Below are 68,044 nucleotides of genomic sequence, written 5' to 3' on the forward strand. Positions count from 1 at the left end.
AACAATTTGATTGTGAATTGGCATCTCTCAGTCAGTATGTACACTGTGATTGTTACATCTATCAAGCCATATGTATCTTACTAACCAAGCGCAAGGGCTGTATTGGGAGAATATTGGCCAGAGGTCTTAACAGTATGGACCGAGTGCAGCGAGGTCTGTACAAAAAAGACAGAGGGCCGATATTCTTCCAGTACGGTCCCCAGCAAGCTTGGTTAATAAGAGATTTATTATACGACTCAAGTTCAAAGGGACACAAGTGCGGTATCATTCGGGACAGTGCCTGGTCCAATACTTAGAGAATATTGACCGGCAATAGAGCATTTTGATTGGTTGATTTTAGTTAATGGCCCTCTGACTGCCCGAGTCGTGTAATAATTCACCATATGGCCTGCTAAATTCGAAAGCTTGTTTGAATTGAGATTTCCTCTCTCAATTTGAAAACAGAGATATAATAAATATCTCACTAATCTCATGTTCTCAGTCTGTACAGTAAGTTACAGAATCTCTGTTTATCCGCTTGGTCCTTATCTCACAGTATAGACCTTGAACTTGGTTTGTAAGGGGTAATCAATTCATTTCAAACCCTAGATTACATTTTTTTCAATTGTTAACTCTCTACCTCATTTTTTCAATCTCTTGCACTGTGGTAAGGATTCTCTGTTCTCCATTGTACACCTCAATAAATGGACGACAGCCATTCCTGACACAGAAAAAGAAACTGTTGGGTTCCTGTTCTAAAATCACAATGAACCAAACTTAAAAGTTTGGGAGCAGAATAACTACTGTAGAAGAAGAAAACTCTGAGGAATGAAAGAGATATTTAAAATGCAAGTATCTGTCTTAGGCTAAACTGTGTCAAAGTTTTTACCTGGCTTTGTTGAAGGCTGGCACTGGATGAATTGTTACAGACTTGATATAAACCGAGTACTTGTGAGGTTTCAATTCTTGGTTATTAATCAGTTGAGTGATGTAGAGTAAATAGCTAAAGAGGTAAACACAAAAAGAAAAAAAAATTCATCAGCATTGCACTACACCTTCAGTACATTACTTAGGTCAATTAGATATGTATTAAAATGTACTCAGTCTCATGATTCCAGAAATTAACACCTACCGTTCCTGTGAAGCAGTGAGTGAAACTTTGTGTCCAATACCACAGCGGCGAATGCTGAACATGTCTGCCGCTCCATTTGGATTTTTGAACAATTTACAGAAGACAAAAAAAGCAGCAACAATAACACTTGATGCTTCTTTGCCATCCTGAATCATGAGAGAGGTAAATATTCAATTTAACACTATTTATTACTAACAGGAATTACCACATGATTTGGCAATGGTGTATGTATGAAATTTAATATGGAAAGAGAGTAAATTATTTATCGCCTCACAACAAGAAGTTGAGGATGCGTACCATTAATGGTGGTTTTCACTTTGGTATAAACCTAAATGTGGGCTAGAAAATGTCCCAGAAAGAAGTCACAGAATCTTAAATGCCTACTGCATGTACAGTATATCTGTTGGCTTCCTGTTAGGACTTGTGGTGTTTTAATAAGACCTTAGCTAACTCTATCTCCAGTAGACAACTATCACTACAAATTCTTACAATTTCCTTCAACCCTTTAAAGTGCCACTACGACGAAAATTTTTGTCTCTGGTTTTCACATTTTTTAGCGCCAATCAAGTTAATATGGTTAGAATTGTACTATGTGATAGTTTGTAGGTCGATGGAAGCGAAATACGCCTTGATATAGCTGGCCGAAATTCACGAAAAACCCGTCCGCCATTACTCAGCTCGCAACCGAGAGCCAGTGACTGAACTGAGAAGCGGTTTTACGCATGGGCTGGCCTGTGACGTCATATGCGCACTTTCGCATCGTGCTTCGTGTGTTGTGAGAGATTCGACAGTGGAAATTCTAGGCGCTTTATAAGATGTATTCTTCCTCGAATTCTTCTTCCAAATGGCATACAAATTTAGCCACGTTTTTTAGGTCGAGCTGCGCTTCCGAAAGGCTCACTTCCGAAAGGCTCCAACTAGTGCCAACTCTTTTTGCCACACGCGGCCATTTTTTAATTGAGTAATGGCGGGCGACCAAAAACGAAAAACAAGGTTGAAATAATCATACTTCCCGTGAGGATTTTGCGATTAAACTTGGCATGGTAAGTGTTTCTTACTTCTAGTTTCCAGAAGTGAAAAGAAAAGGCAATGCGAAATTTTGATCATAGTGGCACTTTAACTATCATGAGTGACCACGACAGAATGGCTTCTTACAATATCACTGCAGCATCAAACACACAAATGACCTGAATGTGAAAAAATATCACTTAGGGGATTAGCAGCGCTTTCAATAAGACCCGGCACCCGTCGGAGCTCTGGTGGGTATTCCATTGCGAGTCACCCAGTATATTTCACCACCCTCAAGTCACAGTCACCCACACTCAAGTCGCACTCAAGTCGCTCCCCAGCGGGTGCTGTACCGAGGGTAGCCACCTATTTCAAATCTTATTGAAAGCACTGTGAGTAGTAATTAATCCAATACCAAATTCTCCGAATTAAATGCGATGATGATGAATTGTATGGTAGACATGTATCAAAACAAAAACAAAAAAAACTGAATACTTACACAGTGACTGTAGTTTAAGGCTAGAAAAAAAAATCTTATTACCTAATTGAAATTGGTAGAAGATAAAATCCAAGATTGTGTACCTGACAGTGAATGACTACCACATGCTTCCTGTCAGTCCTTAACCAAGAATTGATTTTCCTACACAGGGATAGCAACTTCTCTAAAGGAGGCAGCCTGTGACCCACTAGGCAGCAGTTTATCACCTGTGATCACAGTTATAATGTCCATCAATACCATAATATTTCATTTAACTAATAGGTAAGAGACACTCTAGAAAAAAGTTCCCTAAAACTAAAATAAAACTTTGCCAAAACATATGACTAACAGAGTTGAAGTAGCAGTTTAAATTCTAACTTATGCAACTTGAAAGGCACAAAATTTATGTTGAAAAGCCCCCCATCAGGGTTGCTCAATGAAATGTGTGTGTTGGCAGGGGTTGAAATCAATCTGAACATTTGGATTTTAACATAAGACTTTCAACACACCACTACAATGCCTAACAAATGGAACTTAGCAGCTACAAATTACTGGAGGCAAATGAGTCAGTTCTGACCTTTTATTTACCCAAAATAAATGTAGAATAGCAAGGTATGTGTGAAAAATAATTCAAATGTACAGTCGTGTAGAATTTTATATATCAACAGCAAAGAGAAGTAACATAAAGAAGAGATATGTGGAATGCATTTTCTGGGTAATAGCCAGAAACAAATAGGAATACAATGAATGCAATGATAACAGTATCTAATTAAAAAACTCTTCCACTTTATTAGGTATTAGCTCTATTGTTTATATGTAAACACTTAGCTTTTACCTTCATTCCATTGTTTCAGAAATCTTATATAATTATGCGGAAATTTACTCATGAACTCTAACTTGAAAATGACCATGGAGCGGTCAAAATGTCGTTCATATTTTTTATCGCTCATCTTTATCACTAAATCTTCCACTTTAGCCAACACATCAACAGTTTTGAAAAAAATCAAACATACCCTATCTCCGAGCTTCTCTGTTCTGTATGTTCTGGGTGATACATTGACAATCAAGTAATTCTCAGGGTATTTTGTGTCTAGGAAATCTCTTACATCATCTATATTGTTTTTGTAAGTTGACTCAATCCCATCTGCTGGGAAAGACATTACTGCAAAGACACAAACCATGAAAAGAATTAGCAAACACAAAAATATTAATTGATTATCATAAATTTTGAAAAAAATTTTTTTCAAGAGACTGGTTGGAGATTCGATGTAATTTACCTACCCATGATTCTAGATGTTATGTAAGACAAGTCAATATCATTCTTGACATATCTGATGAAAGGCAAAGGATTGAGAATTTGGTCAAGTTAAATATCAATAACAGAATTACCAAAGTTAGTGCCCGCTTTTGTATTACATCATACTGTAAATATTTTATTCATCTACTTGTCTGTTATATAATTAATAAAGGCTGATAGTTTCTAAAGAAACTGTTTGGGGCTGCGTCGGTGGGGTAACGAAATAATTTGAATGTATCAACAAAGTTGAAATGGTAAGAATGATGCACGATCCTCGCAGTAGATAGTGCTATTTATGCAATAGCGAAAATCAGATCTGAAAAAAATCAGGCCTGTACGGGACTCGAACCACTGACCTCTGCAATACTAGTGCAGCGCTCTACCAATTGAGCTAACAAGCCAACTGGGAGCAGGCCGTTAAGTTGGTTCATAATAAACCCGTGAAAGTGATAAATGAGATAGAATAAATATATGAAGTTCATATATTTTGAACTGCGGTATGATGCACAATCCTCGCAGTATATAGCGCTATTTATGCAATAGCGAAAATCAGACCTGAAAAAAATCAGGCCTGTACAGGACTCGAACCACTGACCACTGCGATACTAGTGCAGCGCTCTACCAATTGAGCTAACAAGCCAACTGGGAGCAGGCTGTTAAGTTGGTTCGTAATAAACCCATGAAAGTGATAAATGAGATAGAATAAATATATGAAGTTCATATATTTTGAACTGCAGTATTAGATACGTATGATGCATGATCCTCGCAGTAGATAGCGCTATTTATGCAATAGCGAAAATCAGACCTGAAAAAAAAATCAGGCCTGTACGGGACTCAAACCACTGACCTCTGCGATACTAGTGCAGCACTCTACCAATTGAGCTAACAAGCTCAATTGCAGGCTCTATTTCAGGTCTGATTTTCGCTATTGCATAAATAGCGCTATCTAATGCGAGGATCGTGCATCATACATATCTAATACCGCAGTTCAAAATATATGAACTTCATATATTTATTCTATCTCATTTATCACTTTCACGGGTTTATTACGAACCAACTTAACGGCCTGCTCCCAGTTGGCTTGTTAGCTCAATTGGTAGAGCGCTGCACTAGTATCGCAGAGGTCCGTGGTTCGAGTCCCGTACAGGCCTGATTTTTTTTTTTTTCAGGTCTGATTTCCGCTATTGCATAAATAGCGCTATCTACTGCGAGGATCGTGTATCATACATATCTAATACCGCAGTTCAAAATATATGAACTTCATATATTTATTCTATCTCATTTATCACTTTCACGGGTTTATTACGAACCAACTTAACGGCCTGCTCCTAGTTGGCTTGTTAGCTCAATTGGTAGAGCGCTGCACTAGTATCGCAGAGGTCAGTGGTTCGAGTCCCGTACAGGCCTGATTTTTTTTTTTTCAGGTCTGATTTTCGCTATTGCATAAATAGCGCTATCTACTGCGAGGATCGTGTATCATACGTATCTAATACCGCAGTTCAAAATATATGAACTTCATATATTTATTCTATCTCATTTATCACTTTCACGGGTTTATTATGAACCAACTTAACGGCCTGCTCCCAGTTGGCTTGTTAGCTCAATTGGTAGAGCGCTGCACTAGTATCGCAGAGGTCAGTGGTTCGACTCCCGTACAGGCCTGATTTTTTCAGGTCTGATTTTCGCTATTGCATAAATAGCGCTATATACTGCAAGGATCGTGCATCATACGTATCTAATACCGCAGTTCAAAATATATGAACTTCATATATTTATTCTATCTCATTGAATTGGTAAATTGGCCACCGTTACAATTATAGAAGCTGACATTTCGAGCGTTAGCCCTTTGTTGGAGCGAATAGGGGAATTGTGGGTTGTGTGTGCTTTTAAAGGCAGAAAAAGGAACTACTTTATTGGTGGGATTGTTATATAATTACTCACGTTCAGTTACTCATTGATTGAAGATGGCATAAGCATGTTGAAACATGTCTCTAAAAAAGTTGTATATTTCTTACAATAACTACCAAAGTGAAGTTTACATTTACAACTTTTTTAGTATGATTGGAAATACAAAGTCTAAGCTACCCCATTCATTGCATCAATGTGATCAAGGAAAAAAAATGGATGGATGACAACTTGTTTAACCATTGACTCTGAAGAGTGATTAGCAGCTAATTTCTCCTTACATTTATCATGCCTGAATCACACATAAAGGTCATGAGAATAGAGGAAATGATCACCAACTAAAGATGCTCCTAATTGTTGAACAAATTCTCCTTGTCAGCACCTTAGGAAATGTATAGAGACCAGTATGGAGAATATGCATACTGATGTTAGGGTGTACAGGGTTAAATGCAGCATCTATTAGATAATTTCTTACCCTGCAACAGATTGCATAACCTTGTTGGACATATCCTTAATGTTACTGAAAAAACTGTTGGCGCCTTTCACTACTCCACCAAGTATTGCTGAATTTCCTGATGAAGAAGATGGTGGCACAGGGGGACCACTTGCAATAACTAGAACAGACAGAAGGTTTATAATGAACACACCGTTTAACAGACACTGCTGTTAGCAAATAAACAACCCAAAAACAGACTTTCCCATCAGTGCACTTAAGATGGCTCAGTAGTCTTACATTCTAGAAATTTAAACTAACAAAAAATACATCTCTTTAATCACTTTATTTTGAGAAAAACTAGTGGACAATGATAAGGACGCAGTTCATTGCTTGGAATAGGTGTGTCATGTGGATATGCGAGATTGAAATTATAAGAAGAGTACATACTAACCTTGAGAAGATCGTTCTGTAGAAGATTGTGGGAGATCATCTCTCTGCAAATGGCAATACAGGCCATAAATTCATAATAGATAAAATCATCTTTCAAATTTTATTTATAATACTAAGGCAGGGTAAGAATCAGCTAGAGATACAAATAAACATGACCACTAGGTTATGGTCTACTAAACAAATATATTTCACGTTGCTGTCTTTAGGTACAGTTAAAGATCACAAATGACCTCAAAATGTGGTAAGAACAACAAAGTGACACAGAACATGTAGCTGGGTTTGTCACTGATGTCTTTGCCAAATTCTTGATGTCTTCTGTGGTCTATTACTGTACAGACCCAAGGAATTTATTTGTTTTATATGATAAAAAGAAATTGTTCTTTATGGAGACAACAGCTATACATCTGTCTTCTAACAGATCACAAGTAAGAACGATTCAAAATGCATGTACCATTCAGCTAATCCGCCACCCCCCTCAAGTAAGCCACACCCTCTAATAAGCACACCCTTTCCCTTAAAAACAAAAATTCAAAATATCACTCCATGTCAGTAAGTATGATTAATCTATTCAAGTAATGTAATTTTAGTTTGTCAATTAAAATTGATTATGGTGATTGATTGATTGATGTTATCTTGTTGGCATCAATAGAAAATGGTATATGGAAATTACAGAACAATGCTAAAAATATAACATGGCTAAACAAGGTCCATTGAGAGAGTGAGATCATAAAATTGAGTTCTTTACTGAGTTTTAAATTAATAACTAAAGCCCCCACTAATAAGCCACCCCCTCAAAGTAACTGAAATAAATAAGCCCCCCCCCCCCCCAGAGGGGCTTAATAGAGGATTTACAGTAATATAAAGGTCATGAGAAGAGGTAAACTACAAAGCAAAAAAGAGAGACTGCTAGAAGGCTGCAATGAAGTTGCTCTGGTAAAGAGGAATGTGTACTTACCACTTTACCCTTAAGATCAACATCCATTGCAATTGCAATGGCTTCAAGACCTGTAAGAACTTCCTTTATGTCTGGTCTGTCAGCTGGGTTCACTTGAAGCATGTATCCTACACATCACATAGTCTCTCTGTTACTAGCTTTTACTAATTAATGGTAACTGATTAATAGATATTTTAATTCTGATCTGTTATTCCCATTACATCATGGAACAAACAGTAAAAAGACAATCAACTTTTTTTAAACCTTTAACTCCCGAAGTGATTAACTAGTAACTTCTCTCTATAAAACCCATACATTTATCCATCAAATATGTAATGAGAAAATTCAAACTCATCCGGTAGAAGTTGCTATCTTAATCTAACACCAAACTCTATTTACTAATTTACAAGGAAATGTGTAGCAGCTAGAGAGGTGAATTAACAATCAGATCATGTAATTACACACAACAGTAAAATGTCACTCACTAATAAGATCATGGAATACTGTGTATTTAGTGTCATTCTCTGGGATGGTGTATTTTGCATTCAATATTCTCAGCTTGGCTGAGTCTTCAAATGGGTGTTCCATAAAACACAAGAAGAACAGAATACAACCGAGGGCCTACAAAACATAAACATTAAATACAAACAATCAATAGAAAATTTACCAAATTATTTGAAAGTTATGATTCAATGTTACAGAACTGTGTTTGATTCTTAAAATAGCTAAATCCAGCTGTCCATCATAATTATTTAGACAAATAACTAACATCAACTAATATAATCCTTAAAAGCTAATTTAAAGTTCCTGTACAATGATACAATTTACTGTGGAAGTTTTACACTTACCCAAGTATCACCTTTTTCAGTGATTGGCATATTACTGTACAGATCAATCATTTCTGGTGCACGGTACATGGGAGTTGTGTTCCGTTGAAGCTGGTAGATAGAGAAAAAATGTAAAGTGGAGGTCATCCCAAAATTAAATTTGATTCTGATTTCTCTTAGGGGCTTCAAAGAACAAAAGGATTTTGATTTCAACACAGATTATCACAATTTAACTGGATGTAATTTATGGGTAAATCTTCACTCTTAATTAAATACTGGCAAATTTGCATTTTATTTTACCTCATCTTCAACAAGACTACGCCGGAGTGCTGTCCAAGACTCATCAGGCATTTGTTGCTGAGTAGTTGAGCTGCCAAAATCACAAAGTTTGATTTGGCCCTTTGCACTGATGAGAAGATTTTCAACCTAAAGAAAACTCATAGACTCAATTGATCTGACTTTAGAAAAATAAGAGCCTAATGATTTGATGTTCAATCTCATATATAATAAAAACAATTAAAATAAATAAATAATATATAAATTGAAATTTAACAGAGAACTTCTATAGGTTGGCTCTTCTTCCACTGTTTTTTCACGTTTAATATCAAATTTGAAGTGTTGGTCTTTGGAGAGAGAGGAAAAGAGAAAGAAACTTAAGAAAAACTCTCACTGCAAAGATGGGAACCAAAACCAAGCTCAACTTAAGATGTTGTCCCAGGCTGGGAATTGAAACAGGGCCTCAGTGGTAGGAAATGTGTTCTTTCATTACAGTTCCATCCCTGCTTCCTAAATGCTATGCTTACCTTCAAGTCTCTGTGTATAACAGGTGGGTTCTGTTTGTGCATGTGAGCAACTGCTCGGCAGATTTGATAGAACATCTTCAAAACCTGGTCTGGTGGATATGGCTGTCCACACCTCTCCTGTAACAGCTTGACCAGCTCTCCTCCTATTGAAAATGAGCATTTTTTTGAAAAACCCCTTTTAACACAAGCAGATATTGTTTGAATCCTAGCAACCATTAGAAATGCTCAAAATAAAGTGGAATCTTTATTATTCTGAAGCAGGAAAAATAGTTACCACTGCAGAGCTCAGTTAGGATGAGAAATTCAGACATTCCATGTTCAGTTTCTTTTTCACTCAGAGATGCTGCGGAATAAAACTGCACTATGTTTGGATGTCCTCGGAGACGTTTCTTTAAATAGTTAAGGTAGCACTCCTTGTACAGGCACTCCTGACTACTTCATTTCCTCATATTGCAACAAGGTACACAGTCAAATGAACGCATACCCATCAAAACAGAATCAAATTCTCCCATGTTTTCACAGGAACAAATTCAGCAAATACAGCCAAACCTGTATGACAAGTGGCACCATTTTAAGCGGTCACCCTGTATCAAGCTGTCAGTTGTCAAAGTCCTGAATTTGTTTCCCCTTAATCACTGTTAGTAATTTTCACCTTGATTAAGCAGTCAGCTCTATTGGTGTTTTTAACATATGCAAATTAGGACATGTGACAAACAATGGAATCCATGTATAATACGCACCATGATTTTGATGGTTATTTTTGTACAAATAAAGTGCGTATTATACAGGGATAAATACGGTAATCCTTCAAGTAATTTAAAATCCATGTTTCTCTCCAAAAATCAAAGTAAATAGTATTTTCAAGTGAGATTTTGTACATTAAGTGATCAATTTTGGGGTGAAAGGGTGTTGTTATCCTAATTTGTAACACCCCTAATCTGTAGATCCTATTAATATTTAGCAGTCAACCTGTATTAGGTGGTCACCCTGCCATTCCCCACGAGTGACCACTTTATACAGCTTTGACTGTAACAGTTGAATTTGAGTTCACTTAATGTCCTTTGTTAAAGAATTCCATACTCTGAGAAATGTGCACATACTACCAAAAAAGGATACAAGGATGGTTATTTCATTCAGTATAGATTTGTTGGCTGCATCATCACCTGCCATGAGTCGCTATAGAAAGGAAACATATTTCAAGATGTTAATTCACATAAGGTTCCTGATTTATAATGTAGAACAAAGAAGTGAAACTGTGTTTTATTTACTTTAAGCTTAGTAGTAAAACAACAAACATAGATGTTATCAAGACTGCTGTTATTATCATTATTACTATCTATCTATTGCAAACATAATAGTAAACATGACAAAAAGAAATCACTATATTCATCATTATCATTATTATATCATGAAAACCACCTGCTAAAAGACCAAGGTTTCCTTTAAATGAAACAAGATACACTTGTTACTTTAAAGACCAAACCTTACTACAAGTCTGTTTCATGCTAGATATCACAAACCCCAAAGGGCTAACAAGCTAAATATTATGTTGAGGCACACTTCCTTCATCTGATTTAAGTATAATGGATAAAATTAAAGCATCCCGTTTAGAAAGTCTAGATGTAACTTTGGGTAAATCGGTAGTGATTCAATTTTATCCTGGGTTAATAATTCACTTCTTTCATGTTTGGAATTTAGTGTAAAGTAACTTAGGATAACAAGATTAAAGAAATCAAAATTCATTTCACATGCTGTTGATCAAGTTCATTTTAATAAAAATATTCTAAGAATGGTTTATTTTGTTTTATTTCACATTGTTCAAGTAAGATTACAAAAGTCCTTGAAAAGGACAATACAAAACAATCTAATAACAAAATCTTATTAATCTAAAATCACCTTAATCATTTTAAAACAAAGCATACAAATCAAGTCAAAGAAAATGCGAACTTGTATTTTCAAGAATCATTGTACTGAAAACAAATTAGATCAACATATTTGAAAAATACTTCAATCAAGAATGCCCACCCACTCAAAGAACCATTTGTTTGTAAGTGGCTGACAAACAATAAGTTTCTGATCTCGTCTGATCTCGATTTTTTACCTGTCAACATCAAGAAACAGCTAAAATAATTAACGAATTCCTCGAAGTTTTACACGTGGGCAAAAATTCGCAGCGATCTACTTACTTTTTGCATGATTAATCACTTCGTAATCGTGCTATTACGTCAGATCACCGGCTACTGCTAATTTTTCTGTCAGTCATCACGAAAAGATTTCCTCTTTGATAGTAGACAGAAAGACAGGAGGAATACTTAATAAACACTGAAAACTGAGTTGTACCTTAAGTGCATATTCTTTACCGGTTGACGTGTCCTGGGCGACGAAAACAAATCCGTACCCTCCTAAAATAGAGGAATTAAAAAACAATTGTTAAAGTACCCGAGAGTCGAATCAAAAATCACAGCGAGAAACAAAAGATAATAAGCTTTAACTCTAATTTAAAGAAAAGGCTGTAGCTGACCCTCTGCGATAACTCGTCGCACCCTGAGTTGTACAGGTCCTAACTCAACATACTGCCCCACGAAGTCATTGTCCGACTTCCCTGTTTGGCTAATGTAGTTCAATGCAGAGCGAAAAATGTCTGCCATTTTTAGGTTCCGTTCGATAAGACAGCAAACTGCTAGAGGGTGGATTCTACGCGCACATCAGTTTCTAAATCTGCCCGCATTCTCTACGATAGCGGGTTAAATGTCGACCGAATATCAATATCCTTACGAACTCCAGAGAAGTCCAGAGTGGCCATTTTGCATTTAAACATCAACTGTACAGCGCATGATCGAAACCAAATCAATTTGCAATTATCATACACAGCGGTAACTCATGAAAATCAAGATGGCGGTCAATTCGATTTGTTGGAAGATGCCTTCCAGGTTTCGTTTCTATTCTGCAAAATCGAAAAGAAAAGTTCGAGTCCAACCATATTTAATAGAGTTCAACAGGTTGCTGGAATCGAGTATTACTGCAATTGAAGGAGTAAGCTTGTTTTCTTGTATGATTTCTCTCTTGAAAATGAACTTAGTTTTCGTTACTAAGGACTCCAGCTAATGTTTACATGTCACTTAACTTTTTTTTCAGGTCTCTAATGAAGATCTGCTCCATGCAGTTGTAGCATTGTATGATATATGCCTTCCTGAAATTACACCTGAAGTTTTGTATCCAACAGTTTGCGGAAAATGGGAAAAAACAATTGTTTTACTCAGAGACTTCCAAGGTTGTTTAAACATAATTAAATATCGCATAAATATCGACCTACCTCAAACTTCATCTAGATTTTAAATATATTTTATAAGGATTTTTTGAGATTTCTGGTTAAATTTACAGCTTTACTTGGAGAATTTTGGGAACAATCTTTAATATCCGATTATTTTTGTAAGATCTTGTAAGAGCTTAATAGAAAATTAACATTCTCAGAAAGTCCGATGTGATCCCGTACAATACTATTAAACTGAGCTTATTGGTCTTCAAACAAACCACTCTAAAGTATTATTTGAAATCTCGGGAGGAAATTATCCCTAAGAGATCCTTGTATGAAAGCCTGAATTCTCTTTGATATATATTTGTTACATATTCATTGCAATGCAAACAGGGATATTATTCTTTTTGACTCAAATATGTTTGAAAAAAAGGAAACCACTGGTCTGTTTTGCAATAAATATGTTTCATACATTGAAATTTCAGTTATTTTCATTCTCTTGTTGTTTGAAAATTAGATCTCTTGCTTGAGATGAAAGGTGTCTCTCCAGAAAGTGATGAAGATCCAGAGTTGACTGAAGATAGTTTGAAACCATTTATCAGCAGTAAATTGTGGAGAGATATCTTTGATGAACAATCTACTGAAACAAAATCTGAAGATTTACCTGCTGATAAACAAGAAACTGGAAATAACAATAAAGAAACAAAAAATCTAAGTAAACAAGTCTCTTGGAATGATGATGCACAGGATGTAAAAAATGAATCCACTGACTCTGCCCATGAAAATTCACAAGAGGATGATGAAAGTACAGATGATTTGAATACTGTTTATGATGAGTGCTCTACAAAGAGAAACACTTGTAAATGTGACAGTAAGGAGACAAAGACTCATCAGTATAAAGAGACAGAAAAGAATGATCTAGCAGAGGAAAAGAATGGGAGTAAGAATGAAACTATGGAGAGGGACGTTGAACCAGGAAAGTTTGATGGTGTGTTTAGTGACACAGATGACAGTGATGCAACTGCTGAAAGGTAGAAATAGAGAAACTGTACTTTTTCTGATAGATCTTTTACTATACTGGAATGTGAAAATTCTGTGTTTGAGTCAGTGTTACTGTAGAGAACCAGAATGTCAAAAAGCTGACAATATGATGCCCTACACTTAAGAATAAGATGACATTTGATATGTATCATACCATAAATCCTCTAACAAGCCAACCCCCTCTAATAAGCCACTCCCCTCTAACCCCCTCTAATAACCCCCCTCTTTAGAGGAAGAAATTGATTAAGCCCCCTCCTCTATTAAGCCCCCCCATCCCTCCCCCTCAAAAAACAAAAACTCAAAATAACACTCCATGTCAATAAGTATGATATTAAATTTATTCAAATACTGTAATAGTTTTAGTTTGTCATTAAAAATTGATTATGGTGATTGATTGATTGGTGGTATCATGTTGGCATCAATAGAATACGGTATACGGAAATTACAGAGTGATGCTAAAAGTATAACATGGCTAAACAAGGTCTATTAAGAGAGTTAGCTCATGAAATTGAGTTTTTTATTGAGTTCTAAATTGATAAGCCCCACCCTCTTTTAAACCCTCCCTCCTCTAATATGCCACCTCCCTCCTCTAATAAGCCACCTCCCTCCTCTAATAAGCCACCTTCCTCCTCTAATAAGCCACCTCCCTCCTCTAATAAGCCACCTTCCCTCTCTAATAAGCCACCTCCCTCTCTAATAAGCCACCTTCCCCTCTAATAAGCCACCTCCCCCCTCTAATAAGCCACCTCCCCCCTCTCATAAGCCACCTCCCCCTCTAATAAGCCACCTCCCCCCTCTCATAAGCCACCTCCCCCTCTCATAAGCCACCTCCCTCCTCTAATAAGCTACCTCCCCCCTCTAATAAGCCACCTCCCTCCTCTAATAAGCCACCTTCCCCCTCTCATAAGCCACCTCCCTCCTCTAATAAGCCACCTCCCTCCTCTAATAAGCCAGCTCCCTCCTCTCATTAGCCACCTCCCTCCTCTAGTAAGCCACCTCCCCCTCTGATGAGCCACCTCCCCCCTCTCATAAGCCACCTCCCCCGTCTCATAAGCCACCTCCCTCCTCTAATAAGTAAGTAAGTAAGTAAGTAAGGACTTTATTTATAGAGGGGGACACGTAACAGCTGAAAAGCTGACAAACCTGTGGCCCTCTAACTAGATTATACAGCATTACAAAAAACTGATAAATAAATAAATATATAAATAATTACAAAATTCTATGATAGAAATAGCAGGATATATTAAAAATATTCAGAAAGAAAAATTAATTTATAAAAAATTAAAATTAGATAATGTGCTATTGCTTAATATTGTTTCAAAGTTGTCCAGGTTTTTATATGAGCTTATAAAATGCTTTTTCACAGCTGTTTTGAATAGTTTTATACTAGGCTTATAGGCCCTCTGATGAGCCACCTCCCCCTCTAATAAGCCACCTCCCCCCTCTCATAAGCCACCTCCCCCCTCTCATAAGCCACCTCCCTCCTCTAATAAGCCACCTCCCCCCTCTGATGAGCCATCTTCCCCCTCTGATGAGCCACCTCCCCCTCTGATGAGCCACTTCCCCCCTCTGATGAGCCACCTTCCCCCTCTGATGAACCACCTCCCCCTCTCGTAAGCCACCTCCCTCCTCTCATAAGCCACCTCCCCCTCTAATAAGCCACCTCCCCCCTCTGATGAGCCACCTTCCCCCTCTGATGAGCCACCTCCCCCTCTGATGAGCCACCTCCCCCCTCTGATTAGCCACCTTCCCCCTCTGATGAGCCACCTCCCCCTCTCGTAAGCCACCTCTCTCCTCTCATAAGCTACCTCCCCCCTCTAATGAGCCACCTCCCCCTCTAATAAGCCACCTCCCCCTCTGCTGACCCACCTCCCCCCTCTGATGAGCCACCTCCCCCCTCTGATGAGCCACCTCCCCCTCTTGTGAGCCACCTCTCTCCTCTCATAAGCTACCTCCCCCTCTAATAAGCCACCTCCCCCTCTAATAAGCCACCTCCCCCTCTGCTGAGCTGCCTCCCCCCTCTGATGAGCCACCTCCCCCTCTAATAAGCCACCTCCCCCTCTGCTGAGCCACCTCCCCCCTCTGATAAGCCACCTCCCCCCTCTGATTAGCCACCTTCCCCCTCTGATGAGCCACCTCCCCCTCTCGTAAGCCACCTCTCTCCTCTCATAAGCTACCTCCCCCCTCTAATAAGCCACCTCCCCCTCTAATAAGCCACCTCCCCCTCTGCTGAGCCACCTCCCCCCTCTGATGAGCCACCTCCCCCCTCTGATGAGCCACCTCCCCCCTCTGATTAGCCACCTTCCCCCTCTGATGAGCCACCTCCCCCTCTCGTAAGCCACCTCTCTCCTCTCATAAGCTACCTCCCCCCTCTAATAAGCCACCTCCCCCTCTAATAAGCCACCTCCCCCTCTGCTGAGCCGCCTCCCCCCTCTGATGAGCCACCTCCCCCTCTAATAAGCCACCTCCCCCTCTGCTGAGCCACCTCCCCCCTCTGCTGAGCCACCTCCCCCCTCTGATGAGCCACCTCCCCCTCTGATGAGCCACCTTCCCCCTCTGATGAGCCACCTCCCCCCTCTGATGAGCCACCTCCCCCCTCTGATGAGCCACCTCCCCCCTCTGATGAGCCACCTCCCCCCTCTGATGAGCCACCTCCCCCCTCTGATGAGCCACCTCCCTCCTCTATTAAGCCACCTCCCCAAAGTATCTGAAATAAATAAGCCCCTGGGGGCTTCTTAGAGGATTTATGGTATTTTTAATGTATTAGGCAATCACTTAGCTGAGGGTTTCCTCCCTTTAACTGTCATCAAGTGCTGGATAATGAGCCTCGCCAAGTTACCAGCTGATAGTTTCAAACAAAATTAATGCAACATTAAACATTGGAAAAAAAAATAAACACAGCCATTAACTTGTGACAGTGTATGAAATTGTTACCAGTAGATACTACCAGAATGGTACATGTAGTGATAACTAGGATGAATAGTTGTTTTGCAAAGCTTAATGACCAAGCTGGTGATCAATTATTTGATTTTTGACAGTGAAGATGAAGAAGAAGACTTCTCCAAAGGAGTTGAGGATTTTGTTGAGGCAGCTAAAAAAAGGAGATTAGAGAGGCAGAATGGCAATGGTGATAACTATTTTCCTTTTGTATCCCTTTAAACCCTAACATCAGTATGCATATTCTCTATACTGTTCTCTATGCATTTCCTGAGGTGCTAACAAGGAGAATTTGTTTAACAATCAAGGGCTGTTTTAACTGGATGATCATTTCCTTTATTCTCATGACCTTAATGTTTGATTCAAGGGTGATATTATAAGGAGAAATTAAATGCTAGTCACTGTTAGGGCTTAAAGGGGTAGTAGAAAATGACATATGGAATAAGTCTTAGTTTTTAAAAGTATTTGTATATTTTTAGTAGGTATAAAGAAAATGATTTTGATTTAGTTTCAGAGTCCAATCTAGGAATAGAATCTTTGATTATTGGAGCTGCCACCTTTGAACGTTCATACAGGTCAGGGCTGGATCCAAACATGTTTGAATCAAGTTCCAAAAGGTTGAAAATTTTTTTTTAAATAGTATTGTAATTATTTAAGACTCATAACATCTGTGTCAAATGCTTGTTTTTTGATCAGTACAACACGTCATAAGCCATCAGAGAAAGTTATGCAGCTGAACTTACTTGGAATTAGAAAAAGGTGTCGGAAATCAGGAATTGGAAAGTTTCTCCTTGAAGTGAGTTTACTTTAATTTTGATACCAGGATATTGTGGCTTTACCCCTTCATTGTTTGCTCTGCTTGGTCCCTCCTGGAAGTGAAAGGATAAACATGACAATTGTCATGTGGTGTAGCAGTTGCCCATATGATTCTTGATGTGGTTGTTCTTGAGAGCGACTTCTCCATTTAAGTGACTGCTCTCACAGATGTTGTTATTATTATAGTAACAGAATTACAAGGACGGTAGGAAAGAGTAGTCTGATAATCTACCTAGGAGAAGTCTTAGAGAGGACCAAGGCTGTGCTCTAAGGAAAATTGAATGGGGCCCAGTGTTCTGAAACTGTGAAATCCAGGGTGCCCAGTATATGCTTTGTATGAAAAATTAAAATTCCTGAGTTGCCCAAGAGCAAAATTAAGGTGCCAGGGACCTCCATGCACTGCTAGACCACAGCCTTGGTGGACTGTTGTTAGTTCCAGTGGAAGAGGTTTCAACATTTATGTTCACTTACTTTTTTCTTTGTTTATTACGATTCCAGACACTAAAAGATCCTATTATCATCGGTCCTTATGACACTATTGCTGTGTATGCTGATAATGATGCTGTTGATTTCTTCAAGAAAAATGGCTTCACTGATGATGTGGTTCTTTGTAGCAGATTTACGTAAGATTCAAAATTCCTTTCCTCTAAATTCTGAGCCTCATTCTTATTTAAGTTACTTTAAAACTTGTCTCGTGCAGAGTTCTTTTCATTCATAATTCATTGAGTTCTTTTCCTAGTGATTTGACAGATAACTGGATCAATAGTACATTGATGTGTTACCTTCCTCCATTCACTGGTTAGTTCTTTATTTTGATGATGACAAATAGGTTTTTGTTTCCTTGTGATCAGGCATTCCTTTTCCAGAGTATAAAATTGCGACTTATGATAAGTAGAGGTGGACGGGAGTGTTCTCTCTCTCTCTCTCTCTCTCTCTCTCTCTCTCTCTCTCTCTCTCTCTCTCTCTCTCTCTCTCTCTCTCTCTCTCTCTCTCTCTCTCTCTCTCTCTCTCTCTCTCTCTCTCCAGACCATGACTGCCCATCACCCACCTCTATCACTTGAAAATAACGAAAAAGGGGGAAAACACAAGTTCACACTTTCTTACCAGGTACGGACTACTCTGGGGCATTTAGAAGTGAAGAAGACCTAAAAGCTATGGATGATGACATAAGAAAATGGTTAAGTATTGAAGGTTTTTCTTGGAAGGATAAAATCTTTCACTTCTTCTTCTTTCCTTTTTGTTATCCTCTTCATGTCCTTTCCCCTTGTGCTTGCCTCTACTTGTTTAAAGAAAAAAAAACATAAAAAAGATGGCACCTTTTCTGCAGACTACTTCTGTCCAATTTTGTTTGTTTTTGTCACTTGATCCTCATGGATTTTACTGTTTTATAGGAGAGAAAAAAGTCTTGAGGCTTACCAGGCCCAGGCCACTTGTGTGGTGAGAATGCAGCATGAAATAAAGACTCTCAGAGCTGTTGTAAGTTTGTTTGAATTTTGTAACTATAACAGACAGGAAAAAAGTCTGGTTACATCATCTCAGTTTTTCAGCTTATGAAAATCAAATCACAGATGAAGAAAGTGGCTGTTACATGTATCAGATACTTGTTGAAATAGCTAATGTGACGTGTGCAATTTAAGGTTGACACACAAGATGAGGCCATCAAAACCCTAACAAGTGCTAAGGAAAGACTAGTAAAAGAGAAACATAAACTAGGTGAGTTTCTTGTCGTTTACTGATGAGTGAAGAATCTGCAACTTGTAGACAACTTAACACAAAACTATTTGTGTTTCTTGTGCAGAGAAAGAATTACTTGCTTACAAGATGAAGGACAAAGATGGTATTCTAGATAGCAAGGACTGTGACAGTGGTAGGAGAAAAAAGTGTTGTTGGGAATTATTGATGAAACATTAGCCATGAAGGAAACAGCCAATCAAAAGGCAGCATCACCTTGATGCTGCTTGTTGTTAATAGCCACAAAGGTCCTAAGTGTAACAAGATGTAACAATTCATTTAGTGTTTCTTTATTTTCTATCAGTGTTTGTGTTCTTTTAGTCTGTTTTCCTTTTGCTTTTTCACTGAAATTTTGTTCACGGAGTTTAACCTTTTTTTGTTTCTTGCAAAAAGATGATGACAATTTATACGAAGCACTCGCTCACATGCTTAGCAAAAAACACGTGACCGACACGGACTTAGACTGGGACTTGGAGGCCATATCCCATGGAGACTTTCGAGATGTGCCTCAAGGTTGTTTGACTTTCTTTTCAAAGCAGTCATACCCATAAAATATATCTTGCTTTCTTACAGAAGTACTTTATATCAATCAACATTCAGACAAGCTTATCAGTGATTAAACTGCTCAGACATATAAGCTTGCCTTTGAAAACCTCACTTGCGAGGGAGCAAGTATCGTCGTAAGGTGCATGTAACCCCTCCCCCCAGGAAAAACGTCCTGGTATGTTCTCCACTCCTCTCCCCTTGTTTAACAAAATTTGCCTACGCCCTTGACTTGACAACGAATCATCACATTAATCTTGGATCTTTTGATCAAAAGTTACTAACATACAGGATAATTAAAGAAGCGTAGTGGGAGGAAGATGCTGGAAAAGCATTCAAGTTACCTGCACTTTCTGACTGAACATAACAGGCGCAAATTTTAGTAGAAGTAGAAAAGGAAAGGAAGATTTTCCTCGGTAGTTTTCAAAACCTTCATAACTTATAAGTTTTAAGCTGAGAGAGTCAGCTCGCGAAAATTCTAAATGCAGACAGACATGGACCATCATTCTGTTTTGTTGCACTTACTACTGCAAGTCGCCTTTCAGTTTTTCCACGGCCATTCAACCGTATGCTTCAGAAAGGATTGGTAGAACCCTATAACTCCTATGAGTGACCAGGAAAGAATTTCTCTTCACAATATCAATAAACTATGAAGCTGACAAGTGACGAGAATTAAGAAAAATATCATAAAGGGGATTGTTAGTTGATCCAATACCATAATTTTTTACTATAACATCATAACAATTGTATGGCGGACAATAAGGAGAATTACTGCGAGATCCTGGGAACGAAAGGGTCAAAGGGTATTTGAGGCGAAGAAAAGGTATTAGTATAATTTCAGAGCTGAGCAAAGAGTTTCCAGCAATCTGATTGGTCGAGCGGTTCCTTATATGACGCTATATAAACCGCTCCGCGCGGTTTATAAAAAGGGTAAAATAAAATGTTAATAAATGTTAAAAAAATGTTATGGTTTTAGATATTTCTCTGTTGCTCAGCTCTGAAATTATACTGAAACAATTATTCGCCTCAGGTTCGGTGAATATTGTCGAAAATCCCCGCGACTTCGTCTCGGGGATTATTCGACGATATTCACCTCACCTTCGGCGAATAATTGTTAAATATTTACTGACGGTGGTTCTTTCAAATTTTGCAGAGGATGAGGAGTTAGTATCTTCGTTCATCGCGAGTCGCAGTGAAAAACAGCTTGTTCAGCAGATGAAACGCAGCTTGATGGCCACCAAAAACTATAAATACGTTACAATAAACAGCGTCAAAAGGGTGACTCATCAACAATCAATACAAACGTTTTGGTGCGATAGACACTTAAACAAGCAAAAAAAAAATCATTTGAGCCTAAAACTCTTTTCTAAACTTTCTGTTCATAGGCTTGAGTTGGCTTCTCAATTCCATTAGATGCTAGTGACGGAAGAAGAAGTTTATAAAGTCTTTTGTTGGTTTTAATCGGAGATTTGTCAAATAAGAACGAGATTTTTGCTAGGGAGGAGTTCCTTACTAGTTCCTTGAGTACAATTTCCTGTCGCTGTGTTGTTGCATAGTTATGAACAAATTACCTTACTGGTAGAACTTTGTATAATTGTATATACAGAACTCTTACATAGCTACCATAGGGTTGGGACAGAATAGTGTGCTTACACTATGTTCTAGCTATCATTCTCGCTCAACTTTTGTAGGTGGAGTCTTGCCACATTGCTTTCATGGAAACGGGTTTTGACGCAAGAACTCAAAGACTTGGTGATCCTGTGGTATGCACTCAGTTGTACTACTGTGGGGGCTCAGACGATAAACAAATTGAAAGAATCATGAAACAAGGTTTTAGTAAAGAAGGTATGATGTGGTCTACAGTATATCTTTTGTGCATTTTATCCACCCCCAAAAAATTACTTAATTTACCTACTGATACATCCTAGCGTTTTGTTTTAAGTTGTTGATTCAAGTTTGTCCATATTTCAAATTTTCAGATTTCACTCGTGGTCCATATGGCAAAGGTCTTTATTTTTCAATGCAAGCGAGTCAGGCAGCGGCCTTTTCCTCGGTAAGGAGTTGCTCATCTAGTATTTGCGATTAAAGTTCCCTTTTAAAGAAATTTTCTAATCGAGTGTCGAAAGAATTCCGGTTTGCTTTGCTTCGCTCTGTGATTGGTTCAGAAAAGTCGCACCACTCTCTCATCCAATCAGATTTAAAACTTAAACCAATATGAGTTGGTCGGCCGCGTTTTCCCGCGCTATATACAGTTTGGTCGGTTTCAATTTGACTTCTCATTGGCTCTTGAAGGTATTTTCTTTTCTTCTGATTGGCCGTAGTGATTATTTTGATTTTGGTTTTACGACATTCACTCGAAAAGCGCTCAAACCTGGTAAAGAAATACTCTACCTCTGAACTGATGGGGGGGGGGGGTGGGGGGTCTTACCAGATTAGTAGGCAACGGATGCGTAGGCTCCCTCGACCATCAAGCCAAACGGGGAAAACAAATTTCTATAAACTTTTTCAGCACACGTTTTTTTTTTTTGTTGTTTTTTTTTCTTTATCGAAGGTACGCGCACGGCAAGTCCTTTGATATGAACTGTTGCGCCAACATAAATTGCCTCTCACAGCGTACATTGTTAACTCTAATGGGGAGCATAGATGTGCGCGTAGTCAAACGATGGAAAATGTGCGGGTGTAACATTTGTTGAAGACTACATTTGGTGGAAACAAAACACGAAACTTAGTTTGATGCATTTAACTTATGCTGGGCGGTAACCACATGTATAAATGATATGTTTTTAAAAATTTCAGCCTGGAAAGCTGCTATTGTGTAATGTTGGACTTGGTTTGACTGAATCTGTTGTGGTTCGTGATCGTGGAAGGTAAATGAATCAACGTAATTACTTGGAAAAGGCGACTCGATTGTATGCAGTTTACAGATCTACTGGACATTGACTATTTGGTCATGTTACTGTGTATAATGGTACTATTGTTACGCGACTCGGGCAGTCAGAGGGCCAGTAACTAAAATCAACCAATCAAAATGCTCTATTGCCGGTCAATATTCTCTCAGTATTGGACCGGGCACTGTCCCGAATGGTCCCGAATGATACCGCACTTGTGTCCCTTTGAACTTCAGTCGTATAATAAATCTCTTATTAACCAAGCTCGCTCAGGACCGTACTGGAAGAATATCGGCTCTCGGTCTTTTTTGTACGGACCTCGCTGCACTCGGTCCGTACTGTCAAGACCTCGGGCCGATATTCTCCCAGTACGGCCCTCGCGCTTGGTTAATAAGATATATGTATCATACCCCAACAAGTATACCAATAGACATTTAGAGGACTAAATCTCATGTTGTCACTTTTAGGACATTACCTCCTCCAGGATTTGATTCTATTTTGGTGAGTTGTTGTGTTATTTAAATTACAATCATTATCACTACACGTGGCCAAATGACAAACTGCCCTCTCTTAAACGCTCCTTTTCGCGGGCCAAACGGCAAAGTGCGGGTTGTTAATGGTATTTGTCGCCCTGACATATATTTTGTTAAATGAATTTGTACGATTTGGCCTTGTGCGATGATAATGGTAATCACATAACTTTTGGAGGGCAAATGATGCTACTCGGGCCACAAATAAACATGTGCCCTCCAAAAGTCGTGTGATTGTCCTATTTCTATTTTTAGGTTCTTCAGGAGAAATACTATTTAGAACTTGACGCTAACACTCAATTGTTTATCTCAATAGACTGGTGGTCGCCCACCCTCGCCTGTCTTTCCAGGCCACCCGCAGCAGGAGTATGTAGTGTTCGACCCTCTCCAGGTTAAGTGTTTGCACCTGATGAAAATTCTCTCGAGCAAATTTATTTACATTTCTTATCAATCAGCTTGTTTTCTAGTCGATTGGTCTCCTGAGTATATTTCATTTGATATCTCTGCTCAGTTCTTTTTTATGAAGTACTTATTTATGTTATTCCTATTTTTCTTAAACATCCCCAGGCCATTCCAGTCTATCTTGTGGAGTATTCAACCTCTCGATGACCTTCCAGAGCAGAAGACTTTTAGCTACAGTACGGCTCAGCTGGAATACTTCTTTGAAAAAAGCAGATCGCGATGTAAAAATACTTGTTTTAGATGAAATAAACTCGTCAATATGTGTGGTATAAATAGGAACTTTTTGCGCATAGTTTGGGTTTGACACGAGTAGAGCGCGACATTTAATGCCTGGGCGGACTGTGCGTCCAGTGCTCCTAGACGATAATCTATTTGTGTTTCTTTTCGTCTTTTTCGTTATCCTCTGAGGACAAACTTTCCAGGAAAGTAAGACGTCCGATAGGGAAATGATGGACGTATGTTTGGTCGATAAATAGACTGAAAGCACCCGTAACATGGCTAGTGACATATTTGCTGATCTAGTTCTTTCTGGCCACCGACAAACATACCTTCTTACTTTCTGACCTTCCCGGATCTATTCTATCGACATATGCTGCCTTCAAAACTTGCTTGTACGACTTAGTGCAGAATCGTAAAATTATTGATCACAATCACAGCCAAGTTGTTAAACTACTAGTTTCTAAACTACAGAAGGTACGTACAATCCGAATGAAAATCAAAATAAAAGTGGCAGAGCCATCTCGGATTCCGCACTATCCCCCAAAACTAGCGAACTTCAAAGACGCATGATGAAGCACAAGTTGCCATAACTCTCCAAAGTCCTGTCTTCTTTCTTAATCAACGGGCGTTTGCAAATACTGGACTGGATCGGATCGGATCGGATCGGATCGGATTGACAAAATCTGGACCGGATCGGACCGGATTAACAAAATCTGGATCGGATTGCGTCCGATTGACAAAACCCGGACTGGGTCCGAAAAAAATCGGATCGCCGAAAATAGTCCCGAAAATAGTCTCGCCAAAATAGTCACGTAACATTTCATGATCAAGTTTTGGCATAGAAATACGACTGCCTTTTTTTCGCTGCTCAGTGAAGCAAAGTTGTAATGGTTCAAGTTGAATGAAGCACTAGCAAGGCTATATACATGGTGTTGCGAGAACTGTCTCACTCCACATCCCACGAAGACGGAATATATATTGTTTGGTGGACGCGGAAAATTTACTGGGCCAAAACAAGCTATTAAGATGGGTGATTATGTTATCGAGGAGGTTGTTTCTACAAGATGTCTAGGTGTTCAGACAGGTAATGCTCTTAAATGGGATCATCATGTATCGGAATTAGCTAAGTCATATACGTAGAAGTTGAATTTACTTGAATCCTTGTATTTCCTGCCTAAAGGAGCAAGAACTGATTTCTATTTTAACGTTATTGTGCCGTCTGTGACATATGGTATGTTAGTTTGGGGCTCTTGTGGTCGAGTATTTTTCTCAAGCTTAGAATCTATACATGTTAGAGCGGCGAAAATAATATTTAACTTGGATTGGTGTACTCCAAGCAAGGAGGTTCTTGCCACAGTAAAATGGAATACCGTAGAGATTATGTATGAGAAACGATTACTAATCTTAGCGCATCACGCTTATCATCATCTTTTACCATGTCCTATGAACCGTCGCTTTGAAAAGTATGTAAGTAGCTACGACTTCAGGAGGAAAATGAAATTTAAGTTACCTAGACCGATATGGTCAAGAAATCATGCTCATACAAGTCAATTACTTAGTGGAACGCTCTGGAAAATCAAATGAGATCAATTCAAGACGTTGACGCTTTTAAAAAGTCACTCAAGTGTATTTTTAAGCCACGTATATTATAATGATGTACTATGTAGAATTTTTATTGTTGAAAATATGTAGAAATCTTACATTAGTGTTCTTATAATTAGTTGGGAATTTAGTTTTATTGTATTTAGTTAGGAATTTAGTTTTATTGTTCGTACACGACCACATCAGCTTTTGCTGAATTTTTTTTTATCGTGTTTAAATAAATGCTGTTGTTGTTGTTGTTGTTGTTGTTGTTGTTCTTTTTCGTAGAAGATATTCCACAGGCGACCCCAGCTCACTACACTAAAGGAATAGTTGTTTCACCTAAACAGGCATAAAGAACTGCAGAAAACAGACGAGGTAAGTTCACGTACTTTATTATTTTGAAAACCATACATAATTATGCCATAATAAGAAACACATTTGTAGCCTTGCACACTGTGCATAGTTTTTTTGAAATTTATTTAAACATTATTGTAAATTACTGACCCATCATTGTAACTAGTTGCCGAAAAGCCTTTTTAGGAGCAATTATCAAAGATTATCATTATCATAACGAACGTTTCGGACTCCATACACCACTGTTTTATAGAGCGCTCAAAATCGACGGTTAACACTGTAATGTAACATCGCTTTTCGCAACACTGTCACAATACGCCACTTGCATTGTAACACAACACCACTTTCCCGTCACGATCACGTACGCTCGTAAGAAAACAACTCTACACGTATGTGGATATTCATTTTCAACTACAATAAATTCCATGAAAGCTTGGTTTTTGATGTTATATTCCACATGTTACATTCCACGCTTTTATTCTCCTTTAAATATTTGCTAGTTTTTTTATAATTTTTCTTTTTTTTTTTTTAACGGCCCACGCTTACGCTTAAAATTCGATCTTAGTATGTTAGGTATTTAGTTCTTAACCGAGCGAGAGGTCTGTATGGGAGAATCTTGACCGAGGTCGCTAGTACAGACCGAACGCAGAGAGGTCTGTACTATACCAGCGACCGAGGTCAAGATTCTCCCATACAGACCTCCAGCTCGGTTTATAAGATGTTTATCATATGGCTGTGTCTTATATGCCAATTTTTTTATATTCTTTGTACCTTTTTTTTCTAGACCGGTCTAGATGCCGGTCTAGATGGGAAAATCTAGACCGCTTTCAATATTGATTTCAACCAATCAAATTCGTGAATTCGGTAGTTCCCAGTCCTTGTGAGACACAGCCATTTAATAATTCCTGTTAAGGACCTTTAGACCCCATACACAGTACGCTTGAGTCGCCTGATGTCTGAAGTTAGTCGTGCACAACGGCGCTCCTCGCACTTGATCGAGAAGCAGCCTGATCGAGAAGGAACATCCTGAACCAAACCACAACCTGACGACTACGGGGAATCAGCACGTGAGAGATTTTTGCCCCACAGTAAGTTAATGTTGTAAGTAATGTTGCCATGCCGCATTGAAATATTGTTGAACCCTGCTTGATGCAGTGTTGTGGGTTTAGCTCTGGTTGATGCTCCGCCGCTAAGGTGATGGGTGTCTCGAAAACGCAAACCTCGAAGAATTTGTTTACGACATTTCGAAGAGGACCGTGATTCGGATCATGCAGACTTTATCTCAGCTGCGCAACAGATGTCGACGCTGCAGTCGGCCTGTAGAATCCTAGTTTGAAATCGTAACTTCCCTAAAACCTTTTTCCGTAAACATTTGAGAATGTCTTGCAGACAGCTGTAAAAATTTGACTCTAGAATGTGACGTTATGAATGGAAAATAAGCTCAAACCATCGGTCAACAATTTTACTTGTGCAAGATTTGCAGAAGTAATGTTCACAGATGAACTTCGCTTAAAGCTAATAACTACAAATTCAGAATGAATCACTTTGATTATGCATAGTCAGATGAATTTTAATCCTCTACGCCATCTCCTCAGTTCAAGCTGTCATCTACGGTCAGTGTAGAACGCAGACTGCGGACTGCAGACCGGGGGTAAAATGCAGACTGAAGGTAAAATGCAGACTGCAGACTGCAGACCAGGGGTAAAATGGAGACTGAGGGTAAAATATTAATAATAAAAAAACGAGTCTTAAGGATGAAATAAAGAGTGTTCGCACCCGTAAAATAATGTCACGTCAGGACTCACGAAACACACAAAGGCCGCTTTATGTTTAATTTTTCGTGTTTGTAGATGTAGATGTAGATTTACTTATACTCGAAATTTATGGAGCTTGACAGGCACCTAGCTTAGATAGCTAATGAATCGAGTAGAAAATAAATGAAATATAATACTAAAAAGTTACAATAAAAGTTCAGAGATAATAAGTAAAATATAAGGTTAACTAATTAATTAATTAATTAATCAACCAGTTAATAACATTATAAATACACTAATATAGTTATATACATGCTACTGAAAAGATAGGATACTAAAACTACATCCAGAGTAAAAATTACATTAAGTCTAAGAGCTACAAAGGGTACAGTTACATACGTGGAAAGTAATTTTCCTGATACGTGTTATAAACTCTTTTAGTGTTCGTGAAGTTCTTAAGTCATTATTTAAAGAGTTCCAGATTTTTGGACTAAAGTACCTGAAAGTATTTAGCCCATGCTTAGTAGTGTTGACTCTAGGTTGTACAAGAATCAGTTCGCCACATAGGTTGTGTGAGTTGTTTCTAAGCCTCAGCAGAGTACGAAGTGGATTTGATGTTGTCCCATGAATAACTTTGTAAATAAGAATGCACATGTCCTGGACTCTTCTGTTGTGCAATGTGGGCATATTTACTGTTTCAAGTAGAGTACTATAGGTACTAGTGCTGTTGTTAAGGACTGATCTTACAGCACGCTCGTCGAGTTTTTCAAGTTTAGCCGATGTTGTTTTTCCACAGTGCATCCACGCTGTGGAACAATAGGTAAAGTGAGGAAGAATGTAAGCCTTATATAGTGTAAGCTTGGTTTGTAAGCTAAGAAGTTTTCTGAACCGGCATATGATTGCAATTTGCTTGCTAATCTTCTTGCATAGTGAAGCTACGTGATTGTTGAAATTCAGCTGGTCATCTATAAGCACGCCCAGGAGTTTGCAGGTGGTAGAGGGTTGTATAGATGTTCCATCAATCATGAAGCTGATTTTGTCTTTCTTTGCTTGGTTATGTTGGAGATTTGATTTTGTGAAGACCAAGGATTCACATTTCTTAGCATTTAGGAGGAGGCTGTTGTCCTTGATCCAGCTTGAAACCACAGCTACCGGTAGTTCAGAATTTAGGATCCTCTGTACAATTCTCGCGTTTGCGTTAGTACAGTAAAGTTGTTTGTCGTCTGCATATGCGGGTAGTTTGGCTTTTTTAATGTTGTAGAACAAGTCGTTTATAAAAATGTTGAATAGCTGCGGGCCTAATACAGACCCTTGTGGAACACCTGACCTTATCTTTTCGGTGCGTGAACAAATGACATTTAGCCTAACACATTGTGTTCTGTTTTTCAGATAGTTTGCCAGTAGCTCTAGGCTTTCTAGGCTGACACTGTACGCTGCAAGCTTTTCAAGTAGTAGATTGTGAGGGAGGCGATCAAAGGCTTTGCTGAGGTCAATTAGTGTCATTCCAACAGTGTTGTTTGAATTTAGTTCAGTTTTCCAGTCTTCAGTCAGTCTCAGCAAGGTATTACAGCAGCTGTGGTTCTTTGGGTAAGCAGTTAGGGTGGCTGGGAAGATAGTTTCAAAGTAAGAGGTTAACTGGATAGACCACCGTCACCTTTCAGCAATATCAATGCACAAACCTCTTAGTACATTGAAGTCAAGTACAAATATTGAATGTCTTTCACAAACTATGCTCGATACCTACAAGTTTACCTTGCCTTGTTGTTGTGCTGTCGTGTTTTGCTTGCCTTGTCTTCCAAGGCCATATGAAGAATTTGAACGTTGAAAGAGTTACTCGGTCCCAGACCTATTCGCGAAAGCACAATTCAAAATGGCCGACATGTAAACAAAGGTAAGATACATAGCATTACGATCAGTTTGGGCGCTTTTGTGAAACTTGGTTCAACAAAATGGGGAGTTCAAGAACTCGAGGTTGATAATATGTTTGACTAAGGCGAATAAACGCCTTTTGGTTTGAGTTTTCAGGATTTTGAAAAAAAAATTACGGGTACGCGTAGGAACACTCCCAAGTCTTGTTTTTTATTATTAATATTTTATTTACCCTCACTCTGCATTTTACCCCTGGTCTGCAGTCTGCAGTCCGCAGTCTGCATTTTACCCTCAGTCTGCATTTTACCCTCAGTCTGCATTTTACCCCCCGGTCTGCAGTCCGCAGTCTGCATTTTACCCTCAGTCTGCATTTTACCCCTGGTCCGCAGTCTGTAGTCCGCAGTCTGCATTTTACCCTCAGTCTGCATTTTACCCCCCGGTCTGCAGTCCGCAGTCTGCATTTTACCCTCAGTCTGCATTTTACCCCTGGTCCGCAGTCTGCAGTCCGCAGTCTGCATTTTACCCTCAGTCTGCATTTTACACCCCGGTCTGCAGTCCGCAGTCTGCATTTTACCCTCAGTCTGCATTTTACACCCCGGTCTGCAGTCCGCAGTCTGCATTTTACCCTCAGTCTGCATTTTACCCCCCGGTCTGCAGTCCGCAGTCTGCGTTTTACACTGACTGCTGTCATCTATCCCTCTGATGGAAAATTTTGGACTGGACGTAGGGAACTTCATCATATACCTTGAATTCCCTTTACAACATTTAAGATGCAGGACGTTGAGGAAATATCTCTTGAATACGCAATAATCTTAATGCTGCAATCGATTTTCCATTTTTCAGACTGTACTTCTTGCGGACAGCCATGTCTTTCCCACATGACACACTACAGTTTCTGCCCAGAGAGGCGCGTGAACAATTTCGAAAGGAAAACTTATCCAAAACGCCTATCACGTGTAGCCAGTTTTGCGCGGGCTATCTGCAGGCTAACATCGCCTGTGTGCCATTTGATTTGGCGGATGACTTTGAAAGACTGTGTATCACTAACAGCTCTCCATTCCCCTTGCTCTACCGCAGTAAACCGGGAGAGGTCGGGGCCCCACCTTTGGCATCAAATTCGGATGTAAGGTAAGCATAATAGCTCTACTGCTTTGGTACGCTTTATTCAAGTCCTCGACAAGTTTCCACTCGAAACGTAGCGCTACTGGCATCTTTAATTTATCCCCGCAAGTAGTGCATCACGTTACTTTTCAGCTTTAAAGTACGTAAAAATTTCCAGCGCCATCACAAATCCATCAAAATCTTAAAGTGTTATCCCCTAATGATGGTCAAACTACCATTAAGCTATATTCCAGCTTGTAATTTTGTCTTTATCTTTATTACTTTAGAACGGATCTTCCCATTTATGCAGTCAGTGAAAATGGAATTCATATCGGAATTAAGGAGAATTTGTTGGAAATTCCGTGGGATGACATGGTTACATTCTACTTTGGTTGCAGTTATTCATTCGATCATTTCCTTGTCGCTGCAAAAGTTCCACTTCGTCATATGATCAAAAAACAAGATCCGTCGGTGTACCTATGTGGAATACCACTCATTCCCCAGGGGCCTTTCTCAGGGAATATGATCGTTACCATGCGAGCAATCCCACGGGAGTTTGTTCAGAAAGTGGTGGAGGTTTGCGTACCCTTGGATTTTGCCCATGGGGCTCCTATTCATATAGGGGCGCCTGCATTAATCGGAATAGAGGAATTTCACAATCCCCCCATTGGAAATAAGCCAATGTATGATGAACATGATGTTTTTGTATTCTGGGGTTGTGGAATATCTGGAAGTGAAGTAATGGCGGCTGCGAGTAAGTATTCAGAATTTATGGTGATGTTGTTTTTATTTGAATCAAGTTAAAATAAAATAGTTTAGAGAAAATGTGAAGAATTTATAACGAACAGGGTTTCTAGTTCCCACTCCCAAGGACAAGTGAGACTCTGGAAACGAGACTGAGAACACGTTGGTGAACTACGTCATACACTTGGTTCACATGTGACGTGCGTTTTACGTACTGCTAGAATTTGCTGTATGTCAACTTATTAATTTTGAGAAAGTACCACGCCTAGAGAGGTGCCTTGTCACAGAAGGAGAGCAGATACGCAAGTAAAATATGGCAGCGCGCTTTATTGAGTAGACGACATGAGGTCTTGCATGAGACCAGTAGAATTACTGCGAGACGCGTTGCCGTAGGTAGCCTGGTAACTAAATAATAGAGCGTGAAAGTTTCTAAAGAAATTGGTACTGCGTCGGTGGGGTAACAAGGTAATTTGGTACATCAACCAAGTTGAGATTGTAGATTGGCCACCGTAACGAGTTAAACTTGTAACTCGTTACGGTGGCCAATTTACAATATCAACTGAGTTGATATACCAAATTACCTTGATGATAGAGCGTTCGTTAATGAAAGCCACTGGAAGGTTATTTTACTGGTCATCAATAAACTCAACCAATAAACTGTAAAAAAGCTATTTTATTTTCCTCTACGTCTCTAGAACCTCGTGTTGCAGTCAGTTTGTCAATGAGATGTTCAGGTTCACTTTTCATCGCAGACTGCCTAGTGACAGAGTTTCTCCAACAACATCCCTCAGAGCAGACTAGTCTGTCGCCAAAGGTGATCTTTCTGTCAGAGTCGCCACAATTTGCCTCCTTAGTCTCCCAAGAAGCCATGGATGAAATTGTAAACAAAGAGAATGAATTCACATCAATCAAACCCAAAGTGTCAAGCAATGGACTCCAAGAACGGGAGGACAAACTTTTGAAATCAGCTTTGGCGCTTTCTCATGCATCATATGTTGCCATAGTAACACTGCCGCAGGAAGAGGCAAAGCAAGATTCCGAGAGACAGATGTCGGCAGTTGTATGTATCGTTAAAGCACTTCTTGCACAAGATAAGGAAATGACAATTATAACGCAAAAGAACGTTGTTACAGAATGGAAGACGTTTTTAGCTAAGTGTGAGTCGCAGAACATCGTTTCCAAATCTGTACCAGTTGTTCCAATTGCTGCGACAACGAGGAATTGGTCACGTGATGTTTGTTCGGTCGTGGCTATGGTAGTTGACGACCTCGGGTCCAGATTCAGCTCTTCCAGTCTCAATTCAATGATTTTCGTGAACGAACAAGGTCAGAACATGGGAAAAAGAGTCTTTCTTGATGGCTTAATACAACTTATTTACCAACTTAAAATCCAAGAAATATAATATTTCAGATGGCAATGGAATTTATAACCTTTATAGAGGAGGTGTTGAGAACACGTATGAAAATGCTGTTTTCACTCGCGATTAAACTACTTTGAGTACAAATACATTATCTATGGCCAATGCAAATGATTGTTCCTCTAGAATATTTTCCACGAGTCAGTTTAAGTAGAATTACTTCTTGGATGTGATGGGGAATTCCCTAAAGTCAAGATTTTGTTGAAAATTGGCCACACACCTTACAGTTGGAGGACAGTTATTACCAATGTATGATAACACCAAAAGTAACATTTTTCAACCTTTTCTCTTTTATTTTCAGGAATGTTGACAGTGCAAAGTTTGCTTTCTTTGGGCGAAGATGCAAATAACGTCACGAAAGTCAATGGAGATCACGTGGTCGCGAACGGTCAACCAATTGAAAGTAGTTGTTGGCTAAGCCCCTTCTTGGTTGCCATGGGGACATACATTCTGCAGACGTGTCCCATTCATTCCAGATATGTGAGGCGTGGTCTAGGACTTCACAATGTTAAGCCGGCAACGGAGTTCTTCGTTACTCCGAGCAACACTCTGGTCATGGAGTGTCAAGAAGTCGAATTTGTACAGAGAATATTAAATGCAAAGAACTCGCCAAAGATTTGAAGGAGCTCTTATTCTCAATTGTTATATTTTGATGACTGGGAGAGGTGATACATTATTGCAATGCAACTCAGGATTTGTTTTCAGTGGACTAGTTCAAGTCAAGGTCAATAGTAAATCCTTAATGTGCGTAATTTTACACGTGATAAGTCTAGTGAATCGTAGGTTTTCCCTACTTTGAAAGCGGGCTATTACGCTCTGCCAGTTGAGCTTTTTCTCAGTCAGCCAGATAACAACTTCCAAGGTTGGAATACAAGAAGTGGCTGTTAAGGCATTTCGCTCTCGAGTAACGATAGAACATAAGTGGAATGAATATTGTGATAATAGCGGTAAATAGAGCAAGAAAAAGAAGAAGAAGATCGACAATAAAATCTTTGCAGTTCAGAATTCTTTGTCTCTTGCTTAATGCGGAGATCTCAGCTTTTTTTTTCCACTAATACTGACACTCGGTCCATCGACTGAATGTAAAATCGTAGTTCGCGTGGTGGGAAGTAACTGCAAAAAGGCCCTCACCCCTGATCGCTTGTAATGAAGTAATTTCATTTTTGTTCAAAGGCATTTTTTTTTTTGTCAACGTCTAAAATGTTGGTTCTTAAATACCGAGAACGCAAGAACTTGTAATGCGTCACTGACTCTCTTCGGATTAACTTGATGTTGGTGCGCAATTTTCAACTCGAAAAAGGTTCCAAGTGTATATTTTAATCGTAGACAAAGGTTAAGAATGGCTTACCTTATTCCATCCGTGTGTTGCTTGCTCCTGGTGTCGTTATTTTACCGATTTCACTTGATTTAAGCGCTTGATTTAATAAGGTAAGCCATTTTTATTTCATATTTTCACTTTTAACTATCTCTATGGATATCTTGTAGAAAATCCCATACAAATCCTTATAAATCGATATGCAAATTGTGTTACGGCTTGTGCAGTTCTCAAAGAGAGCTTGGGCCGCATGTGAAGAAATTAGTTCGGTTTTTAGCGTAAACGTTCTTCGGGGGCTGAAAAGAATGGAATAGAATATTCCCTTAAAATATTCTAAAAAGGAAACTTTTAAATGGTCACTTAACTCTATTTTTAATCACGTTTTTTGTAAGGTTCAGAACTTAACAGCCTGACTACGCCGCGAAGAAGTTTAACTCAAAGCCGCTTCACACCGTGTGAAATAATCATGTGACGGCCAAGATATTTCCCTCTCAACTAACTAGTTCCCAGTTTCCCCGCAGCTAGCTCTTAAAGCAAATTCTTGATTTTTCTTACTTAAGTTTGTTGTGGCAGAAGCAGATTGATTTCGTCCAGATGACCTCAGATAGTAAGCAAACTGTTGTCTCCACAGACTGGTTGAATGATCAGTTGAGAAAAAAAAAAGGTGGCTTTGCAGTTTTGGACGTGACATGGTTCAGCGACAAGAATGTTATCCACAATTTCTCAAAGTAAGACTTCGAAGAGTTGTGTCGCAGTTCTATTTTGATCAGGGGCAGTGTACTCGGTCTACAACAGAAAGAAACACCCAAAAATTCTATTCTATGTCTGGTCGATTTTATACCTTTATAAAAACGGCTGACAAAGAAGCAGATTCGACAAAAATATAGCAGGCTAAGGAAACCGAAAGAATCAAATCTTCCACTAGTTTAGCCCGCCGCCGCCCCCCTCCCCCCCCCGCCATTGAGACTGAGGGGCAGGGTGATGGGGTTGCTTTGAACAGGGTTTCTTGACGTTTGCTTTACTACAGCATTGCTGGATAAAATTGATTTGGAAATCAATTAGTTAGTTGCATATTTATTTATTTACTTAATATTATTATTATTTTATCTTCATGATTATTTACTTACTTATTTATTTATTTATTGGCCTCTCTTATTCTAGTTTTTCCCCCTAAAGCCCTGCCCCCTTTTGTCCTTCTAGAAATTGATCTGAGAAAAAGATTTTATGCTCACCAAATTGTGACTGATCATGAGTGGTTCGATTTCCTCAGGAAACATTTAATGCATGCTTCGCAGATGGACATCTTCTTTGGAGTAGAAAATACCCCTTTGTATCCACGAAATATTCCTGATGCACCAACCTTCCAGATGAATGCAAGAGGCAGCGCAGTGAATAGTGCTGATCATGTTGTTGTTTATGAAAACACGGGAAAGTTTGGATTTTTTGCAGGTGCAAGAGCTTGGTGGCTGTTTAAGGTGAGGATGTTTTTAGGTTCATATCTTTAAGTTGGATCTATATAGCAAATCTGCAACAGTAGCTTAAAAGTTATTCCCCTTTGATATCAAGCCACCTCAAGCTCTGTAACAGAATTAATTTTTCTTACACATTAAAAAAATTAAAAAAAAGTTTAGGCCAATATTACGGTAGGTTAGCATTTATTGGGGTTTGTTTCCTACAGTTATTTAAATTGCTAACTAGAATGCTATTGTTTGTTAAAACTTGGCACTAATTAAATCATGATGTTAGCTTGATAAAATTTATCAAACCTTGGACATTTGTTCTCTATAGAATATTCTTTAATCAACTCAGCCCTATTAATTGGCAAGCTTGTAGTAAATCTGAACTGATGAATTAGGATTAACCCTTTGTCAAAAATGTTACAATTATTTAAATTAAATTTTCACAGCTGTTTGGACATGAAAATGTTTCAGTTCTGGATGGAGGTTTGGAAAAGTGGATTGCTGATGGATATGAAACAACAAATATCATGTTCAAAAAAATGGTAATAATTGCTTTTTAAGCACCAACCACCATTACAAAAATGTTCCTCCAAGTTGCTTCTGACTTTCAGTTAAATGCATGGAAGTTTTGTAGGATGAATGAAATTTTGTCTGTAAGAGTTTATGAGTATAACCTGGATGAATGCAGCTGACCATGACAGCCAAATGACCATGGTCTGGTCACTTTCCGGGTTATTCAAATAAGAAATGGGAAATACCTTAGTTTCTGTTAGATTGAAAATAAAAGTAGTGTAAGGAGTTTCTGCAATTTTCAGTTCAGTTTTCTTGAAAGGGTGCTTCTTAACCCTTTCACTCCCAAGATCTCAATAGAAATTCTCCTTACTGTCTGCCATACAATTCATATGACATAAGTTCAGAGAATTTGGTACTGTATCAACTAGTTATCCCCTAATTGATATTTTCCTCAATTCTTATCACTTGTCTGATAGATATTGTAAAAATATTGATAGATATAGCTCTTTGGCATATGAAGCTCTGCTTTCACGTCCAAATTGAGCACTGTGGGATAAGTCATTGTCACTAGCATTGTGCAAAGCTTACTAGGCTCTTCTAGTTTGAGCACTCTGGCATGGCTTAGACGATACCACAAGTGTGGGATCATTTGGGGATCCATATCGGTTCTCCCCCATCCTAGCATCAGCACTGCACTGATGAGGCCCAGAAAGCTGAAACAGTACTGTCTGTAGTTAGTATTGATATATTATTACATGACTCGGGCAGTCAGAGGGCCAATAACTAAAATCAACCAATCAAAATACTCTATTGCCGGTCAATATTATCTCAGTATTGGACTGGGCACTCTCCCGAATGGTCCCGAATGATACTGTACTTGTTTCCCTTTGAACTTCAGTCTTATAATAAATCTCTTATTAACCAAGCTTGCTCGGGACCGTACTGGAAGAATATTGGCCCTCAGTCTTTTTTGTATGGACCTCACTGCACTCGGTCCATACTGTCAAGACCTCGGGCTGATATTCTCCCAGTACAGCCCTCGCACTTGGTTAATAAGATATATGTAAAGAGAAATTCTGTCTTGGTCACTCATAAGAGTGGAAGGGTTCACCTGTTATACCTTAACATCAGTATGGATATTCACCATGATAATCTCTATACAATTCAAACTGACTAAAATGAAACACACATGATTCCCTGTTAGACAGGGAATCATGTGTGTTTCATTTTAGTCAGTTTGAATTGTATTTTGCTCTACATTCAGGTTTACTGAGCACTTTCTAGCAGCATTAATTTTACAACAATGCCCCACAATTGATAATCTCGATCTACCCATTTCCTAGGGTGCTGACAAGAAGAATTTGTAAGAGTTAAGCCGGTGTATCTTCAATTAGTGATCATTTCCTCTATTCTCATGACCTTCATGTATGGATTCCAGGGTGATATTGTAAGGAGAAATTCTGAAGCGCAGTGGCGGATCCAGGGGGAGGGTCCGGGTGGTCCGGACCCCCCCCTATCAGACCTGACGCTTAAAACTTTGAGAATTAAATTCTTACATCGACAGGATCATATATCCCTTTTTAACTGGCTGATTTTTTTAATTAATGAATCCAAGTAAACGGTAAGTGGCAAGGAATTATAACGAGCAACCGCGACTGGTGGGATGGGGTGTGGGGGGTGTTGGGGAGAAGTAATTTGCCTCAAAAGAGTCCAACAGTCCTTTCTGAACCAAAGTTTAGACCCCCCCAATCAAAAATTTGTGGATCCGCCCCTGAAGTGGTCAAAGTGTTAAGCCCAATACCCAACCCTAATACCTTTTCTGCTTTGAAGACCAATGGAATGGAAACATAATCCATTCGAGCAGACTTGATAGTACTTGAATTTAAATTGTATCTAAATTATGAATGACATTTTTTTTATCATGTAGGAGGGTGATTTTACAGCAAAGTTGACTCCAAGATGGCTAAAGAGGTTTGAAGACATGAAAGAAAACCTTACATTGCAGAAAGTCCAAGTTTGTGACAGCCGAGATCCTAGCTTATTCATAAGATCAGCCAATGGTACTGTATTTATCAAAATCATTTTGATATCGCATTTGAAGTTCAAATGCACCTTGAACTTAATTTGGTATAAGCCTCCCCACTTTTGATGGGGAAATGTTTTGGATACAAAGATTGAATTTGAATAATCAAGGGTTTTGTTTTGTAGATCCCAAGACTGGCCATTATCCTGGTGCTGTGAATATTCCCTTCCCTAGGCTGTTTGATCCTGAATCTAAGAGTCTTAAAAAACTGGATGACTTGAAGAAAGGTATGATAATATTTAAAAATAATACAGGGGCAGTTAATAATAATAATAATTTTATTTAAAGTCGATAATGTAGGAAGGGGTTGCCCAATCTTCCAAGCCAGTGGCTCATGTGAGAAACAATCGACAACTAAATTTTAGAAAAATATACTATATAAACAAAAAATTTAATAATCAGTAAACTATATATATAAGCATATCTATGTACATTAAAGGACTGTTTACCTAAAAAACTAAAAATTAAAAAATTTTGATTATTATAAAAAGAAAATAAAAAAACCTAAATTAATCTATGAAGAATAGGAGTGGCATGTATAACCTGTTCAGTGAAACAGTAAATAGAACATGTAGGTTTGCTGATAACCATCACCTGTTTTGCATGTTTTTTTTGTTTTGTTTTTAATTTATTTTAAGTTATCAGATTTATATAGCATAAACAAATTAGCAGTACTTAGGTTAATTAGTATTTAATATAGAATTTAACTGAGTATTAAGTCTTTTTTATCACCTATCATACTTTGTAAGAAATTTTCAGTGATTATTTTATTCAGTCCCCACCCTTACAATTTTTATTCACTGTTGATACCAGGTCGAAGAATTAAACAAAAATGATTAAATTAAATATTAAAATATCTAAATTTCAGTAGACCAGGTTAAGGTGAATTAACAGTTTGTAGCATGTCAGACATTTTCTCGATATTGCTGATAGTATTTAAAAATAATGAACAAACTGTAAAAAACTGGATTATCCTATAAGTAAATTAAACACATTTCAAATTTTTTGTAAATAATTTTCTTTCTTTACAGTTTTTATTGATGCAGGGATTGACCTCAGCAAACCATTGATAGGCATGTGTAATAGTGGCATGTCATCTTGTTCTTTGGTACTCGCTGCCCATCTCTGTGGATGTCATGAAGTGGCAGTTTACCATGTGAGAAGTTAATAATAATAATAATAATAATAATAATAATTTATTGATTTATAGTGCACCCTTTTAACATACTAGGTGATCAAAAGCGCATCAAAAAGTTTAAATCTTACTTTTTGCAACACAAGTTTGGGGGAGTTATGTGAACAAAGTCACTTTTATCCCTGGGTTGGGAGGGGTTTGGGGGGGAGGGGGTTGGGGGGAGGGGGTTGGTCTTCAAAAACATTTTTAATATGTGAACTCCTTGTTCCCATGAGGACCAAACTCTTACTTATTTGTGTATAGCACTTTTTTCTCAGAAATTTTTACAGATATTTGATTGCTTTCAATTAAGGGTGGTACCTTGGCCACAGTTTAACTTAAATAATAAGTACAAACCGAAGATTTTCTACTCTTGTACTGATTTACATCACCTGGTTATGTACCCACCCCTTTATCTCTCATGCATGCTCCAAACTTTTTTCCTTTTTTTTTTTTGGCACCTGTTTTGGGCCATTACAAGAGTGTACCTCCTACCCCTCCTCTAGCAAAAGTAACCAGAGGTATCCGTGTTACCACTGCTTTCTCTAAATTGTGGTCTGAAGTGGGAGACAACATTAATCTTTTGACTAGTTTTTTGGGGAAGAAATTGAGGCAGAACATGACCCAATGCTCAGCAAACCCAGCAATGCTTTATTCTCCATTCTAAATGACATGTTTCACATGTCGTGTATATTGGTTTTTGTCTCTACAGGGGGGATTCAAAGAATGGAAAGAAAGAGCCAGCCCAAGTGAAATTGAATAAAGTTCCAATTGAGTCTAAGTCAAAACACAGGTCATCAGTATATGCAAAGTAAGCACACTTCCAAGCTCTGGATTGCACAGTAATTAATGGATAATTACTGAGGCATATGGCATTATGAGAAATATTGCAGCCAGCTGAGGCCATAGGCCTCAGCTGGCTGCAATATTTCTCATAATGCCATGTGCCGAAGTAATTATCTATTATGATTATTGATCCCCATGAAATCCTATTGTTCTGTGTCTGTGTTGGATCTTCGATTTTAGTCGCACCTATGTGTGATAATTGTGATGCTCATTGCTATTGTTCTTTGTTGTGATGAATATATCTTAGATTTAATTGTGCCGAGGGTTGTTATTGTAGCTCGTTGTTATAGTTGTTCAAAACAGTTCTAATGATGGAACTAATTCGTGCAAGGTGTGTAACACTGCTAATTTGCATACTTTATAAGCCAATCATTTTACTTAGTGCGAACCTGGGTTTAGAAAGAGGATGGATTCGTCGGAAGACAAAGGATTATTTATTACACAGAGCTCTATGAAGGCAAATATTTCAGCAGAAATCAAAGATAATGAAGTGTAATGTTTGGACATTTCTGTCAGTGCTTTAATTCTTTATCGACTTCTAAAGGCGGTGTTTCCATTTTCTTTTTTTAAATAGAGCAAAGATTTAGAATGCCAATTACAGCTTTAGAATGTGAGAAATTTGACAAAAGTTGGGTTTCAGACACCAGCCGCCGGAAACAGGCGTGGGTTTTGAAAGTCTTTGAGGAGTGGAAGAAGCAATATTTTTAATAATTGTAACCTGCACACTGCAATGTTTTTAATATTGCAGCCTGGACACTGTGATACTTTTGATATTGCAGCATGGTTATTTAGCGCGTTCAACTATATTAACCCTGATAATTTCCCTGCTAACAAAAAGGACCGCCTCCGTTTTCCTCATACAGTTGTATTGTCATCTTAAAGACTACAATCGTTAAATTAATGCAGAGAGAGAACAATAGAATTTCATGGGGATCAGTAATTATTTTGGTTAAATCAACTAAGTTGAAATTGTAAATTGGCTACCATAGAGTTAAAAAGCTGACATTTCAAGCGTTAGCCCTTCGCCAGAGTGAATACACAGTTTGTACATGTTAAAAAATTTTAGGAAAAATTATATAAGTGGCCAGTGCTTAGAGAAACATGGATACATAATTAGGTGGTTTCTGTATTTATAATGAAATTGTTATGTAGAGTTTTCATTGGATTATTAATAAAATACAAAACATTTAAAAATTGTGTCATTTTTATTTGTTACAAATTTCTCTAAAACTGATCATGGGATAACAGTATATTTGTACAATAACAGTACATTTTTTTAAATAAACTTTTTTCAGTCTCACAAGTTAGCCTAAAATAACAGCAACTGATTCCTAAATCATAAATTGGTTGCTAATAATGTGATGAAAATATTTCACAAAAATGTGTAATAATGGCTATAAAAGCTGACATTTGAGCTGAGAGCGCTGGGTAAAATTTTGATCTAAGTTCATTGTTCCAAATAATATGATGTCCATAGTCATGAAAGGCTAGATTAATTACTGCCCTGCAGTTTCAATACACATGCTACCCTGGCATGCTGAAATAATTCCAATCAGATTCTAAGATTAGCCTGAATTTAATTAATAAAGATATAACTTTTGCCATTTAGATACAGTGTTTTTAACAGTTGTTTTCCAAAAAGTCTTTCCTAAGTGTTCCATAATATTTGAATGGTAAATAAATAAAAACTGTGATATTGAAAATGTAACACAAAATGCTAATATATGTCATTTTTTCTTCAAGACATTATTAAGACCATTGCTTATCTACAAGCAACACTAATAATGTTTAACAATAATACGAGTTCCTCTGAAGAGGATACAATTACAGATGCTTTAATAACAAAGCTACTAAGAACCATTAGAGGGAAAATGAACCTAACGTCCTCTTCTATACAAAAACTAATGTATATCAAGTCAATACTAACAGAACATTATGTCACTTGAATCTGAGCAGTGTCTAAGTCCTTTCTTTTTTTTTCTTGATACAGTTTTTCTTCTCAAGGTTGTAATTAACAACTTTTTTATTTTTCCTTAACAATAAATAGGTCCAGAATGCATTTTGTTGTTTCTGTTTTTAAATGATTTAAAAGAATTTGAAAATTTAATTCAACATACTGCTATGTTTATTTGTAAACCAGGGCTATACTTGTGCCCTTCTGTTTTTTTTTTTGCTTTATGTTCTTAACATTACATAGACTAATACAATTTTTTATTGTAGTTTTTTTCTTCTTCTATGTAACTTTTCCTCTGCAATGGGGTGTACCTATCTTGAATGTTTCACCACTAGTACTGCTGGCTCAATGTGCAGCTGATGCCTTCATGTCAACTATGTTTGACAGTTTAAGTATCTCACCACTCCTCTTTCTCCTCTGACATTTTATGTAATCTTAAGTAAAGGGGCTGGTGAATGACGTGCAAACTGCAGCAGAATGGAAACTGATTCCACATCACTTGAAAGGTTCTACAAAAATACACAAAAGTAAACTATCAATATTATATTTTGGGTTAATAAACTAGAATATGTAAATCCTTCCAGAGGTAAAAAAAGATATATTTATTTAGAGTTTAGAGTAAAATAGAAAATTCCATCATATAAAAAATTAATTCATGGAGCATTTTGTACCTTAACAAGAACACAGTGTAGTGGCTCTCTCAAAACCATGTGATGTTTTGTCATTTCAGACAGCTTGCAGCTGTTGTTTACCTGGTAAAAGAGAGAAGAAAAGACTTCATTAATTAATCACTCACTCAAGAAAAACTTAAAGTGCCCTTAAGAATTCTAATGTATTTCAACTTTCATTCCAAAAATAAAATGCAAAAATTGTTCATGATTGCTCACCTTTATAACAGGGATGGCACATTCCCAGCAATATGCCTCAATTAGTCGGCAATGAACCTGGATCCCAGGATCTGCCCTTGGGTTTTCTACCAACACACATAATCCTATTGTATCCAGGTCACTACAATGACAAGAAATAAAAACATGTTTGAAAACCTTGTGTAGAGATGTTTTAAATTACGTTAAGCCAGAAAGATAGAAAGGGCCGTTTCAAGAAGGGGGTCACAAAAGAGCCACCACATGACTGAAGTGAGGAGGCCATTTAATAATGAAAAATCCTCACTTCTGCTTGACAAGAAGTGGGGGTCTCATGTATAACCTATGACTTGACCTGACACACACCCTAGTAAGCCATAGTAATAGTAATAGTAATCAAAGTTTAATGTCTTTACGTGGGGCATGGTTACCCATATTGCCTGAGCCAGAGGCTCATGTATGAAACGCAAGACAACAACCCACCCATCCCACCCCAGGGGAGGACATCCATCACACAGTAATCTTGTGCATGGGAAATTAATGTCTCCTACCCCTAACCCTGCAGGAGACGGGACCTCCATTTATTTGTCCCTATCCAAGAAGACTAGAATATCCAAACCATTTCTTGATGTTATATAGAGGCAGCATATTCTTCTCAATTATTTTAAGACTTTGAGTGTTGGTCTGGGAAGCTACAAAAGAGTTAGGGAAGCTACAAATACGCTATAAAAATCTTCAAAAAGTTGGAGCTCAACTTGCGTAGTTCATTGTTTGCACTCATGGTAATAATAATTTTATTTAAAAACATTCACAACTGTATGCGAATATTGCCCATCTCTTGTTGACCTTATTCCTTTGTTGCCTACATGTTGCCAATTTCTGTCTTCTGTTTTAATTCTCAAATTCACATTCCGATTTTTTTACATCAAGTTTGAGATAACCTTTTACGCGCACAGATGAGTTAAAATATGAGTTACTTACACGGCGAGCTCATTCGCAGCATCATGCACTCCGCACACCAAATGGCCATTGATTTGTGCTTGATTTAAAACTTCTTGCAGGGCCCAACGTATTTTCAGTCTATGAACCATATCCCTGAAAAAATGGAAAATCGAGCAACATCGAGTGTTAATTATTCATTTGATCTGATGAAACAATTCTGGAAAATGATTCAGCGACGTATTGTTTAGAAATCCATAATTATCCGCTTGTTCTTCCAACTATGGAAACCGGCGCAAAAAAAGGCACGCTTACAGAAAATTAAAATACTGAAGGTATGCTGCACTGTAGTAAGAATCATTGTTGAAGTAAAATTAATTTTAGAACAAGAACAAAGTCATTTAGTCAGCGTATTTGCAATTGTACTGTCTCGTGACTTCGGTAATTAAATAGAAGCATAACGAAATTGAAATTCAACAACACGTCAACTGCTTGTACGTTGCAGTTCATAGAATTATTTCGACTAGATTTAAAAATCTGAAATTTCCCTATCTTGGCTTAACCTCATCCATTAGTAAAAAGTAGAAAAAAAAAAACAGAAACATCAATTTTCCACGAATCAAATAAAAAAATCGACGACCACCAACGTTTGAAAGATTCAAGCTACTTTCGGCAACGTTTCAGCGGCGTTGAAGCTAAGTGAAAACTCGTGACCGACACTTCGCAAAGAATTATGAAATGAAACACGTTGCAGAAACACCACATGAATTCGGTTAAGCTATGGAAGAAGCAATTTTGAGTGGATACGCCTTACTCTGCCCTTTTTCGTTGAATAATTTGACTTTGTACTGGTACAAGTTTGACCGTGCGTTCTGTGCGAGTCACGAGTACGCCAGTTCACATCAGACACTCAAACACAAGTCCTGGAATATTAAAATCCTCATGTACAAACTTGTAAAAAAGGTCAAATTGGCTAGCTCTATGCGTCCAACTTTAAACAAAATATTATTGAATATGTTCACGTGAAAGGATTAACAATCGCGCAAATGGGTAATTCTGCGAAGATCATGATTCCCGGGAAAACATTCCCTTGCCGGCTTCCATGCCATTACATCACCCGAGTGATTAAAAAACGAGTTTTATAGAGCTTACCCCATATTTTCTCCACAGAATTCGTCTGTCTCGTTCTCGACAGTTTCTTGTGTCATTCCTGATCTTCAGTAGTCGAATAAAATAATAAAATCTCCCTTGATAGGACTCTAAGCGATCGTGCAACTACCACGGATGGATCTCGACAACTCCCGAGGCTAATTGCTGACGAGCAAATTTATAACATCTATCACGTGTTTAACGACCCGGATACGACAAAGAACTTTTGAACGAGGGAGGGGAGAAGTCCACTTCTTACAATTGCTCATATTCAAGACAAAAAAATCAAGAATGTTGTGTCGTTTAAACCGAATGGACTTGAAAGCAATCTATTAATATATAATTGCTTTAAATTGAGCGGGAAGCGATCACTTTGTTTCCTGCCATCTCAGAGCAAAACTAACGCCATACCCCTTCCCAGAAATGAAGTTGTCGTTAACATTCGAAGCGGAAAATTCTTGGTATAACAACGGAAAACAAAATACGTCAAACGACAGCGAAAGCAAACAATATGCTAATGTTGGGGGCAAGCCCGTTCTGGAACGAACATAATTCACAACGATTCTTCCCTGAAAAACAAACAAAATCGTATTCTGAGCGTTTTCGCTGGAAAAACCTACTTTCCACTTCGTTCGATATTGTCATTTTTCAAAATCACTCAATCAAAATAAGAGCAGTTTTAATCTATTGTTATTTGAGTGCTCGGAAGTTAAGCAACACTTTTTTGACGTTCTAAGAACTTCCTGAATTCTTTTTTAGTTCGAAAAAACCGCCTTGAAAGTAGCTGAAATGCGAACTCTCCTTCACCTTATTCTGAATTGTCCAAAAAAAGACCATAAAACTAAATAAAACACGTAGGTGAATAAAAAACGGAAGCAAATAAATATGTACACGTTTTTTTTTTGTTTTGTTTTGTTTTTATCATTTTAAGGTCCAAAAATAATTCAGCGTGTAGGAAATGTGCGGATTACATTTAATTTTGTTTTTTTTGGCAGATCAAAGGCTGAAAAAGAAAGTTCGATACATCTCATAAAATTCAACCATAACAACATGTAGCAAATTAATGGACAAAATATTTTTCAATATATGTGTTATAGAGTTATGTTATTAACTGACAAGGAAGGAAGTAAACACGGTATCAGCACGATTTATTATAAATCAGCACGTTTTATTAGCTGTGCAAGCTGTATCTCTAAATGAGGATACGGTAGTCACAGTATTACGTGAAATCAATAGCAAGTTGGGCGGGGAGACTGCACCCATAATGAGGGTTTGCTTGAACCGAACAGACACGAGTCAAAATCTTGAAGGAAGACTTTAACACGTATAGTGACTTGGATTTTGAACTTTCCTTAATTAGACGAACGGGAAACATAGGCTATCCACATAGTGGTGCAACAATTATACTGATATGGGAAAAAAAAAACTTTTCTCTTTGCGGATTTGAATTCGCCATAAAGCATGAAAAATAGAGCATTAGCATGTCTGGGAGGGGGCGGATGCGCATATACTTGACTATGAAAAACAATTTTGTTCCGGTCGACATTTTGCTCAAGAAGTCATTCATGCCCAGCCCAGGCCTTCCGGCGCTTTCACGTTGAAAACGTAACAAAAAGTTTTCACGCATGCTTTTAATCAAAAACTTTTTTTTATGTGTCTTAACATCCCGCCCAAACTCAAAAAGAAGTTACGTCAGCGTTTTTGAAAACCTCCGTTTTCAACTAGTTTTCCGTCCGCACCGAAACGCAAACGGCGGCCGTCTTCAAAATCATCAACTTTGTTAAAGAACGTTTTTGAAAAATTCGTTTTCTGTGAACAACTTATCTTGATAAGTAAGAGCGGTAAGCATAACCGTGCGTTTTTAAAGTTTAGAACATTAATCACGGTGGTACTTTAAATATTGCGACTGTATGTTTAACCCAGGATCTCGCTTAGTGATTCCGTTTTCAATCGGTACATCAACCCTATTTTTGTGCCATCGGTAATTTTCATAAACTTCGCGTTTTTTTTTTTCGTGTCAATTTCGACTCTAACAGTTTTGTAGTTTGAATACTGTACCCAGTTTCACACGGTTTTTTTTCTAGTACAACATGGATTTTGAACACTTTTTAAGCTTCCTTTGGTCATATGTCTAAAACCATTACATTTAACATCGACTTTACCGGTGACCATATCCGTTTTCTGTTAGATTCCTGTACTACTGTACGTCATCGTATCTCTTAGCTTCTTGCGGATATGGTAATTAAAATGCAATATATTTTTGGCTGGTGGTCAATTAGTTCCCATTTTCCCCAGAATTTGCGCGAGAACTGGGTGTGGGATCAAGTAGTCTTAGTACCACGATACGAGCATACTTAACACCCCCCCCCCCTTTTTCTTTTTTTTTTGGCAAGTAATATATAGATAAGTGATATAAACTCCCGCACTGTAGTTTTGATAGCCATGATAATTAATAGCAACGTTATATAACATCTCTCAAATATTTATATTAAAATGTTATATAAGAGACTGAAATCTACTTAAAAGAATAGTTAAAAGAGGATAGCCCATAAAGAAATCAGTGGGGTGGATTTGCTTAAATTGCAATTTTTTGGAATCCCTAAGCAAAGAGCTTTTCTTGTTTCTCTCTTTATAGCATTAAAAACAGAACTGATATTCAACGAATTATTTTTAAGGGCCTGTGGCTACTTATCACCCCGGGAGCAGCGTACAAACGTGACAACACATACACAGGTCCGAAACCTCGAGGAAGTTAAAACCACGTACAGTAGTTTTCATTCGTGCCTCGCCATGCTACCGGAGTTAAAGATACGACATGAAACATGAAACGGAAGTACAGTAAAAAAAAAAGAAGACTCGATAATCGAACAAGACTGAAACCGAAAAAGTTTTCGTTTATTATGTAAAGACACGTTTCTTGAAAGACAATACGTGCAGATCCAAATAAAAAAAAAATAAAATTGGTCGGAAGATATATTTTCCTTTCAAAAAAACAATCATACGTGACGCGAGTGATTCTTCCTCTTGAAACGCTTGTCGTCGATTGGTCAAGCAACATTGTCATGCAATCCTTACTCATTTTGTTTTTCTTATTCATTATGACAAGATAATTGCTTGGTTCACATTCTTTCCCCAATGCAATCAAAATGATCCCTCATTCTTCTTTGTTTCCTGGTTTTTTTCAACTCTTTTCTTGTGTATTTTTCGTTCATATTTTCCCCTTCTGTGTGATCTCGACTCATCAGAGTCACTTTCAGTGCTGTTTTCTCTATATCTGTCTCTTTCGTGTTTCCCTTTTCTTGCCGCTTTTGACCTGTGCTTGTGATGTACTTTTTTATTCTGTTCTCTTATCTCTTTCCTTGAACTTTTCCCCAAATCTTCTTCATCTGATGGTCGTTTTCTCTTCTTTTTATCATATTTTTGCTGTTTCTCTCTCAAACTGTGTTCATGGCTTCTGGCGTTACTAGTCCTTTGTCGTTTCCTTTGCAATTCATCATTATCTTCACTTTCTTCATTTGATATTTCTGAATCCAAGTCACTTTCTTTCTTTTTTCTCTTTTCCTTCTTGTGTTTTTTGCTCTTTGAGTCAATTCTGCAATAAAAAAGCTTTTCTCTTTCAATCATATCATGACGGCAACCAGACTCCCAGCCTCTGCCCCAGGCTCTGCTCCAACCTCAGTCCTTGTCTCAGTCCTAGCCCTTGCCCTCTCCCCTACTGTACAAACCCAAGCTTCATCACTCACAGTAAAAGTTCAGTAAATAATTTAACTCAACAAAAAAAACAACATACTCCCAGGGAGGTAATCATATTGGCATTTTTGAAATTACATTAAACCCATTCAGCGATGCAAAGCATTTCATTAAATTAACATACTACAACTAAGGCCTTTCACTGTACCTTTTTCTCTTTTTCCTCTTCTTTATTGTAGATATTTCATCTTTCTCTCGAAAGAGTTCTTCATTCACATCCTCTGGATAGAGTTCTTTAAAACCACTATGCCCCCATCTGTAAATAATTTTTTTTTTAAATAATACTTCCTTTAACTTGCTTCCTCAATAAAAAAAAAAAAAACAAACCATAATATCATACTTTTCTTCTTTTCTTTTCTTTCGGTCAAAATTTTGACCTTTTTTCCTTTTATCTCCATTCTCAAACTCGTCTGGATAGAGTTCTCTGTAACCCTCATGTCCCCATCTAAAAATAAAATATAATACCATAATTAAAGAGAAATTTTTTTTAAAAAAATTCCAAACAAAACAAACTCATACACCTTTGAGTTAATATTTCATATTTTAAAAGTGGATTACACAAAAGTTGGTCTTATATTTTCAACACTTTATCCATTACATTACCAACAAGAACATACAAAATTGTCAATGAGAAGATTTTATCTTATTTTAACACTAACAAAACAAAGTGTATAATGCACCTATAAGGAATAATTCAGACAAAAGAAGTAAAAGTAGTTGATTAATAACATCACAATAATGTCACACGAATAAAGGACAAGATCATAAACTAAAGAAGCTCTTGATTGTTAAACAAATTTTGTCTTTTCAGCACCTCAAGGAATGTATAGAGAATAGTATGGAGAAAATGCATACTGATGTTAGGGTACAAAGGGTTACAGAGGTACACATTTCAGCATCAACCTGATGAACTTCAAGCAAACAAACCTTTGAGAATCACTTGCTTCAAAATCAAAGAGTTGTTGTGTCCAATAGCTACTTCTGGGTGGTGGAGCACCATCTTCATCATCACATCTCATTTTTCCTATGTACCTTGGGACAGAACAATAATAAAAATCTTGCTCTCTTATTCTAAGCATTCCATAAAAAAAAGCCGAAAAATAGTAGCAGTAGAGTAGTGCGAAAGGGGAAGAAGAGGAGAAGAAAAGAAGTGACTTAGAAAAATATGTTGACAAAGACGATCTTCTAATACCAAACCTTCCATTTTCACTGGAGTTCCATAAAATAAAACAAAATAAAGAATTGAAAGTTTCTCTCTATACTGTTCTAAGCTCATTTCATCCCGTCTTACATATATTTTTCATCAATCTAGCATGACTTGTAGCTGTACATTCCTTTCACACACAAGATCTTTCTAGTAGTTCTCTTTAGTATCTGCTAATATGTGAGTTTGGAGAATTTGGAATTGGATCTAATACTAACCATCTATTTGATATTTTTTCAAATTCTCATCACTTGTTTGCTTGGTATTGTATTGATAGTGTAAGGAGAAATTCTATACTAGCCACTCTTGGGAGCTGAAGGGATGTAAACACAATGCCATGTGAGGACACTTTACAATTGCAAGCCTGTGATCAGTTCATACCTTCTGGAGTCATTTGACAGTGGAGCATTGCTCGTCTTGTTTTTACTGTTAATCAGTTCATACTGCTTCCACATTTCACTCTCCTCTTGAATCTTAATGATAAACAAATAAGAAATAGCTTCGAATTTATAATACAAAGTAAAAGAGAGAAAGATTACCAGTAAAACTGGATGATAAACGAAATACATAATCCTAAAGCTTATACAGAGTAAAAACTAGTATTTTCCCTTGACTAATATAATCATGGAAAGAATATAATCTTAACCAATAACTGAAAAAAAAAGAGACAGTGGACTTGCTACAACAAGACACAAAAACTTGTGGAGTTTCCATATCAGTACCACATCTCGATAAAGACGAACACATAACTTGACCACAGCTGTTTTACTTTTTAAAACTCGTTTCAAACATAGCTTTCACCTGAGTTAAGTCACATCAGCATATCATATCCTTACCTTGTTATGAGCATCAGTGTGTCGAATGACGTTCTTCAGAAGGCCCTTGTCTATAAACTTACGCTGCACCGCCATCTTAGAATATGGATCAGACATGTGGCCTGGTCACAAAGCTCAAGAGGTACACCTCGAGATAGAGATACTCACTCCAGGTGATACTTCATAGTTTATTATTCACTCATTAACTATGTCCCAGATTTAATTAATGACCAAATGGCTAAAGGAGACCATTCGTATTTGCTAATGAAGGAGGAGACAGAGGTGTCTATGGCGCAATCGAAACAAGTTCGTCTGCCGATAGCGTTAACGGAACGAACAAGAAAACTTTTGGTTGCATTCGTTATTGTCATGGGAATTTTCATTATCTTTCTTGTGGTTGGGATAGAGCTCATAATCAAGAACTCAGACGCAAAAACTCAACAAGCAACTGCACCATTCACCAGCAATTGCACGATAACTTTAGTGGAAAGCATTCCTGAAAATGTCACGTTCTCCGCAGGATCGGTTCGGAATCCAAGCATCTATGATGGCTGGATGAATCTTCTAGACATCGCAGAGGAGCGGATCGACATAGCATCGTTTTATTGGACATTACAAGGAAGCGATACAAATACCTCAGATTACAGTACCGAACAAGGAGAGAATGTGTTTAAGAAGGTACAAGATGTTGCTAAAGCAGGTAGAGGCACTTGTGTGAACAAAAAGTACATGTTATCGAATGCGAAAGAGGTAACATATGCGTAATATTTTAAGAAGACCACCCACCTAAGTGCTAAGAGGGAGTCTTGGTGGAGGCGGGAGGGAAAGGTAGTATTATATGGAGCATAGTGTCACCCAAGAGGGGAGGTGTTGAGGGGTTAGGGGTAGGTGAAGGGGCTGCTTGAGACTTTCAAAATTGATAAAATTCTTGAGAGACATTATCTACAACCTGTTTTAGGGAAAAGGCCAAACCCTACAAATTTATAACTCAATGAGCATTACCTCTGCTTTCATTTACACACTTACAGATGTGGGAACAAGCATGGGGTGTAATGGACTGAAGATAAGTCTGAAACCCAAGGGACAATGTTCCCTTCTTCCTGAATTCCCATCACTGGTTTTTCGACAGATCTTCTTCAGACTTCATGTGTATGGGGAAGCATGGAGCATGTTATCTCAGCTTAGGCTAAATGTAATGGGAGTAGCCCTTACCTGCACCTTTGGTGCTGGACACTTGGCATAGCACTTGATTCTTGTTTGTTGTAATGGGTCTACTGATATCTTGTTATTTATTCTACCTCTTGTTTTGCCTGCAAGGTGTTAAAATCAGAATTGTACAGACACCTCCAACTAAAGCTTTCCCTCAGATAGACACAAACATCCTTTCAGAGAAAGGGCTTGCAGATGTACGGTCGCTAGACATATCACGTCTGGTTGGCAGTGGGATTTTGCACACTAAGATGTGGCTCGTTGATGGTAAACATTTTTATGTTGGCAGTGCAAATCAGGACTGGAGAGCACTCACACAGGTAGGGCTCAGTCCATACTTTTAATTTTCAATCTGAGTCAGAATGGTTACACGGAATTTTTCCTTTCAAGTTTATTACAATGATTCTGGGGAAGCCCTTATTTACTCACAGGGTAAGTGAGAAGAGGTTATTTTTTTTTTTATTGCAAAGATTTCCACATCTTTAATTACAATATGTACCATCCCCTTTCCCTTCCATCCCCCTTATCCACCACTATCCCCAACCCACCTCACCCCTTGCTTAAAATTTGTCATATTTCAATGTTAATGTCGTTTCACTGTTCTTGACTCAAAGCTTGAATGCTTCAATTCTTTGAATGCATAGGTACAAGAGCTTGGACTTATTACCTACAACTGCAGCCTCATGGCAAATGATATTAGCAAAATATTTGAGGTATATTGGGACCTAGCCAAAGAATCAAAGATCCCAGATCCCTGGCCTAAAAAGTACCAAACAGCCATCAATGCTGGTGAGGGCCCAGTCCATTAACAGTACCAGGGTTTGGTAGGCCAAAGCAACTTTAAAAGACTAGTGCTCTTTTTAACACCAGCACTATGATTTCAGACAGCTTTACAATTATTAGAATATATCAACAAAGGTGAAATGGTAAATTGGCCACCATTACGATTATAAAAGCTGACGTTTTGCTTTCATTCGCTCTGACAAAGGGCTAACACTCGAAACATCAGCTTTTATAATCGTAACGGAGGCCAATTTACCATTTCAACTTTGATGATATTCAAATTATTTTGTTACCCCCACCGACACAGCCCCAAACAGTTTCTTTAGAAACTATCAGCCTTTATTCATTTACAATTATTAGATTCTAATCTCTGGATACCACAATATCCCCTTGAAATAAGGCTGCTGATGTGATATTTGACATATATTAAAGCTTGAAGGGGTAAGTTCCTCGGGTTAGATGTTAGAGATTCTTAAGGTTGACAGGGTAATTGCTGGTTAGCTTCTTTACAAGAGTAGAAGTGGCAATATGGTTTGACTTTATTGGAGAGAATGGAACGCTGTTCAGTTTTAATAATTCCACACACCTTTTTTTATTTTTTTTACAGATTCTCCTGCTCAAATTAAGTTTAATGGATCCATTGCATCCTCTGTATTTTTGTCTTCTTCTCCACCAAAGTTTTGTCCACCTGGGCGTACTGACGATTTGTCAGCCATCTTACGAGTTATTGACAGTGCAACAAAGTTTGTTTATGTTTCTGTGATGGATTATTTTCCAACAACTTTGTATACACCTCAAAGAACGTGAGTTCATCTTTGTTGCCTCTTTGTTCCGTGTTTGCAATGTTGCATTGAGCTCTTGTTCCCAGGACTAGGATGTTCAGTCACTTTTACTCAGTTAAACCTACCACTGGTCACTAACACTGGTGAATAGTTGTTGACTAAGTTATTCATGCATTAATTTCTATACAACATTAATGTAAAAAACTTCTGAGCTTATTCTTTTCGTTATAAGTGACATATAAAAAAACCAGGAAAGATTTATTGTTGCACAATGTTTCGGAATCATCATGACTCCGTTATCAAGAGACTAGTTAACTAGCATGCAACTAAGGAAAGGTACAAGAGAAGCGTGAATTACAATAAACGGCCTAAACAAACACCTTGGCGCGGATGGAATCTGGTTGAAACTACAATCAAGCGGTTTGTTGAGAGAAGGATTTCATCTCAAGACCCCTGTCCATCACCTGATGTACCGTCGAAGACTGTGAGTGTAGTGTTACCCTTCAAGGACCTGTCTTCAGCTAATTATGTTAAACAACGACTGAACAATCTAAGTTTCAAATTGAACGTCACTGTCTAACCAGTATTTGTAAGCCCTAAGCTCGAGCAACAACTTAAGCGACATGAGATTAAACCCCCTATTGTCAACCAACAATGTCTCGTCTATGAATTTAAATGTAACCTGTGCGATGCAGGGTATGTGGGCTATACACGTGGTCACTTACACGAGCGCACAGAAGGGCACACTAGAAAGTCATCTTCGATTTACAAACATTATAACCTCCAACACAATTGTGAAATGCCTGAACGTCTCAATGAGCAATTTCAAATCATCATGAAGTGTAGCGGCAAATTGATTGCCTCGTTAAAGAAATTTTATACATTCGCATGCGTAAACCAACACTGAACGTGCAATCAGATTTCATCCGTGCCAAGGTTTGTTTAGGCTGTTTGTTGTAAGTTATGCTTATCTTGTACCTTTCCTTAGTTGCATGCTAGTTAGCTAGTCTCTAGATGATGGAGTTGTGATGATTCTGAAACACCGAGTAGCAATAAATCTTTCCTGGTTTTTTATATGCCTTTGCTTCTGCATAGGCATATAACATGGCCCACTAAACTAACTATGGCTTCAGCAAATCTCTGCTGATCAAATTTATGAGTGATGGTCAGTCAATAAAAATATCTTGAAAGCATCAAAAACCAACATTAAGTGGTTTTGCTATTAAAGAAACAAGATACATGGTTCTCTTTTTTAGTAGTGACTTAAGAATTCAAATGATAACAACTCTAGAGCTAATTAAGAAAGAAAGATTCTATCAAAATTGTTGACTTTGAACATTCTTTCTTCATTAGTTATTGGCCAGATATAGATGACGCTCTAAGACGTGCAGCATTTGATCGTAAAGTACATGTGCTACTTATGGCCAGCTTGTGGAATCACACGCGTTCTGATATGAAGAACTACCTTCAATCCCTGGCTGCTTTGAACTATGCTAATGGAGCTTATGTCCAAGTGGTAAGAACAGTACCACGTAAAACTTAATTTTTTCCCTCGTTTTTAGGATATTTCTGTTACCTACCTCTCAAAGTTCTATAAGAAATTGCTGGGTAAGATGTTGGGTTGCAGTGAACTCCTCAAGTACATACCACTGATAAGGTTGTTTTCTCGGTCTGCACCGTAAGTTATGGACTAGGTTTCTTCCACTTTAATTTATGGCCCAAGCGCAAAGCACAGACCACAAATCTGAGTGAGAAAAATGAGGTTCCTCAACTCACAGTGTGAACCAAGAAAACAAGATGAATAAGATATTCATTATATGTCTTGCCTAAGATAGAGGGGAATTATTTCAGTTTAAACAAACTTTTATTTAAGTGGGCCATGTGGTGAAATACGACCTGCTAAACTGACCAGTCACAGTGCATGTACTAACTGGTCTTTCCATGATGCCTGTTAAGCAATCACAAGTTTTGGGAGTGTTCAGGGGAATTGCAGTTACCTTAAAGTTTGCTTTGAGTCTGCTGAGATAACTATTAAAAAATAAGTTGCATGCCCATGTGAGAAGAGGTTGACATTCTTTTTATATATGTATTCCTTCAATAGAGACTATACTCTGTACCGCCTTACACGAAAGAGATCCCTTTCGCCCGGGTGAACCACAACAAATACATGGTCACTGAGAGTGTTGCGTATATTGGCACATCTAACTGGTCAGCGGATTATTTTCTGTACACTGGTGGCATCGGTTATGTCATCAATGAAACAGAAACTGGCAGCACTGTGCGTGCACAGCTGCAAGCTGTGTTTGAAAGAAACTGGTATTCAAATTTTACTTCACCAGTTTACTGTGAGGATCGTTGAAACACTGAAAACCTGGTTTGAATGGACAGATAGCTTGATTTGATTTGTTTGTACCGTACATATTTAATAGCAAAAAGTTATCAATTCACATTTTCTTAGATACATTCTTGTAAATTATTAGGAACTAGATACAAATTTTATCATTTTGTACTGATTTTTGGTACAAATGTAGAAACATGTAGATAAAAATGAAGTTGAGAAGCCTTTTATGGAATTGTCTAGTTTTGCTATGAGATCTTAAATCGAGCTCGGTAAGGTTCCATCCGTAACTCTGTTATATCATTGGTGCAAATCTGATGAAAGCTTCCAAATTACCTCTCATGTATTGTAAAAACAGGATAAGAAAATCTGTATTTATGACAAGGGAACAAACCTTATTTTCAGTCTTATGTTTAACTTACAAACACTAGGTAGTTTGTTACAACAAGCTGTGGGCTGTGGGAAAAGGTTTCTTTGGCAGCTCGAAAGACAAAATGTTCCAATTTTGAGATTTCTTTTGAGCTATATGTTGTTGGTAAAATTATCCTCTGACCCGGTGATTTCTTTTATCCAGCTACTTTAAGATGTTCACACATTTGCGGTAAGATATTGTGTTCTTGTGAACGCAATTGAATTTTGGCAAAATAAATTCTTTGTTGATTTGACATCAGAGATTAAAAGTGGTTTGTAACGGCTCAAATTAATCTTTTTGTCGCTGGCCCGATTAGATGTTCACAATTCAAACTTTGAGCTCAGATTTACAATCCAAAGCATAGTTAACAGAGGGGACTGGTTATGAAGGCCGGCATACATGAAAGGGCCGGCCTATTGTTCAGCTACTGAGGTTGAAATGTACTGTGACGTCACGCGAACGTGCACATCCTTGATTTGCACTACAAGGCAACATTGCGGATAGTAGCGAACATTTTATTTTCGGAGACGATTTTGATGCCATTTTAGACATTTTAGACGAAGAAGAAGAAGAGCTAGATGAATACTTTACAGAAGCTGCTGACGATGCAAGTATTATAGCCTTCCTCATCAGTTTAAAAAGCGAGAGAAAACAACAGCGAAGCACAAAGACCAAAATGGTGCAGATTCGTCCGAAAAGCCAAGGGAAACAGAGTAATTCACCTTCGAGATTTATTGTGAAATCATCCACAAAGCAAAAGCCAAAATAGTTGGAAAGAAATCGTATCCAAGTTCGATTAGAGAGGAAATAAATACCTACCACACAAATCCAGCAAATGGAGGTATAAGCGAAATCAAACATGTATGGTCGCTTGGTCAAGTCTGGCAACGCGGAACGATTCTATACTTCCTTCTACTCTGCAGTAGTCTCAAATGCAGTAATTTATTTTGAGGGGTTGTCTGGGGATGCAGCGACATTGCTATCTACCAAAGTGGCAGATTTTATATTGGCTAGCAGCAAGGAGAAAGCCAAAGACTCTAGTATTTGTACTTGTGTGCCATTAACTAAACTCTCAGCTGAAGAAGAAGCTGGACTACAGTACATAGGAGGATATGTTCTACATAAACTTCATAACAAACTGGCAAATAGTAAAAAATCACCAGAAATTGAGCAAGCAATTCTTAAGGCTGGAAAGTCAGATGACCAGGCTGTTCCAGATAGCCAGAGGCCATTAAACTTCATCTTTAAATCGTGGAGGCTTATGGACAATAACAAAGAATACCCAAACAATTTTTGAAAGAGCTGAGCTCTATTTTAGGGATATAACTTCAAAGGCTGACATAAGAAAGCTTGATTGTACTGACATTATATCAAGATCTACCCATGACATAGATGTAGTCTCTGCATATCATTAAATTTTGTCTGATGCTGAACTTACAGCAGAAAGCACTGTTGCCAAAGATGTACTACATAACATCATTCAACTGTATGTAAGAGTCCGCTCCTTTTCTTTCGCAAGGGATATCATACAGAAGCATAAGGTACAAGCAAAGCAGTTGAAATCCAAAGCGCTACGTAAGGAAATAAGCAGAGCTTGTAAAGAATCTGAAAATGACAGGCAGTCCTAGTCCAATATAAATTTTAATGACTTTTCACCATATTGCTAAAATCATATTGATTGACTCAGAGGATTTTAATGAGCATTAAAAGTTACCTGGCTTATACTTTTCCCAAGAAACAATGTTATTGATGTTATACAAAATTACCATTTTATCATTACATTTAAAAGCTGTTACTGACTGTATGCATGAAACCCATGTTCCTCATCTCTCTGGAATCAAATAAATACTTGTCACGGTTTATAATTACTTTCAGCTAATTGAAATGGTAACAAGTATAGTTTAGCTAATACAATAGAGTGAGCACAAAAATCATCCATCAAATATAGTCATTGGACTAAGAGTTATCTCTTGATCTTCTCCTGGTACCATTTGATTGATATTTTGTAACTGTTAATAAATGTTTCATGGATTAGGTGCACTCACTCTCCAAAAGTGGAATTTTTTAATCAATTGCTTCTATTTTTGGAAACAATGTCCTGCTCAAAAACAGTAAAAAGTAATCAGTAAATTGTAAATAGCGAAATAGGAATTTATTACGAGAATTAAACTTGTGAAAATCAGCACATAAACAATGGCAAATACATGACAACTTCAATCATAGACTCAATAATGATAGTCACAAAAAATATTGTAAATAGAATTTAATGTTTTCGTTTCGACTATTGATGCTGGTTGACCAGTTAAAAAAGAAAAGCGATATTAATAAGAATAAGCACGACAACTGCTGTTGGTACTGCAGTAAGCGTGTAGGTTTGTGAGCTGGCCGAACAGAATTGAAAGTACAAAAATTACTCGAGTACTTACACGTTTCGATATCCTTTGGATCGAAATGCTTCTCACATGTAAATACATTTCCTTTATCGATTTTACTTTGGAAATCTTTGTCGATAATTCTTGTTTTGGTCAGCTGATTTAGTCACTCTGCGCGCCATTTTTCATACTCGGCATTTCGCAGCGAGGGCAACTTAAATATGCCGGTTCCTTTCGTTCTACGACATGTACCGCAACCAAACATGGCACAGTTGTCGCTCGGCATTGTAATTTCGAGTTTAGATACTTAAATAAACTGCCCCGGTGGACAGAACTACATCATGACGCTTTAGAAACAGATCAAACCACGTACACAAGTCTTCTAGCTCCCAGCCATCTTGAATGTGTGTGTGCACGGTCACGCTTGGTTGGCTTCGATAAACTCGAACAATAACCTAGCTCTCTGGTGTATGCCGGCCTTCATAACCAGTCCCCTCTATTAACTATGTCCAAAGGTTTCATTTACTCTTGCATCAAACATCATTACTATAGTAACCTTTGCCAATGCAAAGGCAGAGGTAAACCAGTACGAAGTTCAAATGTTCCATATTTTTTACCCTGAACAGTGAGAAGCAAACACTGCCGATAAATTAACACTTCAGATAGTTTCTGGATTTTACTTTTTTCTCAGCTCATGCGCAGGGGGTATTCTATAAATCCTGCGATCTGATTGGTTCCGAGAGCGGGCAGTATTCTCCCATCCGGCCCTCTCACAGCAGACGGTATCTGCTTCGCTTGAGTCACTTAGCAGAACATCACAAGTTTCGTTGCAATTTTTCACAAATAATATATCTCATTTTACCGGCTGAGCCGAATTTGTAGACGAAGAATTCGGTCACGACCTTTTGGCGATAAATAACATTAATCCTTTCTTTTCTCTCGCTCTGAAATCACTTTGGTTTTTCCGCAAAAATTGATTTCGAAATAAGTTTTGTGGTACTAAATTTGCTTTTAAAGAGATTGACACGCGGCCTAAAACATCTCGTTATCTAATAATCCTTCACAAAAGTTAACTCCGAAAGTTAAAACGAGAGGTAGTTGCAGTTAACAATTACTTTGATCAATGTGACTCTCATTCGTTAATATCTGAATTCTTTAACACAATTTCTTCGTTTGTGAAACGTTGAGCGAAGTTTTGAGTTCTTCTATAGATAAACTTCCGCCTATTCTTCGCAATTGCCTTGAATCTGGACATTTCTACCCTAAATTTCACGACAGAAACCGAAGGAATTCGATGAATTAAAGTCGCATTAAATCCCCATGTGTCCAGCCGGAAAGAATTTCACTGACTTTAACTTTTCGGTGGAAGAAAGACAAGATTTTACACACCATTGCAGAAAACAAAGAAGCTGACTGACAACTCCAAAACATCAATTTGCATTCAATTACAATTTGACTTTCCGTAACATTTTAAAACGGAACAGAGGTAAATCTTCGAAGGTTAATCGGCGTTGGAAATAAACAAAAGTGGGTTTTTTTTTTATGAGAAGATCGTCGCTTGGTCATTTAACTCGTGTGTGTCTGTCATACCAGTTACATAAAAATGTTATTCACCATCCCAGGTCAGTCCGTATTGGGAAAACTGCGTTCTCTGTCTTGAGTACCGCCCTCGGCCTGGCGGCCTCGGGCGGTATCCAAGACCTCGGGCACAGGTTTTCCCAATACCCAAAATTTTCCCAGCCCAAAATTATCCCAAAATTTCCCAGCCTCCCGGCTGTTGAATAACATACATATATATCTACAGAATGGTAATGTGTTAGCCGAATACTGAGCTATGTAGCCTAATGACACTAGCACCCGCTTGTTAGGGGGTTTTGAACCGTCGCCCTTACTCAGTCACCCTTACGATTTGTTGGCTCGTCATAATTTGTTAACGCCCGTTTACACCAATTTCACTGTCTCTCGCCAATTTAAATACAATCTTATCTACTCATTTCAGCTAATGAGATAAAAAGGCCACTTAGTATTTTCACTGAGATGTCCCTTTGTTGGTCCATAGTCTTGACCTAATTGATAACTCATGGTTTTAGTTAAACTTAGACCATATTATTCACAACTACCTTCTGGGAGCATATCAGAAAATCAGCAAGGACAGTAATATTAGGCAGGCAACATTTGACGGCGTCACGATCAATATCTAATTATAGACAAGACAATCCTTGCCAAGGAGTTTATAATCAAACCCCGCTTAAACGTTCAAAGTACAGCAACAGAGCAACATGGCGTGCAGTACCAGGGCGAGAGTGATCGCATTTATCGTTGTGTTCGTGATTGGTGGGGTATTTGGCCAGTCCCGTAAGTAGAATAACTTATTTTTATTGCTGAGAACAGTTATCTAGCTTCAACAGAATTTAAAAACACGACATTTATGCTTCAGGTGGAAGTTTGTGGTAGCTCGATTCGGCGAATATTTCAAGAAACTGTCTCGGTGTTCATTAACTTTTTAACACGAGATAGTTGTAGTTATACGTTGAGAAGAATAATCTGTAGTCACAACAATTCAAGAAAGTAACGAATTATTAACTTCTTATGATTGCTTGGGTATTCTCATTCTCTTGCGATATATTTTAGCTGTTTTTCTTAATACCAACAACCTGAGTTCCAAAAGTGTTTCCTTAAGATTTTTTTTCTCCGAGACTAAATTTTCCCAACTCACCCACAGCTGCAGCGAAGTGACAAAAGGCGACTCAGGTAAAAGAATTGAGAACAGTTTTAAAAGGTGCAAGAGGTGTTTTCATTCCTTTAGTTGCCATGATATTGTAAAAAAGGCTTTAAGAATGAAACAATTCCTGCTGTTGCTTGCCAGAATATCGTAATAAACACTTCTAAAATGAAGTCTTTTGACGCTCTACACACTTGCTTTGGGGCACACCTATGACCAGTTGTTGAACCCTTCGGGGGTTTTCTTTCCTTAGCTCTAACCAGCTAAAACTAAACCCACGTTACTATAAAAGAATCCAAATTTCAAGATAATTTTTTTATTTTGAGAAAGTCTTTATCCTTTTCTTGCGGTCTTGTTACGTTTAGATCAGGCGCAAGACACACCATAGTTAAATCGCTCGAGCGAAAACTTTGATTTCAGGGGAAACGGCAAGTGTAAATTCCAGCTGAAAAAAATAAAAAAGGCAGAAATGGAAGCACTTCCCATCTTCCTGAGAGTTATGAATTTACATATTATCATAATGATAATAATATTGTGTTCTAGATTGAAACTATTTAGATTAATAACGCGAAAATTAAAAATACTGGCGAAATGGTGGCGTTCATACCGCCGAAAGTGATACTTTAAGATGTAAAAATTATTTCCGTTCTTGTTGTAGATTCAAAATGATCCGCTTGAAATTAATTCAATTATTTAACCAACATTTATTGCGGTTGCCGTGTAAACTGCAATCAAAGCAAAACACAATATCACCAGATCGCGAAATGTTGAAATATTACCCTGATAACCATTCAGAGTAATAGTTCATACCGACGAGGACTTTTAAACGCCTTACTTTCAGGATATTTTTAAAGAACTCTTGTAGATCAATACTTCCAGACTCTATTTAATCGTGTTTTATTATCCCACATTACCCGTTGCAAATTACTTCGTGACTGACCCGTTCACCAGACAATGTGTTGGTAGTTGAACCTCTTAAAGACACTACAACATCAAGTGTCGTTTATCGTACTATGCAAAACTCTATCAAATATATATCATTAGCTACTTCTCTCTCTCCCACAGTTGCTTAATTTATACCGACTTTTAATGAGGTTCTTGTCATACCTTTTAATTACACGTGATGGAACCACTTGAAAAACGAAAGCTAAAATCATTAAAGTGAGAGCAATGCAATACTAGAACAATTGTCGAAAAAAGTACTCTTTTCTGAGAATTGGTATTTAGCAATTTTTTCTGGTACCTCTCAAAGGTATATTCCAAATTTTTTTCGACGATCAACCTTAGGGTAGAGATAACAAATAGTACATCATCTACGTTTAGGGGCCGGTGAATCCAGCTCCCATCGAGCATCCGGTTTTATATCTCGCACTTTTTTTCAGATAGCCCGGCATGAACTGACATTTAAGAGTGTACTAACACATAACTGGAGAACGCAATACGACGAAGACTGCAGTAAGCTTTAAATCTGTTCAAAGGTTTTCTCTTCTCGATACGAAAACATGAGTTTCTATCTAAGAATAAAAATGAGATCAAATGAAACAGGTTTGTGATACTACTGACTTCGCTTTCAAAAGACACGCGTTAGCGATCGTTAAAATTATTGAATGTTTAACGGCATCAAAACTCTATTGTTAGCTCATCTATCGAGCTTTACAGCTAGTTAGGATGTATCTATTATCATGACAACATGGTGGTTTCGAACTTCTCACAGATGGGCTGTGAACTTGCTTTTGGCTGGAAGATAACAATTATCAAGGCTCCTTGCTGATATTAATGAGACAATGCTCGATATCTCGATAATAAAACGTCGCCCTACTTGAAGCCTTACAAGACAATCAAGTTTTTTTTTTTTTTTTAATTGAAATTTGCTAATATGATTTTCATTTGCTTAAAGGTCCTCTAACAAAAAAACAAAAAAAAAAAAACATATGCAGAAAACTGTTCTGAAAGCCTCAAAAGGAAGTCAAGGTATTGATACATTGAACTTGGCCCATCAATACTCTCATTTAAAATACAGTTTTAGATAAACCATTATCATCATTCACAAAACGCTGTGCCCAGTATTCAGAAAATGGAAAAATGCATCGGTGAATTTGCTCGTCAATTCTTACTGTCCAGCTTCATTAAGTAAGGTAGATATCATACGCTTCAACTTAGATAACTGGTGAGGAAATAACAAGTGACATCGGTCTTAAGAAAATCAGGCTTAATTTTTCTGTGCCAGAGGAGGGAGGATGCGTGCATAACATTCCTCAAGCGAAGTCACTCTTCTTCCGACCTACTACGAAAGTTAGTGCCGCGTTGTGCATTCACAAGACCATAATATGCCCTTAGGACAGGAGAAACTGTGTCTGTACCTGCCTCTCCAAGATCTAATAGATTCGGAAATTTTTGCACCATCAAATACCAGAACCACGTTTAAAATACCAAATTAAGATTCGTCTTAATATTCATAGTATTTAATATTTACATAGTATTCAATATTTACATTTAATTGATATCTCTAATAGTTATATTTAGGTGTAACATATAAGTATTTGTCATTAATGACCCGCTTTGTAATTCAGTGTATGCTGCAAAAAGGTTGAATAAGCGATCATCATCATCATTATTATAATCTTAAGACATATTAATTTTTTTAAAACAATGGTGGAAACAAAAACAACATAATAGATCAATGATTAATAGGGAAAAAATGACGGGAAAACATCTATTCCAAGGGCTGTAGGGGCTGGTTGCCCAGATGATACAGTAAGGCTGATATCGATTTCAAACAAGGGGTAACGAGAAAATGCGGCGACAGTCTTATTCTCTAAACAAGCCAAATTTATTAACTACGTTCTGACGAAGGGCTAACGCTCGAAACGTCAGCTTGTGTAATCGTTACGGTGGCCAATTTACCACTTCAACTTTGTTGATATATCCAAATTATTTCGTTACTCCCACCGACGCAGCCCCAAACAGTTTCTTTCGAAACTATCAGCCTTTATAAATTTATTAACAGTCAGGTGATTTTAAGCGTCTTCAATTTTTTCCCCATCATTTAGCCTCGACATCAGTGGGTCCTACCTCAGTAGCAGAACCTGACTCACCATCACCATCACCCACTCAGGACACGATGTCACAATCTCAATCACCCGCAATGTCACAGCTCATCCCAACACCTTCGATGTCACAACCCATGTCACCTCAAACAGCCACGCTTATAGTGACACAAGTGATGTTAGAGTCCTCGGTCACACCCACTTCACAAACCATGTCCCTATCTCCGTCCAAAACCACGTTACCAACCACGTCACAACCAATGGAGCCCTCAACATCACCAACATCAACTACTGGAAAGCCAGGAAAAGAAGGAGGCAAAGATAAGGGGACTGGTATGGAAGAAATTGGTAAGTATCCTGGCAATTTTAGATCCTTTAGTATTTTATGTCCCTTTGGCAGAGATAGATATTGGATTCCCTTTAACCCTTTCATTCCCCTGCGTGACCACGACAGAATTTTTCCTTACACTATAAATACGATACCAAGCAGACAACTGTTGAGAATACAGAAAAATATCAACATGGGGATTTTTAGTTGATCTAATACCAAATTCTCCAAACTAACATCATACGAATTGTATGGCAGAGAGTAAGGAGAATTATTAATGAGATCGTGGGAGTGAAAGGGTTTATCTATCTCAGTATCTGAGCAACTGCGCACCTACCCCCCCCCCCCCCCGCTAGCTCAACATTAACCCTGACTTGTTATCAGTTGTTTGTTTTTGGATTATGGGATGGTAGATGCTCACGTTAACCGGACTGAATATCAGTTATGATGAGTGAGAAGATAATAATCCTAACTTCGCAGTTTCAGCTCAGTGTTAGAAAATGATTTTCGTTTTCACAGATCGCAAGGTGATAGTGATTCTGCTGGCCGTAGCTATTGCCGTTATATTTCTGGGTATGGTGTCTATTACTGTAGCTGTTTGCTGTGTACTACGGAAGTAAGTCGTTACAATTTTCTCAGTAATAGCAAACGCGGTCTTAAACCACCAAGAAACTGGTTCAGTTTAAATGAACAGAGGAAAGATAGGTAAGATCCTCCAGTAAAGGCGAGATACAGCCTCCAGCTATACCCTCAGGGGCGTAGCCAGGATTTTTCAAACGGGGGTCACAGAGGCTACTCACCATCTTCATCGCTGCTCTCCGATCTCCCGCGTGTATCAGCGGGCTCAGTCGTATTATCGCAGCATGAAGGCCCATATCAATGGCTTTTACGGCCAAGATATTGTCATCGCGTTTTCGCCACCTGAATATTGTAGGTTGTTTGCTCTAAAGAAGACTTACCAAAGGGGGGGGGGGGGGTCACGAGCACCCCAGGACCCCCACCGGCTACGCCCTTGATCCTACATGAATGAACTGGTGACGAGATGTCTTTTCTGTATATAAGCTGCGCTGAGTTTTTACAAAAGGCGCATTTTTTTGACAATTAGGGGCCGCTAATTCTAGAAAGTTACTTTTTATGGAGATAACCAGTTCGCAGATTCTTAGGACTGGCTATTTTCAATTATATATTTGATGACACTTCGATCATTTTTTTTTTTCTTGAGGAAAAGGGGTAAGTTCTTCAGAGGTTGTTACTATGGATAGGGAGGGAACAATCTATGTCCTTGCGGCACCTCCAAGCCTCGAGGGATCTCAAGGGATGCCCCTTACATTCATCCTATTATTCCTTTAACCCAAAGAACACTCGTGATAGGACTGGCCTTCTCGAGTTTATTCTGAATTCTCTAAAGGTGGTCACTTCAGAGAAGGACCTCTAAGCCCTCTAAGGATCAAGGGAAAGATCTTGAGGAATTCTTTCAATTACGTAACGTAATACACTTGCCCCTTTTTTATAGGATCAAATAAAGCTTAGGATATTATGGAGAAACATACTACAAGGCTTCAAAAGAGAAACAGCTGGAGCGACCGATCAGTAGTTTACTTTGTAAAATTATTTTCTTTTCAAACGATTAGACCTTTGTTTCACTTTAATTATCACTTAAAACGAACATAAAATGTTCCAAAGAGACAAGTCGAGCGAGTTCTACCATGAGATCACGCTTCACGCTTCACTTTTCGTTTTTTATCTTTTTACCACAGTGAAGAAAATTAAACAACCTGGATAGCTTGGTTCCCAGTGCCTCTTTTTAAGGAGCACTAACGGAGAGCACAACAAGTATTAGAGGTTTTAGTCGGTGCTGACAGTAATGTCAGCTCGTTGGTTGATTTACAGTAAATTACAGCAGTTCAGATATTGTAGTGCCTTGGATAACGTATCTTAGAGTTCTATTAAGTAGTTCTGTAACATTGACATCGGTAAAACAAAGTTTTCCAAACTGTTTTTAGAAAGTACATCACATGGTACAGCTACTGATTAACTTTCGGTCGCAAAATCGCAGGATAAATAAAGTAACTGTTCAATTAAGCTCCCACCCCCGCTCACTGACATGTCTTTTGCTCTACAAGGCTTCTTTCTGCCCTCCCCCCCTGATCGAGAACTCTTAAATGTCACGTTCGTTGCCATCTGTTTGAACGAGATGGCTTTACAGTACAACATATACTTGTACTCTTAAGTCTATATAAGCTTTCATTTTAAGTAACGTCGGTATTCGACCAAAGGCACGTTTTTACTGTGCATAATAATCATTATATCTAGGTGACAATTCAAAAGAACAACAACGATCCCACAATGCCCTCTGTAAGTTTTAATCAAGCCCTCCCCTCCCCTCCCCTCTCCCTCCACAATAAGACCCTTTCTGAAAGGCAAGGAAATTGATAAAAGCTTCCAAAGGGGGAGGGGGTGCAGGCTTGCTTAGGTTTTTGTAACACTATCGTTTTCAGGAACATTGGTAGCCTCTATGTGATCGTTAATGGTTCAGTAAACTGTAAATTTCGTCGAACTTTTTGAATGATAAATTCAATGTAATGTTTCCAAGCTTGTAATAAAAAGAAGTGTGTCTCAGTAACGAGTGTCAAGCGCACAAGCGAACAAACAATCAGCAAAAAATGAACGAAAGTAATGACTGACGCACGATAAACAAACTCACGATCGACAAGCGAAAGACGAAACACGATAGATAACCGAACGTATAAACGAAGAACGACGGGTGGTCGATTACACAATTAAACGAAAGTAACCAACATCAGGGCAAGTTATACTCAATAATTGTTCATTGTAACAGAAGCAGCTTTACTCAGTTATCATTAACATTATTCCTGAATTTTCGAACTTCACTGTCGCGCAGCGAGATGAAATTTTATCTAAACTGGACCCTCTGACCTCAATAGAAGTTCAACTAACAATGGGGATAAAGTTTGATGGTCAGCTTTGAGGGCAAACTTTAAAAACTCATCTCTACCTCACCTCACTGGAATCTACACTTTTAGTGGTATTGGCTGAATCCTATCGACATGCATCTTTGTACATCCCATCACTTTCCCCCCAGCGAGAGAGAGAGAGAGAGTAAAAGCGGAATGGAAGGGGGAGGGGAGGGTAGGGGGATGAGGCACGATCAATTCTGTCGTCGCGATCAATTTGAGAGAAGTTTTAACACGATCTGCACGCCTTTGGAATCGTGTTTCTTCAGTTTTGAAATACGAGGTTGTAAATGTGTCTTTACTGTATCTGAAACTCCGGGGACGGAACTCTCGAGTAAACTGCAAGAAAAACAATATCCAAAATTTAAAATCAAAGTAGTTGAAATACTAGATAATAGGCTGCAAATTTCAAGGAGAAGCACATCTCCGGGTAAGATAGCATGACAAACGACAAGATTACTCAACAGCATCGAGCTCACCTCGCGACCACAAAAGCTCCTCTGTTCACCTTACACCACT

General features: G+C 38.1%; 9 protein-coding genes and 2 pseudogenes across 15 annotated transcripts in view; 7 read left to right on the forward strand and 4 right to left on the reverse strand.

The window, feature by feature from the left end:
* LOC111323860 (cyclin-G-associated kinase) overlaps positions 1-12,065 on the reverse strand; it is a 17,594-nt gene extending 5,529 nt beyond the window's left edge. Inside the window, exons 1-17 of one of the 2 annotated variants that reach the window (XM_022927303.2) lie at positions 11,771-12,065; positions 11,590-11,651; positions 10,366-10,425; positions 9,524-9,638; positions 9,250-9,392; positions 8,747-8,872; positions 8,468-8,557; positions 8,105-8,240; positions 7,641-7,747; positions 6,687-6,729; positions 6,275-6,413; positions 3,879-3,928; positions 3,611-3,759; positions 2,702-2,824; positions 1,112-1,257; positions 869-982; positions 620-700 (exon numbers count right to left, since the gene is read on the reverse strand). In XM_022927303.2, coding sequence (XP_022783038.2) covers positions 620-700; positions 869-982; positions 1,112-1,257; positions 2,702-2,824; positions 3,611-3,759; positions 3,879-3,928; positions 6,275-6,413; positions 6,687-6,729; positions 7,641-7,747; positions 8,105-8,240; positions 8,468-8,557; positions 8,747-8,872; positions 9,250-9,392; positions 9,524-9,638; positions 10,366-10,425; positions 11,590-11,651; positions 11,771-11,897 — 1,811 coding nt within the window. In that variant the 5' untranslated portion in view covers positions 11,898-12,065. Of the gene's footprint in view, positions 1-619; positions 701-868; positions 983-1,111; positions 1,258-2,701; positions 2,825-3,610; positions 3,760-3,878; positions 3,929-6,274; positions 6,414-6,686; positions 6,730-7,640; positions 7,748-8,104; positions 8,241-8,467; positions 8,558-8,746; positions 8,873-9,249; positions 9,393-9,523; positions 9,639-10,365; positions 10,426-11,435; positions 11,513-11,589; positions 11,652-11,770 lie in introns of those variants that run through there. The other variant, XM_088737882.1, reaches the window with a different exon arrangement.
* A 49-nt stretch (positions 12,066-12,114) lies between these two features.
* On the forward strand, positions 12,115-23,723 carry LOC111323938 (uncharacterized). 2 transcript variants are annotated; one of them, XM_022927396.2, is made up of 20 exons: positions 12,115-12,282; positions 12,385-12,520; positions 13,020-13,533; positions 16,582-16,670; positions 16,989-17,055; positions 17,177-17,276; positions 17,795-17,919; positions 18,036-18,094; positions 18,404-18,473; positions 18,688-18,772; positions 18,934-19,009; positions 19,095-19,163; positions 19,421-19,540; positions 20,724-20,848; positions 21,262-21,415; positions 21,550-21,623; positions 22,367-22,437; positions 22,926-22,959; positions 23,305-23,379; positions 23,556-23,723. In XM_022927396.2, the coding sequence occupies exons 1-20, from the start codon at positions 12,130-12,132 to the stop codon at positions 23,595-23,597; spliced, it is 2,238 nt and encodes a 745-aa protein (XP_022783131.2). In that variant the 5' UTR covers positions 12,115-12,129; the 3' UTR covers positions 23,598-23,723. The 2 variants fall into 2 exon arrangements, with proteins under 2 accessions (XP_022783131.2, XP_022783132.2); XM_022927397.2 differs by lacking the exon at positions 19,421-19,540.
* Positions 23,724-26,542: 2,819 nt separating this feature from the next.
* LOC111323950 (uncharacterized) lies at positions 26,543-33,497 on the forward strand. 2 transcript variants are annotated; one of them, XM_088737885.1, is made up of 5 exons: positions 26,543-26,695; positions 30,074-30,358; positions 30,619-31,085; positions 31,771-32,400; positions 32,794-33,497. In XM_088737885.1, exons 2-5 carry the CDS (start codon positions 30,096-30,098, stop codon positions 33,111-33,113), a joined length of 1,680 nt encoding a protein of 559 aa, XP_088594011.1. In that variant the 5' UTR covers positions 26,543-26,695; positions 30,074-30,095; the 3' UTR covers positions 33,114-33,497. The 2 variants fall into 2 exon arrangements, with proteins under 2 accessions (XP_088594011.1, XP_088594010.1); XM_088737884.1 differs by lacking the exon at positions 26,543-26,695 and adding an exon at positions 26,744-29,252.
* An 816-nt stretch (positions 33,498-34,313) lies between these two features.
* On the forward strand, positions 34,314-41,077 carry LOC111323929 (3-mercaptopyruvate sulfurtransferase). 3 transcript variants are annotated; one of them, XM_088738234.1, is made up of 8 exons: positions 34,314-34,535; positions 35,078-35,282; positions 35,714-35,809; positions 37,708-37,840; positions 37,989-38,090; positions 38,895-39,019; positions 39,750-39,848; positions 40,458-41,077. In XM_088738234.1, exons 1-7 carry the CDS (start codon positions 34,402-34,404, stop codon positions 39,798-39,800), a joined length of 846 nt encoding a protein of 281 aa, XP_088594360.1. In that variant the 5' UTR covers positions 34,314-34,401; the 3' UTR covers positions 39,801-39,848; positions 40,458-41,077. The 3 variants fall into 3 exon arrangements, with proteins under 3 accessions (XP_088594360.1, XP_088594361.1, XP_088594359.1); XM_088738235.1 differs by having other exon boundaries at positions 39,750-39,818; positions 40,460-41,077; XM_088738233.1 differs by having other exon boundaries at positions 39,750-41,077.
* Positions 41,076-44,954, reverse strand: LOC111323951 (growth arrest and DNA damage-inducible protein GADD45 gamma). Its single transcript, XM_022927412.2, has 5 exons — positions 44,792-44,954; positions 43,682-43,795; positions 42,725-42,845; positions 42,509-42,589; positions 41,076-42,346 (listed from the first exon to the last, which is right to left on the reverse strand). Exons 1-5 carry the CDS (start codon positions 44,845-44,847, stop codon positions 42,263-42,265), a joined length of 456 nt encoding a protein of 151 aa, XP_022783147.1. The 5' UTR covers positions 44,848-44,954; the 3' UTR covers positions 41,076-42,262.
* A 2,708-nt stretch (positions 44,955-47,662) lies between these two features.
* Positions 47,663-50,704, reverse strand: LOC111323907 (uncharacterized). Its single transcript, XM_022927353.2, has 6 exons — positions 50,579-50,704; positions 50,124-50,215; positions 49,466-49,570; positions 48,879-48,983; positions 48,687-48,794; positions 47,663-48,380 (listed from the first exon to the last, which is right to left on the reverse strand). Exons 1-6 carry the CDS (start codon positions 50,672-50,674, stop codon positions 47,930-47,932), a joined length of 957 nt encoding a protein of 318 aa, XP_022783088.2. The 5' UTR covers positions 50,675-50,704; the 3' UTR covers positions 47,663-47,929.
* Positions 50,705-50,791: 87 nt separating this feature from the next.
* LOC111323905 (5'-3' exonuclease PLD3) lies at positions 50,792-56,334 on the forward strand. The gene is made up of 6 exons (XM_022927352.2): positions 50,792-51,257; positions 51,875-52,086; positions 52,411-52,555; positions 53,157-53,352; positions 54,685-54,847; positions 55,433-56,334. Exons 1-6 carry the CDS (start codon positions 50,792-50,794, stop codon positions 55,688-55,690), a joined length of 1,440 nt encoding a protein of 479 aa, XP_022783087.2. The 3' UTR covers positions 55,691-56,334.
* LOC148719590 (uncharacterized) lies at positions 53,425-54,667 on the forward strand (annotated as a pseudogene).
* A 133-nt stretch (positions 56,335-56,467) lies between the features above and the next one.
* Positions 56,468-58,305, forward strand: LOC148719591 (uncharacterized; annotated as a pseudogene).
* A 2,342-nt stretch (positions 58,306-60,647) lies between these two features.
* Positions 60,648-67,173, forward strand: LOC111323894 (uncharacterized). 2 transcript variants are annotated; one of them, XM_088738895.1, is made up of 6 exons: positions 60,714-60,808; positions 62,558-62,630; positions 63,073-63,146; positions 64,226-64,570; positions 65,070-65,166; positions 66,064-67,173. In XM_088738895.1, the coding sequence occupies exons 3-6, from the start codon at positions 63,107-63,109 to the stop codon at positions 66,071-66,073; spliced, it is 492 nt and encodes a 163-aa protein (XP_088595021.1). In that variant the 5' UTR covers positions 60,714-60,808; positions 62,558-62,630; positions 63,073-63,106; the 3' UTR covers positions 66,074-67,173. The 2 variants fall into 2 exon arrangements, with proteins under 2 accessions (XP_022783073.1, XP_088595021.1); XM_022927338.2 differs by lacking the exons at positions 62,558-62,630; positions 63,073-63,146 and having other exon boundaries at positions 60,648-60,808.
* Positions 66,178-68,044, reverse strand: part of LOC111323891 (pumilio homolog 3) — an 11,189-nt gene continuing 9,322 nt past the window's right edge. Inside the window, exons 18-19 of the mRNA XM_022927336.2 lie at positions 68,005-68,044; positions 66,178-67,864 (exon numbers count right to left, since the gene is read on the reverse strand). The exon at positions 68,005-68,044 is cut by the window's right edge and continues 57 nt beyond it. Coding sequence (XP_022783071.1) covers positions 67,738-67,864; positions 68,005-68,044 — 167 coding nt within the window. The 3' untranslated portion in view covers positions 66,178-67,737. The remainder of the gene's footprint in view (positions 67,865-68,004) is intronic.

This window comes from Stylophora pistillata, chromosome 11 (assembly GCF_964205215.1).
Source record: "Stylophora pistillata chromosome 11, jaStyPist1.2, whole genome shotgun sequence".
NCBI lineage: Eukaryota > Metazoa > Cnidaria > Anthozoa > Scleractinia > Pocilloporidae > Stylophora > Stylophora pistillata.

Bases quoted from the DNA above. Each gene is read 5' to 3' on its own strand.
- LOC111323938 (XM_022927396.2), top strand. From the start codon at position 12,130: ATGAAAATCAAGATGGCGGTCAATTCGATTTGTTGGAAGATGCCTTCC. The intron at 17,056-17,176 runs GTCAGGGCTGGA...TTTTTTGATCAG, and splicing joins ACCTTTGAACGTTCATACAG to TACAACACGTCATAAGCCAT. The intron at 22,438-22,925 runs GTAAATGAATCA...TGTCACTTTTAG, and splicing joins GTGGTTCGTGATCGTGGAAG to GACATTACCTCCTCCAGGAT.
- LOC111323929 (XM_088738233.1), top strand. From the start codon at position 34,402: ATGACCTCAGATAGTAAGCAAACTGTTGTCTCCACAGACTGGTTGAAT. The intron at 38,091-38,894 runs GTATGATAATAT...CTTTCTTTACAG, and splicing joins ACTGGATGACTTGAAGAAAG to TTTTTATTGATGCAGGGATT. The intron at 39,020-39,749 runs GTGAGAAGTTAA...TTGTCTCTACAG, and splicing joins ATGAAGTGGCAGTTTACCAT to GGGGGATTCAAAGAATGGAA.
- LOC111323894 (XM_022927338.2), top strand. From the start codon at position 60,733: ATGGCGTGCAGTACCAGGGCGAGAGTGATCGCATTTATCGTTGTGTTC. The intron at 60,809-64,225 runs GTAAGTAGAATA...CCCATCATTTAG, and splicing joins TGGGGTATTTGGCCAGTCCC to CCTCGACATCAGTGGGTCCT. The intron at 64,571-65,069 runs GTAAGTATCCTG...TCGTTTTCACAG, and splicing joins GACTGGTATGGAAGAAATTG to ATCGCAAGGTGATAGTGATT.
- LOC111323907 (XM_022927353.2), bottom strand. From the start codon at position 50,674: ATGTCTGATCCATATTCTAAGATGGCGGTGCAGCGTAAGTTTATAGAC. The intron at 50,216-50,578 runs GTAAGGATATGA...TTTATCATTAAG, and splicing joins ACACTGATGCTCATAACAAG to ATTCAAGAGGAGAGTGAAAT. The intron at 48,984-49,465 runs GTTTGTTTGCTT...TTTTATTTTTAG, and splicing joins GAAGCAAGTGATTCTCAAAG to ATGGGGACATGAGGGTTACA.
- LOC111323951 (XM_022927412.2), bottom strand. From the start codon at position 44,847: ATGACACAAGAAACTGTCGAGAACGAGACAGACGAATTCTGTGGAGAA. The intron at 43,796-44,791 runs GTAAGCTCTATA...CCATTTTTTCAG, and splicing joins TTCTGTGGAGAAAATATGGG to GGATATGGTTCATAGACTGA. The intron at 42,347-42,508 runs GTACAAAATGCT...GTATTTTTGTAG, and splicing joins TACACTGTGTTCTTGTTAAG to AACCTTTCAAGTGATGTGGA.
- LOC111323950 (XM_088737884.1), top strand. From the start codon at position 29,167: ATGAAGAATTTGAACGTTGAAAGAGTTACTCGGTCCCAGACCTATTCG. The intron at 29,253-30,073 runs GTAAGATACATA...TCCATTTTTCAG, and splicing joins TGGCCGACATGTAAACAAAG to ACTGTACTTCTTGCGGACAG. The intron at 31,086-31,770 runs GTAAGTATTCAG...CTACGTCTCTAG, and splicing joins TGAAGTAATGGCGGCTGCGA to AACCTCGTGTTGCAGTCAGT.
- LOC111323905 (XM_022927352.2), top strand. From the start codon at position 50,792: ATGGCTAAAGGAGACCATTCGTATTTGCTAATGAAGGAGGAGACAGAG. The intron at 52,087-52,410 runs GTAGGGCTCAGT...TTGAATGCATAG, and splicing joins ACTGGAGAGCACTCACACAG to GTACAAGAGCTTGGACTTAT. The intron at 54,848-55,432 runs GTAAGAACAGTA...TTCCTTCAATAG, and splicing joins ATGGAGCTTATGTCCAAGTG to AGACTATACTCTGTACCGCC.